This window comes from Gavia stellata, chromosome 19 (genome assembly GCF_030936135.1).
Source record: "Gavia stellata isolate bGavSte3 chromosome 19, bGavSte3.hap2, whole genome shotgun sequence".
In the NCBI taxonomy this organism is placed as follows: domain Eukaryota; kingdom Metazoa; phylum Chordata; class Aves; order Gaviiformes; family Gaviidae; genus Gavia; species Gavia stellata.
The window spans coordinates 11,122,104-11,194,192 of NC_082612.1; the positions used below are offsets into that span (position 1 = coordinate 11,122,104).

The 72,089-nt window shown below is 41.4% G+C and overlaps 1 protein-coding gene across 1 annotated transcript; it reads left to right on the forward strand.

The window, feature by feature from the left end:
• Positions 1-43,144: 43,144 nt before the first annotated feature.
• On the forward strand, positions 43,145-56,831 carry PCDH10 (protocadherin 10). Its single transcript, XM_059826731.1, has 4 exons — positions 43,145-45,745; positions 47,299-47,357; positions 47,932-48,038; positions 56,476-56,831. The coding sequence occupies exons 1-4, from the start codon at positions 43,145-43,147 to the stop codon at positions 56,829-56,831; spliced, it is 3,123 nt and encodes a 1,040-aa protein (XP_059682714.1).
• Positions 56,832-72,089: the final 15,258 nt, after the last annotated feature.

The window sequence follows — 72,089 nt, forward strand, 5'->3', positions numbered from 1 at the left end:
ATTTACATTTATGGGAGCATGCATCTTGCAGTCAGTGTTGAAAAACCAAATAACGTCACTGAGGGAACACCACAGATTTGACATCTGTGATGCTTTCTGCTGTGAAAGGCAGATAATTTTCCTCCAATCCTTTCCAGGGGCACCGAGCAAGTAATAGGAGTACTTTTGAAGAAGTTAAATAGCTAAAAGTGTAAGAGATTACACTTCTTGTTCTTTTGGTCACCAAGAAAGTTGTCACATAATGCAAGACCCTGCTCAGACCAAAGTGATGGAGGAGTCTGTTCTGGTGTGACAACATTAATTGCTATAGCAGACACTGCTGAGTTGGGAGGAAGATGTATATGAAGAGAGACTTCATAAATTCACTGAGCAACAAAGAAAACTGATAAAGCTTTCCAGAAAATGCCACAATGGAAGATTATTGGATTCTTTCCTCTAAACAAAGACAGGCTGTGCTTACCATGAGATCAACTACTTGCGTCTAAATCTGATGGATCCCAGTTGACAACAGTGAATAAATACCCTGTTCAAGTGTTACCTGTGTTATCACTGGCTTGCTTTGTCAGCTTCTAAAGCTTCATAGCCATTGAAGCTGGTTGATAAACCATCAATAAAGATCATCCCTTAACTTCTAGGTTTATCTCAGCAAATGCCAACTTTTTCTAAATCACTGAAGCACTTTATCAAAATTTAAAGTGTGCTCATTAATTCAGGACTTCCCAGATTACCATCTTATCTTAATTCACTATATAAGATACTTGTCAGGTATTCGGAAGAAAAACTGACACCAACAAATTGAGGGGGGAGGCGCATGGAGGAATGGGCAGTAGGGGTAGGGGGGAATCTCAAGAAGACTTGCACATTGAATTGCACCAATGAATCCTCAGCTGAATATTCAACCAACCACCCTGTGCCAGAAAATGACATGGGTGTATCCAGAATCTGACACAAAAACAATCATGTAAGACATAAGCATTACCTGCCATATTCATTTTTCCTGGATTTTCAAGAGATAACAGACAAGATTATCTTCCTTTCAGGTCCTTTCAGGTAGTATGAACAATACAGGAAGCTAGAAACCATTATTTAATAAGAAACAGGTATTATTAAACAGAAGAATCTAAAGCAACATGAAGGTCTTGATACTGTACTTCTTGACCATTTAGCCAGGTGGAAATCTGTACCCAATTAATGAAACTACAAAGATTTTCTACTTGTTAGTAGAAAGCACAAAACATGAGGCAGTTCAATGTTTTCTAGCACATGGGGTAATTTAGCTTACATACTTTACTATTGCTTTGTCACCAAACAAGCACCAAAACTTGTTATTTCCACTGTGACAAATGATCAAGCATAGATACTAATTCAGTTCCGCACCACATTTGATAAGGTTGACAGCTTCAGAAGGGGGAAAATCTATAACTGCTTATTTAGCCAGGTTGTTATGAAATGATGTGGGCATTTGCTGCACAGCAGGGGATGGCTTTCACTGGATAGGCGCTCAGTGGACAGGAAAGCTGTGTTTTGAAACTGTGGATCTTGAGTTTCAAACTTGTTTTCTGTGCAGGTCATTGAAACAGACCTCTCTTTGTAACTTGTTCCACACTGTTGGAACTGCTACTGCAAGTCTATTTGCTCACATACATTATTAATATCAGCCTCATGTGTCATCCCCCTTCTAACCTTCAGTCCAGCTATTTGAATTTCATTAGGCTGTAACTAGAGTCAGTTGAAACTCGGCACTGAAGACAGACAAATTGCAACAATTCTCTTACCTCATTATGAAAGATTTATATTACAGCATAAGATATTGAGTTTACAAACTTTGTGTTTTTAAATGGGGAAAAAACCACAATGTTCTTCTCTGGTGAGGACAAAATGTAGTGCTCCTCAAATACTATTTTCCTCTTATATTATTTTAGAATAGCTTGTAAAAAATAGTCCATTCCTTCAGAAGGTTGCAGTTGCAAAGAAATGTAGTTTTCCCAATACAAAAGCATTCCTTTGGGACACATTCCAACATCAAGAATCCACAGCAACATAAGCATTTGAGAAACACAGGGGATAAAGGGTATATAGGATGTCTAGCCTGTGTGACCACTTGTTCTTTTCTCCCAAGAAGCTTGAGAGATGCAATACCTACAGTGCGCAGTAGCAGAACATATAGCATTTCCTCCAAAGGAAAAAAGCTGTCTTTGGTTTTTTGTTGGATTTTGTTGGGGTTTTTTTTAAGTTTCAAAACAATGTCTCAGCCATGTCTCAAAAAAAAAAATCTTCAAAAACTAGGCTCAGCTTAAGATTAGCATTTTGGAAATTTTTTTCACGTTAACAAAAGCTTTTTGCACAGGTAGGGTAGTTCCATATTCATAGCCAGACAAGCAACCAAGCCCCAGAAAAGATGTTTTTGGCTCAGAACCCGTTTTTCTCTTTCCATACTTTCACTCTCTAAAAGGTCCTTATTTGACAATGGTAAATTACATCATTAAAGTTTTTGACAACCATCCCTGGATATCAGGAAAAACAGAGTGGATAGTCTTTCTGTTAATCATAAGCCCTCTTTATGTTTGGTTTTAATGACACAGTAACTCTCCTGTAGTTTTCTTAGCGGCTGTTTTCTTTCCCTTTTATCATTCACATACATGTACTGTCTGGTACACTAGCTGTCCTTGACATTCCCTTATTAGGTTTACAAATAATCATTAATTTGTTTTGTGTTCTGCCTCCTGTTTCAGCAATATATAGGCATGTCATTACCTTTCTAAAGTGTATTCATTATTTTTCTTTAAAAAAAGCTCACTACTTCTCACAGAGTTCAAGGCAATTTGCATGGCACACATGCAATGGTGTATACTGTTTAGCTCATCTCCTGTTTGAAAGGCATTGCGCTATAGCGAATAGACTATTAAACCTGGACTCAGGCTTGATTGTTATTCCTCATTTTGTCCCAGGCCTTTGTGTTGCACTATCTCCATTTTCCTCCCACCACAGAGGAAGGCGGGCATTCATAAAATACAGGTTTGTACATGGGTTTTGGGCTTTGGTTTTTTGTGGGTTTTTTTTCGGGGCGGGGGGGGGGGGGGGGGTGGGGTGGTGGTGTTGGTGTTTATAGGAGGGACAATCTCTTATTCTGGTTTTGTATAGTATTAACACAGAGCTAGGGCATTAGTTGAGTCCTATAGGCACCAAGGCCGCCTTTTTTCCCGTTTCCACTTTCTTCCATATGCTATTGCTATTAGTTTAGCTCAAGTTTTGAGGAAAAGTTCTTTGATATAAAGAAGTTGCACTGCTTCATGGTTTGAGCTCAGCATTTATACCAGTGAATGCAGTATTAGTAATAACAGTAATTTTATTGAAGCTTTACAACATTCTAGAAAATGCTAATACCAATTTGATACATCAGATGTCCTTAAAATTATCAGTTCAATTTAAAATCATCCTCAGACTTGTGCCTCTTCTTTCCCAACAAGCTAGCTTAGGAAGGCTTGCTTAGATTCTCAGAACTCTGCTGTGGCTGACTTTATCAAGGGGGCATTTACTGGCAGGTCATCTGAAAATTAAAGCCCTAAAAAGACAAACATGAATATTTTTATTGTACTTTTTTCCCCAGCAGTTTTGGTAACCTAGTTTATATAGTGCTGTCATTCTTACTGCTAAAAAAATGCACAGACATTCCAGATAATAAACTTGTTCAGAATATACTCTTAATTAAAAAGTTAAAACCACACCAAACCAGTTCAAAATTTCACTCATATTTCTGATATTAGATGCTTATTTCCAAAAATCATCAGAAGTTTAATAGCCAAATAAAGAGATAGCTACAATATGATTGTCGTCTTAAGCTGCCAAGAAGCTCTTGAAGTAGTATGGGAAAGTAATGAGCCTGTAGCCATTCTCAGCAGTTTGAATATTTAAGAAACTCTGGAGTCAAAGTCCCATTTGTTCATAGTATCAGTTGGATTTGTAATTATAAAAGAAAACTAAAAAGGCACGAATGTGATTTGTGGGACTGGTGGAGCCCATCCCCTTCTGAAAGAAGAATACCACCATGTTTTCTGTGGCTGACAAAATTGAAAGGTTATTACAGAATTATTCAATAGTTTAAAAGGATCCATGGGAAAAGCATGATAATTTTTAATAGAAAGTGGTGTAGGGAACAGTTTGTCCAAGGTTGGGTCCCTCAAAAGCCTGCAAATGTCAGCCTAATGAAATAATCCCATTGAAGTTTGTACAATATTAGAGGCCACATATCACAAACAGTTATCCCCAGACACTAGAAAAAGCCATCCTGAAGAACAAAGGACGCCAACCAGAACTAAATAATTTTTGCTGCACTCTTAGAAATGACAGAGTCAGGCATGTTATTTAATAGATGGTATAGCCCAGGTGATGCTCATTTATCAGCTTGATGCTGGAATTGAACATGTAATTACCCAGTTCACCTTTTACAATAGGAATGTTCACAATAGATGCTGTCACTACCCTGGAAATGAGTCCAGCACTAAGACTTTTTTAAAGTTTTTATCGTGAAGAGAAACTGAGACACCGAGATACAAGGCAGATCACTCTCTCCATGGCTTTAAAACAGCAGAAGTCAGATGACTTCAAGAAAGGCATGTTAAAAGAGAAATGAGTAGAGCAAGATTAATCTGATTTGTACTGGAGAACCAGTGTGAATCCAGATCTCTTGTGTTCTGCCTTAAAGAGAGCAGTAACAAAAATCAGTTGTGTCATGCGTGTTGTGTTTTCTCACGCATACTAAGCTAGTACTAAAAAAAGTTATGTGCTTTTATGTTAGTGAAATCCCATAATCAGTGTTCTATTCAAAGAAATCGTTAGACTTTATATTCAACAAAAGGAATTGTCCTACACTCGTAGCTCTGTGCATTTACCTGATCCTTACTGAATATCTTATTTCTTAGTATTACTTTGTAATATGCCATCCTTTAATTTGCTCTGAACCTTGTGTCAACATCTGCACATGTGTAAACCAACTGTAAAACACAATCATGTCAAAAGTGATAGCGTTTCCCCACCCACTCTGTGAGAAGGATTGTGGCATGTTAAGGCTGTTGGGGAATCTGGTCCAGAGTGTCTTGTGGCTACCTTTTCCAACACAATCCAATTAAAGTGAGCCCTGTGCTGTCTTCTGTGTGATGTTCTAAAACTGTAATGTCAAAATTAGGGACCTCAGAGTTGAATGAGATTTATTTTTAATGTGTGTTTCAATCACTAACACAGTGGAGCTGAACAAATTGCAACTTTCATTTCTTCCCAGAAACAAATTGTTGAAAAGGGTTAGTTATTGCAGTTTCTTGGAAGTGATGTCTTACAGTGACAGATTTCTTTTCCCCCTTGTATACTGTATTTTTACAAATGACAAGAAGAACACACAGCAGCATGTAGGATATTCACAACATTTTACTAGGAAATTATATTTGCAATGTGTTTTGCATTTTTCTAATAGGTCTCTGTGTTTAGGGGTTCATAACTCCAGTGAAATTTCAATCTCAACTGGAACTTGGCAAACAGATTCTCCACACGAGATCTTTTTCATGTGAGCCTCAAAAAAGCCATTAAACAGGAACGCATATGCATAGCTTGTTGCAGAAATGACATTAAAACTGAAAAGAAACTATACCTGTTGTATCAGTTTATATACCAATGGGAATTCTACAAGCTTGAGATCTGGAAAGGTTTTCTTAAGAAGAAATGAAAGCTGTACAGAAAGAATACTTCATCCTTCCTGAAAGAGGAAGTTATTAGTGCAAGCTTTAAGAGAAGAATGAAAGACTTTTTTGAAAGGTAAATTATCACATATCCATTTCTTTCCTTGAGTTACCCAGGTCATAACTATCTGTACCTATGTTAATATTGGGAATCTCTGAAATACATTGCATGCAAGTAAGATATAATCAAGAATTACATAGGTATACTCCATGAAAATTTGAAGTTAGGTCTAAGAGATAGAATCAATCCACAGAAGATTCACAAGCAGGAAAAAATTGTCACTCATTAAATAGGTTTTTCTATAGAGTCCAAGACAGTGATTTACAAAGCAAAATACAGTAGTGCTGTATATTAGCAGAATTAAAACCTGTTGTTCAGTAGGATTTACACAAAAAGAAAATAGAAGTCAATAACAAGTTTCAGCTGCTTTAGAAAAATTGTTTTAGTTTATCCAGTAAAACTCGACTGTCACAATGCAGTCAGTGTCAAAAACAAATGACTGAGCTTCCCCACAGCGTTTCAACAGATTCAAAATCTATTAACTGCCTGCACATCAATATTATTTTGCAACGACCACTTTAAATCTCAAGGCTAAAGACACACTCTCAAATGAAGTACATCAAGTACCAAATAATTTAAAAGGTCATGAAGAAAGTTATGCTTGAGCAGTGTTGTAACAAATAAGCAAACCAAACAAGCAATAGCTCACCCACTTCCCCTTTCTGCCTCGCTTAGCGCCATCCCTCCTTCCACACATTAGGGTTTGAAACCTCAGATAATAAAAGCTGTCACATGTTTATTAATGTCATGAACATACAACACCTGAATGATCTTAATATCCTTGGTACAACTCCTGAACTATTTAAACTGGCCACACTTGTCTTTAAGAGCATCAATAGTACACATTTTATAACACACGTATAACTTTTACAGTGGCAATATTTGCACCCTTCCTAAATATTTTAGGGGGGAAAAGTGGAAGTCAAACCTCTTCCATATTCATGTACTTGTATCACATCTTACTGAAGAAGATCTCAAACATCATACCCTAGATTCCTTATGTATCACAATTCTCTAAGTATAACCTATAGCAGCTTTCAGAATCTAATTCAGACAGGCTTTCTTGCATGACTAACATTAATCAACTTATAAATTTTGATGTAGAAGTTTAGCTAAAGAAAAACACAGTAATTTAATCAGTGTTGTACACTGCAGTTATATTTTGTTCATCAGTACCCATAATACTGTATCATTAAGCACATTTAATTCCACATAAAGCAGTCAAGCAGTGAACGTTAAAGCCTTCCTCAGACATCATTTAACCCACCAAGCCTCAGGCACCACCAGAAAAAGCATGCAATTCGAGAACAGGGATAAATCCAAAGATAAGATGAGTTTGGAAATATTTCATGTCTCAATGACCAAATGCAACAAGCTTGTATTAATAACAAAATTCTATCATTGATAATATTAATTATTCATAGCAAAACATACTCCATAAAAGGACAGTGATCTTTTGAGATCTATATTACTGTGTTAAATACATAAATCCAATATAAATACAGGCTAATTCACTCCCCCATTACCCCTCTTTAAGTTCCAGTAGAATCGCTATAGCGAGATGTGGATGCAAGACAGCAAATGACTTCACCCCAACCTGGGAAAGTCTCTCTCCTCCACTCTCTTCTTCTGAAGCAATCAAACAGGCATCCCTCAGCCTCAGCAGAAAGTGTAAATGATGTTTACTGCTCTGTCCCTCCCAGGTCACTTAATCTTATCTGTCCTCAACCAAGAAGAGTGCAATGTGGAGGTCAAAGAACTACACATCCCACACATGCTTTTAATCTGCAGCTTGCTGTTATTTTAGATTTCCATGAACCCTGAGGATCATCTTTCAAAATATGAGATGAGAACTATGCAGCATCTGCCCTACTTAGTAGGGGAATTACTGAGGAAATCCTTATTTTCTTATTATGCTAAGAGTTACAGACCATCATTCTCACATAGCAACAGAAACCCATTGAAACCAAACATTCCATCGTCCAGCAACGATACATGAAAGTGCAATTCATCTCTGAAGCAGCCTATCAATTGTCACTGTGCAGTGACAATAGAGAAAATGCTTTCCTGCTGAGTCCTGAGTCATCAGCCTGAACTTCTGCCATATTCTTGCATTAGACATTTGCCTGCTGAGTGGTTATTTGCCAATGCAGTGAGAGATAAACATGTTAGCCATGGGGAGAACAGAAGGGGGAGAAAACAATAAAACAAACACAAAAACATGGGGAAATAGTATAAAAACCTTGTAATTATCAGAGACAAGGGGAAATAATCCTCACCCCAGCACACATAAAACACGTGAGGGGTTCTACAACATGCTCCTTCTAGGGACCCCTCTGGGAATTCAGAAGTACTTGCTTATATCTGGTACTTCAGTGTTTATACTCTATTTTCACATGCTTTTTGACCTGGCAATTTTTGTTTGTTTGCTGTTTTCTTACAACTTCAAGTATCAGGCCATAAAGACCTGAATTAGCTGTTCAGATCACCAACTAAACTAAACCATTTCATACCAACTGAACTCAATTATTCTGTTTTAATTAACCACAAAAAGATCTAACTCTTTAGAAATAAAGATTTCCCTTTCATCTTCCAAGCAAGTAACAGTATAAACATCAATCAATTCTGAAATGCCAGTTAAAAATGAAACTTCCTAGACATTTTATTATTTCAATATGTGTAGGTGCCTATAGGAATAACCAGCATTCCTGCAAGAACTTACCCCCCTTACTTCCCCCGTGAAGTCATTACTGCAGTGGACAAAGTGGACCACAATGACAAAATGAACAGTTCTAAAAGTCTACTGATCAAGCAATAGCAAAGTAGCTTTGTCAGGGATAAAGGATCACATGAGAGGAAAAGACTGGAGGTAAAAATAAGTGGATAATTTTTAACTTGGGAGAACTTTAACAAGGGAGGTACTGCAAAAGCCTACACATTGGTTTATCAAACACTTTTTTCCAATTTTTTTCCTTATAGCCATTGTCTACACCCCTTCAGTGCTATCTCAGGTGTGACTACATGGTCTATGCAGTCATTCCAGAGCTCAGCCTGATCTAGCTAGCAGAGGCCGTGGGCACACTGGCATTATCTGGCAGCCTACAGATTTTAAACTAAATTATATGTACAATTATGTAATGGTCTGGTTTATAGTCCATTATGGAATTTACAATATAGACCCTCAGAGAACCTACAGATGGGAAGAATAACACATTTTCTTTTGTGAGTGAAATCTAATTATATGTTCAAATCTCCAAACATTTGAACTGCAACTTAAGAGAAGGCAAATTAGAAAGCAAAGATAAGAATTAAACAGTTGTGAATGTCTGTAGTACAGCTTGGCAATGACTGTTTTACTGAAATCATACATATTCAAAACAGCTCTTCTTCACAGGTTCTCATTTTCCTTGCTCACCAACAAGTAATAGCCCAGTTCACTATGGCAGTATCTACTGTTCCTTATATGGGAGCTTACAAAATGTTCTGACAGCCTCCAACTTAATTGAAACTTGTACAGTCAGTGAAAGGCAGAGGGAGGAGATAGACACAATACCGAGGATGTAATTTTATTCAGTTTAATGCAATCAAATGCAAGCCATCATTCAAAACTCAGAGAGAGTCTTCATGGATTCAAAAGACAAATATTGAACAGTTGCCTCCCTTTTGGGGGATTAATACCATTCACAAAACTATATTCTTATCAGATACTAAAAATGTCTTCAAATTCTTTCTCCTCTGAAAAAAGATCGCTATCTGCCATTGATAGAAAAAGAACAGAATTTCAGTTTTACTCCTAGGATAAGTTTGTATCTATTTAGTGACTAAATTTATTTGAAATAGAGATGAACAAACCCATCCATGACAAACCACTGGAAAAATGTAGATTCAAACTCTAAATCCACTGTCAAGACTAGAAGCCTTCCAAATGAACATGCCTTATATTGTGGTATTTGCAAATATCTGCGCTCTGTCATCGTGGCCTCTATGTCAACTTTAGCTTTCATAAGCACTATAAATTAATTCTGAATGATTATTGAAACAACTCCACCACAATTTAGAGCTTAGCAAGTCTTAAATACTTTTCAAATATGCGTAACTAATCTATAATTTTATATTCTGGATTTGTGATCTTGTCATGAGGACATGCAACTGCACTGCAGAAAAGTCACGATTCAGATGATCACAACTCCTCCTACATTTCTCCTATTACGTGAAGGATAGAAAATTATTTCACCTGCAAGCTTTTCTTAAACTGGTTTTGTAAAATCTGTTATTTTTAAAACTCAGCCTTTCAAAGCATGTTATCTGAAAAAGTGTTCTTTTTAAATCGCAAGTGAGTTTCCAGTCTTGTTTGTGTGGAAATAGAATTTATGATATCAGCTGTGGATTAAAAAATAATCCAGAATTCATGAATTTTTAAAAATCTTGTACATTAAAGCCTCTTCCCCTCTTTACTACTTTTCATAGAGCAGTTTCATCTCATTACATGCTTAATAAGGAAGGACTAGTGTCACATCTTTAACCAATTCCTGTTCATATTTTGATTATCTTTTTAAAAGGATTTTCAGAGTACAAGTTCCTTCCTTACATGACTTAACGACAGACTAGTTCTAGTGAAGACAGAATGAAGGCCCTTGTGCTTTTTGCCAAGATCAAACTCAAGGCCTTGCATGAAGAAAACTGTTCATGTGATGCTTCCTTGGTGAACAAGCAAGGAGAAAAAGATTTTAGGTCCAGAAAGCCTTCCATGGAACATGCTCTTTGTTAATTAATTCTGATTACTTTATAGCTCTGAAGGACTTAAATACAGGGAAAGTATTTTGAATTTTACCCCTGAAAAAATACATTTGCTGCTTCTACATTATAAGACAACACATTAGATACACATCTAATTTTGGGACATAATTGGTCGTCACCCAGCCATGAAATCAGTTCTGAGCATTAAGATCTGTTCTGAAGGACAACTTTTTTGTTGGAAGATACTAACAAGTTGCTTGCACAAAAGCCATTACTGAGCATGCCATTGACCTTGAGAGAACACATACAGAAGTGCAGGTAACTCTAGAGGAAAAAATCCTTAAACAGTTAAAGACTTTAGTACAAAGGGTTTTGTCAATGTTTGTGTCATATCACACATATTATTGGAAATAGTCATGCCATTTGGAGGATCATCAATTTAGGATTTTCTTATGATACATTTGCAAGATTTAGTTTGGCATATGGGACCTGGTCAATCTTTCCACCAGGGAATTAATTCAGACTAGCATTTGTAGTGCTCTAGAACTCTTTAAATGACATACCATCCCCTCTTGACATGCAAGAGAGGAGCATGCTAGGCCTTGCTATCTTGAACTTTTCTTCTCTCCCAGGCATGTTGGGAGATACAATGCTTATACTGTAGATATCACATACAGAGTACTGGGAGCTGCTTAGAGACCCATGTGGAATTTTGCTAAAGGGCAGTGTAAGTTTTCTACAGAAAGTCCAGATAATGTTTTTGTTGAATCTTCCTCCACAGCCTCCAAGGTGAGCAGTATTCAGCTTTTCTATCTATCTTACCACCAATAACTCCCTGGACTATACCCTCAGAGCTGTTTCTCTAGCAAGCTGTACCTCCAAATTAGGCTTTGCCTGAATTAAGTCAGTAGCTATAATAAATATTCATGGTAAAATCTGTACCTATCTTAGCAAGTTTGGGCATGCCTTCCAGTTAATAATACTTATACATTGAGGGCAGAGTCCATTATGACATTACTCTGTTTTTAGGCTTCCCTTCTTTCTTTTAGGCTTCCACTCTAATGTATTGATGAACCACATATGTGGTACCTGAAACAATATAACCTGCTAAAGACTTGATTAATAACTTTCTGATCTTTCAAGTGCAAGGAATTTTAGTTATAGACAGCGGCAAAAAACAGAACACTTAATTTTTTTAGGCAGATATGCCACCAACTACGCTACTTGTATTTATCTTGTATCATTACCCTAAAGGGAAGAAGCATGGATGTTTATTTTGTTATCAACCTAGAGTCTGTATATAGACATTATATCTTTATTAGCTATACAATAGAGCAGGTACCTAAAGAGGAACGACAAAAAAATTTAACAAGCCCCACCAATTAGGTACCTATCCAGAGACAACCCTCATATATTTCCAATTGGGTATGCCCAAGATTTTGCCTCTCCCATGAAGGACACCTAGACACTTCACCAGGGGGTGAAGAAATGCCTCCACCCTCTCAGGATCCAGACCGTAGAATTACCCCTTGAGGGCAGATGATTAGAAATATACTTTTTCCTTTTTTAAAACCAATCAGAAGTTTTCTTTTAAGTGTCACATGTAATGTTGTTCTTTGACCAAGGGACTTAAACCCTCAGCTTTCCAGTGCATACCTTTAAACTATGATAGGACTAAAAAAACAAAACCAAAACATACTTCTGTTAATGTTAAGCCATTAATTAGTGGAAGACACAAGCAAAATCCAGTACAAATATAGCCCCAATATGGTTAGCTGGACCAGAAAGATAAGAAGTAATGGGTATAGCAGTAGCTCAGCAATAGAAATACTCAGACAGCGTGAAGTGTTGATACTGTCTTCACCACATTAAACTGAGCACATCAGACAGGTTGTATATTTGGACAATGGAAAAAACACAGCTGTGAAACTCCTTAAGCTAAAATCCACATTTTCTACTTCTCAGATGTCTTATATAGAATGTAAGATAGTAAGTACCCTCCTCCTTTAGTAAGGTTTCACAAAAAGTTTTCTATATCTAGTTCATGAATAGTAACTACATCACTGCATGCAAAGAACATTATGAACTGCTTACTGCATCATTCAAACCATTTTCATATCACAGTAAAATGTGTGATGAAGCTAGATGCTCAAATAGTTAGACCAAACAAGTTTAAGATGTAGAAGCTGAGCTTCAAAGCACTCAAGTCAGAAAAAAGTGTTCAACAAGGTTAAACACATCAGTTTTAGGGACTCTGCACTAGAATGTTTTTAAATTGCAATTATTGCCAAGTCAAAATCACATACATCTACATCTATTTTAGAAAAAGGGAAATGTGTTTTGATCAGTTGTTTTAACTCCAACTGTAATCCTAAGCAATACGTTTTTAGTTCTTGAGGGCAGCTATTTACAGGGCAGCAAGGGATTTTGTTTATGTAATACATGTTTTCAGTTTGTGTACATTCATGAGCTGCTTTTTATGCCCATTTGAAGTAGTATTAAGTGCTTGAAAAATATTACACATTTATGTACAAAAACAAGCCTTAATGCAAGATGATTTCTCCAAAGAGAACTCTGTAATAGGCAGCCATTCACTTAAACGAAAATTGTAAATGGTATATCTGTCTACTCCTTTCTGATGGTGTTAATAATAAAGCATGGATAGAGAGAAAGCAAAGCACATGTACAGTTTAATATACAAAGAAATGTATTCTTTTTAATGAAAATTTTTAGTAGCTCCTCATTTCAGGTACATGTACATTCCACTTACTCATCTAACCCTGTAGTGATTATTTTCCAGGATACACTTGACAGTCTTTGAAGAAGCTGAATAATTCCAAAAACTAAGAAGCAACTATTATAGCATAACTTGCCATAAAGTTTAAAGTATGCCAGCAAATCAGTTCTACTTCTACAGTAGTACTGTATAACAGATTATAGAGGGAAGGTTCATTAGATGTTTATCATTTGAAGACCTAACATGGAATCAGTAAGTACCTAGTTGGGAGACAAAAAACATACAGTAATTAATGTACTATAGTATGCATGCATTGATTTTTACATGACTGTATTTTAGCACTAATATGTCTGGCACCAGACTACAAATCAATAGGAGACACTATTGTGCTGCTGGTTTTAAAAAAATTAAGGAAAACAATCTTTTGTTTAACTGGCACCATCAGAGTTCCACATCCCAATTTTGTTATTGTAATGCTTGCTGTTATTGGAATGAGAATCTTATTTAAAACTTATTTTGCCAAATAAATACCCAGTCTTTGTACCAGTTCTGTTCTCAGAAGAAACACAGTCAGATTTGGGAAAAAAGCAAAACACTAACATCATGTGGAAATGGGACTAAGTCTTCTGCATATGAACATTCTTGAGGATTTGTGTTTGCCATCACAGTTCAAACACCATAGCGTTTTGCTTTGCTTTCCTTCATTGTTTTCTCTTAGAATTGTTAGACAAGTTTCAGACTAATATGTGAACAGAAGATGAGCAAGAGACAGTGGATGAGATTCCTGAAAAGGCATTACTGAATATTAAGAAAAGGGAGGAGTGAGCATGTCTGTACTCCACCAAAAATCACTACAAGAGTGAGCAACACTCTCATTAGATCCAAAAGTGTTTCTTTTTACTATGGCCGAGAAAATTCAGAATTTCAAACATAATTGTAATCCAAAAGTTACTAATTTTCAAAGAAAAAGAAAAGTTAATTCTGAAGGTTCAATATCTTGTTTAACTCTTGGAAGGCCCCCAGGCTGAAGGGAATATTGCAGGTAGCATCAGGGAACACCTTCTCTCTTCACTAGCTGTTCTTTGGTAACTGCACAGGTGTGGACCTGTAACCTTGCACAAGGGAGTTTCCAATCACTCCACAATACAAGGGAATAAGTTAAAGCACCATCTCCAAAAAAGCTGTCCTGGAACAAGTGGCAGGCAAGTGACCCAGGATGGAGGCTATAGGGCCAAACAAGAAAGGCCTGTGTGTCTGGGCCTGTACAGGCATTTCATGAGCTTGCTTTCATAGACTTAAATTTTAAGAAAGTTTAAAAAATATCACACTTTGTAGGTTGTAACTTCAGAACCCCATGAAAATGACAGAAGGAAAGAAAATATTACACTAACAAGAGTTGTAAGGTGTATATAGAAATCCAAGAACAACTATGGTATGTATGGTACTTTTTGCTTTATGTAAAAAATTATTTTACTTAAGACTTCATGTCAGAACACTTTCCAGAACAGTATAGCCAATATTATGGCATGCTAAAAATTATCCAGGCAGAAAAAAGAATACTCAATTAAGATTCCCGTTACTGATAACACAGCCCATTTTAAAAAGAAAGGCCTGAAAAAAGGAAAATAGCCTTAATTTAAGGAAAAAAGATCAGTCTAAGCAATCTTTCTCCTGAGCACCTACAGTTCTTTTACTTCTAAGGCAATACCAGGCCTGCTTCCACCCTCTTTTCCTATTAGTAGTATACAGCCAAGAAAAGCTGGCATGGGTAATTTAAAATCCACTGTCATTACAATTTGACTTAACACACAGGATAAAGTTGATGGAAGTAATATATTTTCCACTTTTTATACTGTAGTTAGTATTTCAGTATTTTTAGAATAAGGAAAACAAATGGGATTATTATGTTTATAGTATGACAGAAATAATCTAAAAATTAAATTAGCACAATAACCTTTAACAGAAAGTATGTATGCAACCTCTATAAAGGTTGCTGCTAATACACATGAAAAAAGTATTATTTGTTCTAGAACATCTTTAGATTAGCCAGCTGGTTCTCTTACATACCAAAAGATTAGAGTTTAAAGGCTATTAGGGACCTACAGATCCCAATTCTCTCAGCAAGTGTTACAAACACACAGTTCTGGGGAAAAAAAAAGGAAAAGAGCTCTGTGATCTTACCTTACAATTATTTTTTAAAATACATTGCCAATTTCAGAAATATTCAGCCAATACTTCCATAGAGGGTTACAATTTAACTGTTTTACCATATAACAATAGACTTAAGCCCAGAAAGAGACACTTAAGATTGTTAAATCAGGGACCTAATATTAGGAAATACTCCTAATTTGAAATTCTACCTTCAAGTGAGGATTGAAAGCATTCAGCAACTCCCAGCATTTGACTTACTATTTTTAGCCAGGAAAGTGTGTGATCTAGTACAGCATCATTTGCTTTTTTAAATTGATTGTGCTGTCCTTTCACTGGTAATAAATATACTATCTAACACCATTTACATAAAAATCTGGAACCAACACAGCATCAAGCTCAAATGCAGAACAGCAAATCTGTGTTTGAGTGACCTTTATGTCTAATGTGCCCACAAAAACCTACTAACAAATAAAAGCTTTTTCAGGGCTGTCAGGTTTCACCAACACAACTTTAGAAAGGATAAATCAAGATACAGCAGAAAAAGGAGTAGTATGTTGTAGAAAAATAAAACATAGCAGCACTCTTCAGAAGATGGGTTAGTTAAAGAGAATCCAGCATTACACCAGCTCTGATCTGCTGGGTTTAGTATTCAGGTGGTTGAAACACTGATCATTTACATTTCAAAGGAAAAACTGAAGCGTGCTGATGATCTTTCACACAGCATGGGTGAGACTGCCTAATCCTGCATGACCCGTATCCATGGAAGCAGAGGAAGCACCTTCAGAGCCCACCCTTCCCAGCATCCTTCATGCAACTCAAGCATTGTCTCTTGCACCCAAAGCAATCGCATTTACCAATATAAAGCCCGGCTCAAGCATAAAGGTAGATGACAAGGTCCTTGGTATACCACTTTAAGAGTATCAATACATCTAGTGGAACTAAGTCTAGGAAATAGATATAAACAATGGCAGGTTGTTCACCCGCAGATGAAGGAATGAAGAAGTGAAGTGATTCAGCTAACACGCATCTTGACTTCAAAGGTATTTTTTCTGCAGGTGCTATTAATGCAATGAAACCAACAGCCTAACTGTTGATGTTTGTCCATGTTCTTTTGAATTTGAATATATCTACAGCAGCAGATGTCAACAAACCCCCTAACACTGTGTAGCCCTGAATTTCTAACTGACAAATTTCACTATGTGAACAACTTGGGGGAAGGGGGAAATGTGCTTAAGAACAAAATCTTGTCTAATGGCCCCAGATTGTTGTTGCCTGAAGAAAAAGGAGTGACACATACAAGAACAGCATTTAGTCATTCACTTTTTGTTGAATTTTAAATTGGGATCCAGTTCAGTACACATTTGAGGAAAAAAATTGCTTTGGTTTAGTTTCCTAGCAGGTTTCTCCCTTGCTCACTGCTTTAAAGCAGATCATACAAAACTGGGTCTCAAAAGTTTTCTAGGAGAATAAATATGTGTGAGATGTTCTCTTTAGAAGCAGGGTTGCTTCTGTCAGATAATACCCCACCATACCATGGGGATAAAGGAGGGCACCCATTTGTTTTCCTTCCTTTTACTCTAAAGGCATCAATTTATAATCCACAGTTCTCACCTGGGGAGCCTCTTTTCTGCACTCTTAGAAATATTATATAGATATGAACAGATAAGTAAATAAAAAGGAGAACACAACCTTTATTCCCTCCTTGGCAACTTAATATTTTCAAAAGAATGTTTGAGACTTTACTTGCCACTGACAACAAAAGACCAGACTTCTGCAATTTCAGAGTCCTATTAAAGCAAATTGGGCACAGTTACACGTGTTTTCTCCACTGCAATTCTAAGTTCCAGTCCTAAAACAGAGTGCACATGGGGTGTCTTATCTTCCCCAATTCAAAAAGTTCCTCGCAGTCAAAAATAGCATTAGTGAACTCCATATCAACTTGATAGATAAAACAAGAGTATTTACATTTATCCTGCCTCTTTCTCCAACCTCACCACATGTAAAAAAGCAACTTGTGTCTGTCTGAAGGATCATTTGAACATAGTATTTAGTCATTATAGGTTTAAAAAATGAAATAAACATTTTAAGTGAACATCTAAATGTTTTGTTTTGATTCTTTGTGGGAGTAACAGAAACAATGTTTGTTTTTCTCCCCTTCACATCTCCCTCTTTTCTTTCACGAGAATATCCTATTTAGTTCCACAGTCTGAAAATGACCTTTTATTTCAACAGCTCTGTGGGCTTCACTACTTGCAGAAACAAACATTTTCTTCCTGGCACAATAGCAACTATTTTAATATTCTCTTCAGACTCTCTCTTCATTGCAATCCTAATAAATGCATTCAGGTTTACGATGAAGAGAGATCCTACCAGACAAATGGCAGCAAGGTTACAAGCTCAAGCTGGTGACCTTCTGAAAGCTTGTTTTCCAGACCTGCCTGATGGGGTGAACATTCCGGCGATGTTATTCATTGAAACAGGAACTCCAAATATTCCCCTTTTCTAAACAATGTCATTTTACCTTGACAACATATCATCACTGGCTTTCTTCTGTTCATCTCCTAGGTCAGGAAAGAAAGGTGACCAATTTATCACTCATGAATCAGTGATTTTAATGCAGATATTAACTGAAATTCAATTTCCATTGAACACATATTTTGAATATTATATACACATACATATGCAGTAGCATTAAGGCACAAAGGCTAAACATATCTGTCAGATCTGATCTGAACTGAGATGGAGATATAGCATTTTTCAACTACAGTATAAAACACTAGTTACTTATACTTTGCAAATTCCTGATTTTTCTAAAGGCTTTGAGCCATTTAACCATTAGAAATCAAACAGCTTAACAGGATTTCCAGTTTTATAATTCATTTGACTTCAGCTTTCAAGAGTTAAAAAAGGGTTAGGTCAGACAGGTTCATTTATTCTGAATACCACAAGCCTGTAATGATTTGTCTGCTTTCTTTTCAGAAGGAGGATTTGCAATTTGGATTATACCCCACAGAGCTATATACAAAGGTGGCCTTCCATGTGCTAATCTCCTTTTGGCACAGAGATTTCACCTCTAAGATACTCCCTGGACAACAGAGAGGGACCCACCTTGTTTTGTCCCACAGTGGCATCATTCCAGATATATGGGTTTCTTATTGGGGTACTACTGCAATCCAAACTTAAAAGCCACCTCATGAAACTTCAAGTACTCCTCTGCCTGAAAAGCAGACAGATTCAGTCCTTGCTTTACATCCTAAAAGGGCACCTTTGATTTGCCAGGAAAGAGTCAGAAATTCAGCTTGCTTCAGCACAGAGAATTACAGGGTACAACCCCAAGCAAATTAATAACACACCAAGACTAGGAAAATAAGGTCACAGTGTCTTTCGCATGGTTTTGAATAGGACAGTCACAGTTGGTCTAGATTCTTGTGTTAATACCTTCTTTGAAGGCATACTTTTAATTAACTGTGGTAGAAAAAGTAGATATGACACGTATGGAGAGCAAGCCACCACCCACTAGAAGTTAGAGAAGTGAAGAGAGTTTATTTTTATAGTGTCCTTTTCACACAGTTCCTTCCAGACCACTGAAGGAAGCTAAAGCTGGGATACAGAGTTGATTATAGAAGCAGTATCTCCATCTATGTAGATGTCCGTAGTTTTCTATAGCTCTCCACTAAGTCCACCAGCTATCACCAAGGGGTGTTGCCAAGCTTAACCTGCAACACAGGGGACTAAAAATAACAGAAGAACAAAGGAACACTCATCTACTTTGTCCTCCTCCAGATTATCCCAGAGATTTTACAATATAGCTCCGTGTAATTTAGGTTTGTATTTGTATATCTCCTAGTAGGCAGGGACACACTTTCTGTTATGTTCTGGTAAGTAACTGCAAGTATCCTAAGTGGTGCTCTACAATACCATGTATTCATGTTATTAGTATATTTCTCAAAAAGAGGAATTTTTTTCCCCTTCAATATTAAAATAACCTTTTGTCTTCTTTTAAAGTAACCAGCTGCTTCCTGACAGGATCTAGTTTACACCTCAAGTGGTACCACTATAAAGTTATTCCTGCAAAACATTAAAATTCAGTGCAGCTTCATTTATTGACACTGCTATAATCTTAAAACTACTTTTGTCAGTGTACATAGCCCCTACACACGTTGTCTTGAACTGATGCAGTGAGGACAATGCAATACTTTTGCTTGCAGTTACGTTTTGTATAAAGGAGGCTGTAACTGGGAAATGGGAACAAATTATACCCAGGACATTCCCACAACTCAGAGACTCTACAGATCAAGAGGTAGCAAGTGTCAGCAAGGTCATTGTCAGTGTCTCAGAGGGTAAATCAAAACAGAAAGTCAGTAAAACAGATCCTACAAAGTAAGTAACAGGGCATACATGCAGAGACGTTACTCAAGCAAACAGGGTTAGGCAAGCTGCCTTAAGATCTGAGCTCTTCCCATCCAGATATTGTGTTCTCCAAATCAGTCACTTAAAGACAACTGGAATTATAAATCCACTAATATTTTTAAAAGGTAGTTTTCCTCCCCTATCAAAGTCAAGAGGATTTAGTGGTCCAAAAACACACAGTTTAGAGCCTTATCTGTGTATGGCCAAGAACAAACCTTCATAAAACAATCCTTTAACTTTAAAATGAACTTAGTTATATTTAGTATAGTTCCAAGCAAGCAACTCTTGCCAAGTGGCTGTCAGATCAAAATGTTGTGCAGTATACTTGACAGAAAAGCTAGTGTAGTAAGAAACCCAAGATTTAGTACCAGAATAATTCAAACTCTGCCAAAAGAATCACACAATAAGTGTACACTGTAACAGAGCTTTTGGGATTCTTGTTCATGCATACCTAGACTCTCACAATTATCATCATGCACCCTATTGTTTCAGCTGCTCCTCAAATTTAGCTTTAAGAGTTATACTTCAGCTACCCTTAATAAAAAGTAAATATATATTTTAAAAGAGTGGGAAAAATAACTAAAGAAGTGCATCACCCCCAAATGCTTGGAACAATAGGACTGTAGAAATATGATAGTCATACTACACAACTAGTCTAGTCTGTGCAATAAGGACATTTTTACAGATCCAAGTAGCCCATGAATTATAAATGGAAAAAACTATCTGTACTACACTTAATCCACTTCCCTTTCCCACTTGGCCCTCTCCCCCCTCTGCCAAAGTTGTGAACTAAAATACAGGCACACCATATTGGTGTGAAACCAGTTAAATTACCAGGGTTAGTCATTCTGTTGCATATTCTGTTTTGTAGTGCATCTGTATTAGGCAAATGCATTTATATTAATGCAAATGTCTTAGTTGAGACATACTATAAACCAAAAGGACAATATAAACATTTCAGTGTTTAGAACAACAAAACATCTAAAGGTGAGGCATTAAATCTAAGAGGACCAGAGCCGGAAGTCAAATTAGCTTAAGGGCTTAACTACACCCCTGGAATGAAATGGTATTCATTGTTAGAAATACAAAGCAGACTCTGACAAGTCTAATTAATGAATAGAATTCTTGTCTCTTTTACAATAGAGCTTTAAACTGTTCCTACTCAGCAGGCCCAAAATTATTTCACTGGGGGGTACAGGGACTATTGAGCTGAAATAGCAGCTGTTTTGCTCAGCTCACCTCCTGTCATACCAGAATCCCAGGGAGTTTTGTACTGCATGCTAGCATCCCCTTCATCCCTCCCCTCCAAAAAGTAAACTTCATCATAATATCCAAGCAAAAAACTCAGGAAACAGTTTACACCTCAATGTGTGCTGCTTAACAAACTTTTAAAGACACTAAAACAGGTTTTGGGGTCTACTTTCCCCAGCACACAAGTCAAGTACAACCTTCACATGTTCAAATTCCCATATTCATAACTACCAAAAATGGAGGTCTATAATGGAGACAGTTTCATGTTGAGGCTTCCATACACCTATCAAACCTTTTCTGAACCCTGTAAAAAGTGCTAAACTAAACCAGGTCATCTAAAGTTTATTAAAGCATCTGTGCATTCCAGCATGGAGTTCACAAGTCCTGAATGCAACATTATTCAGGCAATTTAACAAGATTAGCCAGCCTGCTTTTTCCACTTTTTGTCATTTCTTCTTCCATAACAAGCTAGCTCGTAGCTAAGGGAAGCCAAGCTCTTTTAAAGCTTTGTTCTTTCACAGCTAGTAAAGTACAGCATTTACAATTGGGAGCTATCATGTCAGAAGCACAGTAGTTTCTCACGGGTCATTCAAAGTGTGCTACACAAACCAAAAACAAGAAAATAGGAAGGAGACCAGGAAGAAAGGAGACTAATTAACAGTTCTAAATTTTAGCTAAACTCTGTTCAACCTTCTGCTTCTCAGATCCAGCTAGACAGCTAATAAGCCTCGTGGAATTCTGGCTCTTAATTAACACACAATTATTTCTCCAGAAGGATTAGAAGTTTCACCAAATGCTCAAGAAGTCAGTTGCTACAGCTCAAATTAGATTACTGCCTACATTTAGGAGCAAGGGTTACTGCTCCATATTCTATTTGTAACAGAGACTTTTTTTGAAATGCAATCACATCTCTAAAGGAGATAAAGGATGCCTGCATTTTCATTGCACAAAGCTTCCCTCTATGTGAGCACATAACATTCCCAGCCAATAATTCAGTCACTTGACATGAAAAGATAACAGCCATTAATGTAAGCATCCCAGTTACACATTAACTGTTTGAAAGCAGAACAATCTGCAAACAACCACCTTTCTGAAGGCTAAGCCAACACTTCATAGGCCCAGGTCTGAGACTCTCTGTTCCCTAGCAAGGAGCTGATCATCACAAGCAAAATGCTAAGCAAAGCAAAACCAGTTGCACCAGCAGCTAACACCACTAACTTCCACCAAAGCAAATAATGCATGGTAAATGGCACCCCTCCCAAGGTAGACCAACTTCTTTGCTGGCAATTAGTCCTTCCTTGACTTCTGGCTAAACACAAGCAGTACATTTTAAAGCCCTGCCTCAGTTTTGCAAGAGCAGCAGAGGTATGAGTTTTAAATCACAGCACTGAAGCACTTGCCCTTAATGAGACAGTCAAGCCTCAGACCTTTCTCTTACTTTTCCCCATCTACAGCTGTCTTCAAGCCAAAGCCAACTATCATAGTCTTTTGGTCATACAGATTTCTTTCTCAAGAAGTAAAAGAGCACAACCATCTCCTCTCCTCTAAACACACTAGCTTTCTTCTGCTTCTCCTGGCTGCAACCTTACTTTGTCAAGTAAAGCAGCTCTATGTTGCTAATGAATACATATTATCTCAGTATATCACTTAGGGAATTAGAGTGCGCTATGCTGGAAAGGTTTAGAAGACTGACCAATCAAGCCAGCTTTAAACTTTAAAACAAAACTGTACTAAGCTCACTCATTGGCAGTAACATGCTAATGGTCAGCCCTTATGCCTTGTTAATCATTTCTGAGGCATGCAGAACTGTCAGCTTTCACACCTCTGTCCTAAACCAGCTGCCAGTGGCATGCAGCACCACAGAGCTATGGCAGTTCTTCATTGCAGAGGTGAATGTGATCAGGCCTGACTGACAGCTCCTCAGCTAGGAAAGCTGGGGCTGAGACAGGCTTGCCTTCTCTTCCCTGCCTTTCTTCCTCCTTGAGGTTTCCGTGCAACTTGCTCCCCCCCACCCCTCCAAAGGGGGGCTCATCTGCTTCCAGTAATGCTTATCTTGGCTTTGCCACTCACCCCATGCATTTGGGAGGACACTCTGCACATTTTATCTTGCAACTTGTTATTTGGATGTTTCCTATGTGCAAATACACTCATCTTTGTTGCCCCTTTGGTTATAAGTTGTATCTAGCTATGCCATCAGTGCTACAAAATACTACCCTAGCATACTCTTATTTGAGTTCAAGGCAAGCTAACATTAATTACATCCTGATTAACACACGTATTATTTGTAGGTGTCATAAGCCTTTGCTTTAGCTACACTTGAATTTACAACTCCCAGGCTAAACAGGTGCTCTTCTACCTGTGTATGGTAGTGAAAAGTTTCTTCTACAACCTGTGCTATACATAGCTTATCCTCATACTGGCAGAGAAAGTTTAATGTGATATGGGTAGAAGTGATAATAGGACCAGAGTACATTTATTTTTCCCCCCCAGAAGAAAGTTAAAAAACCCTGAAGATAATTTTAAAAGCAATGTGTTATTTCTGATAATGTAACCTAGATGGAAGCAAGGATTGCTACTGTATTCACACTATTAATACTCAAGAGTTCTTCCTGCCCAGCACTGCTAATGTGGTCTGCTATTTTGGAATATCACCCCCCTTATTCCATCCACAGACTCATTCTTCAAACCCATGAAATACTAGACAAATCATTATTACTGTATATTTTGTCTATGACTTACCTACTGTGATAAGTAATACCAACACTAAGCAAACACACAAAAAAATATTCTTTCCTACTATTTTTACTTTGGCATCAGTTGTTTTACCTCTTTCTAATTTCCCACATCCATAAGCATTTTATAAACATAGCTCCTACTGAAGAAAAAGAATGAGTCTTTGGCCACATTTTAAAGGCTGTTTGTCTACTCCCACCCCCTACCCTCCCCCCCCCCCGCCCCAGACAGACTACAGGCATGGAGTTTAGATAACTTTGAATGTTTAAAATACAATAAGGAAAATTGATTCTTTGCAAGGAAATTAAACAATATACTCATTATCTGGATGGCATAGAAGGCATGCATTTAATTTAATGCTACATACATTTTTATTTCCATTAGGACGGTTTCATTGTAGCCTGCCGACAAGATTTTCAGGCTTAAAGTCCTGAACCTTGTTGAGTTTGTCTGGAAAAACACCCAAAATTTGATGAAGACACAGAAACAAGACCACAAACTTTGAACAGAGAATCTCTATCTGGGCCCAGTATTCCAGTTGTTGAGGCTGCAGCAAAAACCCAGAGAAAGCAATGGGTAACTAAAACATAACTGCTTAGATGTCAGCTTTCAAAATAAGCTGATATATGTACTTAAAGTGCCCTTGTAAAATGAGGACTTCTCTCCAAGCCAAGTTCAATACCTACTCCACTCAGGCCTCTAGACAGAAATAGTTGCCTATGTAATTAAAAAAGCGCCAACACACACAACCAATTAATCATCTAAGTTTGCCATAAAAATGCAGTGTAACTTATATCCCCTAAGCCTGTCCCCAGACCCCTGCCTCACCTCTATCCCTGACCCTGCTAAGCCAGCTGCTAATGCCACCAGAGACTGATGGCTATAGACAACCACTGTGGGTACACTTCCAGCCAGATGAAGGGTCAGGAAATTACAGCTTGGGAGTCCTGGGCACCTGGAGAGGCAGCTAAAAAGGTTTTCTAGCTGCACAGTGCTTGAAAAGTCCTGTTACAAAGTCCATAGACTGAAGATCTACCTCCAAAACTGTCAGCCTGGTTCCTGATCCCAGGACTGACCTCTCCAGGCAGCACGCTCACCCTCACACTCCTGGCAGTCAAGCCCCAAATGCTCATCACCCACCAACAAGTATCTGTGTACCAAGTCTGCCACAGTTTCTGGTGCTTAGTCATCTGCCAAAACCAGAAAATACATGGATCAAGCCAAACCATCAACTAGAGGAAATATATGGATCCAGTCACTCATTCCCAAGCTCTCCGTTGAATACAAGGGCTCCCCAAGCACCATGGTGGAGACAGGACCTGCCTTCCTCACCCCACGGCCTCATGCTCACAGAACGCAGAGCCTGTTGCAGTAGCTGTGCACCCACTGAGGCCCTGCCTGTGGCCACCGGGCCCCCGTGGTGCCAGCACCCTGCTAGAGCAGGGGCACCAGGGGCCTGCACCGAGGAGGGACCTCACCTCACCCCAGGCTGCGCGAGATATATTGCCAGGGCAAGGAGAAGGAAGCACATTAAAAAACTCAATGTAACAAAACTCTTTTTTTCACATGATAACTCTGGAGGTTTAGCGAGTATCTGAAGGGGGCTCACCCTTGCAAAGGCCCATTTTCTCCTCCGCCGTCTTCTGCTCAACTCACTGGCCAGCAGTAAGGACCATTTTGGCTGAGAGCAAGTGGCCTCTGAGCCAGTTACTGGGCCTGGGCTCAAAGAGCCCGTGCATCTAACAGGGGGTGACAGGGGGCCCCGGCCACCCACGGCAGGACAGGACACTTGCAAGCAGCAGGCCGGCGGGGATGGGCACTGCCACTGCACTGGGTCTCCCTACAACGCTGCCTGGCGTGCTGTTAGCCCCTGCCGCCCCAGGGTGCCCTTGCCTCCCAACCAGGTACCCAGAAACAAACACACCAACATAGAAAGATATACAAACCTGAAAAATCCAAAACAACAACAAAAACCCCACACAAATCAAACATACCAGGAAATCCAGCCAGGCTAGCAAGATTCATCAGGTGAGGTGACCAGTCCTGAAAGAGCTGATGAAAGACAGGGTCATCAGGGAGCTGCTTCAGGGAGTCACAGAGGCGAGGCCTGGCGAGGCGAGGCGAGGCGAGGCCAGGCCTGGCCTGGCCTGGCCTGGCCCTCTGATGCCTACATGGACAGCAAAGCCTCCCCAGCGGCCTTATCAGGGGTGGCCCCCAGCAGCTCGTTAAATCCTAGCTACATTTCATGTGTGCTGAGCAATAAATAATTGCTTTATCCTTTCAAGCTGTGTCTATCCCACTTGCAGAGCATCTTTGCACCTGACTACAGGCACCCAAATAAACCAGCCCAGAAGGGGAGTGATAACCACTTCCCTGCAGCCACGCTGTTAAAAACGCCACCCTCCCTGAGACAAGAATTCTGTCTGGCCACGAGCTTGTCATCGTCGCCATTAAGTATCGCTACACCGGTCATGTACACGAGACACAGCTGAAACCCTGATGGGCCACGGCAGTATTTTCACTTAGCCGTAAGACAGGCGCCATCAGCATTTCTCCTGGCGTTGCTTCCCGTGTGAAAGCGGGGTGCCAGGCTCCGCCGCGGCGCAGGTGCCTGCCCAGCCACTGATGCTACTACAACGCTGTCTAGCCACAAAAATAAATGAAAAACCTATGTGGAGGCACGTGTAACTCAGCCACTGAGTTTGGCGTATCAGTTGTGAAGGAACACGGACATGGGGGCTGTGGTTGTCACCTAGAATAGAAATAACTACTGTGAGGTGATGGCTGCTCCAGATTTTTAATATATATCGGCAAGCTAAGCTCAACTTCTGGTTCTTCTTTATTTTTAAACATTGACCAGTACCTTTATTTAATTATATATGTCTTTAAAATACTGTTCATAAAAACATATTATGTTTCCACAGTACCTTGCGGGTGCCTACCCATTAACATTTCTTAGACTTTCCATAAAGGCGTGATTTATGGCCTTATTCTGCAACCACCCATCAGAGGGATTTTGAATTCACTGAGACAATCTGCATGAGTAAATGTTACTCATGTACATTAGTGGTTTCCAAGTCAGGCAATTAACTTACAAATGTTTGCAGGCCCTTTCTTCATTTTTTTCATACCATAGTCAGGCACAGTATTAATATCCAGTACTGAGTCTAATAAGATTTCCATTACCTTCTGGGGTTAATAATGAACACAGCAGGGACAAAATCAGTATTGCAGTATTAACTATCATTAAATAGGGTATCTAAGCATCATAGCAAGTGAAAAGCTTAGTGTATATAAAAATTTGTATTTGTCTACTTATCTCATTCAAATTCTAACTTTAACATTAAGCCTTGGATTTTAAAATTACTAACATGCAAACACATTGTGCATGGTCAATTAAACAGAACTCTACGATTTCACATAATTGCAGAAACCGTGAAAACCAGAAGTAAACTTCATTTCAGCCAGTTTCAAACAAGTATTTTAGATTTTTTTTCATTAATGAAAAAATACGTCTGAATCAATTGATTTTAAATATGGAATTCTCTGAAGAATTTGACCCTACATATGACCATTTCAACTTAAAAACTGAATCCACTCCCACTACGGACTCAGGATACAGATAAAAACACGAGCCTGCAGGTCACACAGGGTAGACACAACCCAAACTTAGATGATGCCTACGCATGGCTCTTCCCTGCACTCTTCTCTGTTAAAAGCTTGATGATGGAAGGAGAGGCACCACACGAGTGCTGGTTAACCTCAAAATGCACAAGTCTGCACGGCTGTGGTCTGAGAAAGTTTATTTATGGCTGACCCCTACTTGGGAAGACCCGCTACCTGCTCATACTGTTGCAACAGACTGCAGCCACTCCAGTTTTAAAAGTAATCCTGCTGTTCTTAATGTGAACCACACACCAACACCGTAACTAATACTAGTTGGCATTTATTAGCAGTTTGAGATACAAGACAGTCTATGGGCTTAGAAAATGCGGCCCCTTAAGGTAGGCCTCCTCAGAAAAAAATGAGGTAACACAGCAGAGAAATACAATGAGACTTTGCTTTTTTCAAGATTGGATCCACAGGTGAAATACACAGAGCAATATGATAAACTTTCTAGGACTAAATCTAGACCATCCTGGAATACTAAACATCTTTTAAAATACAAAATTAAAGTGAAATAGTTTCATAAGTATCACAATTTATCTTCCCACATAAATGAGAACAAAATCAGTTTTAAATATCTCAGAAGTAAATTCTTCCTCCTTCAGAATCAAATGGGGCTGAGGACTTTTTGAGCAAACAAAGGGTTTGACAGTGAACACCTGCAAGCATCTGTAGCCACATGCATTTCTCATTTACATCTTTATTTTTCGCCTTCTTCCTCAAAGTAATTAAAATCTTCCTTTTGCTGGAAGGCCTGTGGAGGAATCATTGCAGGGGAGTTGCTCCGAGAGATGACGAGGTCCTGAGGTGAAGCAGCTTCCTCCAGGTCCTCGGTCAGCATCGTCTCCACTGTACTACTGGCGCTGCAGCACTCCTGGTAAACCTCTCTTGGTGTTGCCTCAGCAAGCACTGGCGGCACGTGGAAATGCTGTTTCCATTGCTCAACGGACAGAATCGAGGTTTGTGCCTCTGCCCAAGGGCTGACTCACTCGACTGACTTCCACCCTGACTGACCTAGCCCCATTTCGTCTGTAAGAGTCAAGCTGTACTTTAGGTAAGTGCAGCTAAATTTGGGAGGTGATAACTTTATTTCTGCACATCCACTCAATTAATCTGTTCCTGGACTGTCAGCGACAATAATTCTCCAAAAATTACCGATTAAGTCATACACTTAACATTGTTTTCTAAAACCTCCTATTGTCATCCGAGAACTTTGACAGCGACTCTTGTCATTACAGCTCATTATCCTTCAGCATCATCACATCCAAAATAAAGACTATGTTTTTGTTTGTTCATTCACAGGACTATAAATGTAGTGGAGGGATTACCGCTTCATATTCTACTTCTCATTTGCTAGAACTTTCCTTACATAATTTTCCCTCTGGAACCTTTGCAAGCCTGTATTTCCTTACTCTTTTATGGTATTTTCTGCAATTCCTCCTCATCTCCATCATTACTACTGAAACCATTCACTGTCTTTCTCTTTCCATTTTGTAAAAACCTTACATTCCCTCCTTGCCCCACATTGTTTACGGGCTTTCATTTCTGGTTTGTGTCAGATAGGCCAAAGGTTTAGTTTTCTGTTTTGATTAATCCTAATTAAACTTCTGGCCCACATACAAATGATGCCTATTACCTCTGTGGCAGGTTTTGGTTTTGACTAATCTAGTAATACTCATTTTCCTATATATTTTCTACTAAAGGAAGTCGTCTTTAAAGATGAACAACTTTGCTCTTCAAGCACTTAATCAGTGAATACCATACAGAGATGTAATTTGCTTTCGCACAGCCCTCCCTGCATCAATCCAGGATGAGGCGTTTTGTACTACCTACAAACCAGAAGACTATTTAAGACCATTTAACCACGATAGGACATAAATATTCAGATTACAAAATAAATAAGTGACTTGAGAAGATTAAAAAAAAAAAAAAAACAAAGGGGAAAATTAATCCTGATGTAAAGCCAGCTAGTTAAACCACGTTCTTGCTATATAGCCACCATTAGCCAACCCCTGCAGTTTTCAGATGTTTATTACAGGATATGCCTGGACAAATCTTCTTTCATAAAAGCTCTTTGACACAAAGACATTAAACTTTAAGTACCTTAATACAAAGGCAGGCCTTTTAAAGGGGATTTACTTGAACTTTTTATATACAAAAACAGCTGGAAAGGGAATAGAATGACAATGAAGTAAAACAATACTTACAGACAACCAGTTAGTAAATCTTTCTTCTTCTCCTTTACACACAAAAGCAAACTCCATACACCATCAGCACCACGTACATAATAGTCCTATTAAGCTCACCATTTTCTAGAAGATTAAGGGCCTGATCAAAAGAACACTGAAATTGCTGGAAATCTCGCTATTGGCTTGAACAACTTTGGATCTGGTCCATACTGACTCCGTAAGAATAACTGCTCATAACAGTTCAGCTTAAAGCTGTAAGAAAACAACTCTGGTTATAACCTCCATAAAAATACCATAAAAAGGAACACATGCTTTATTTCTATTTACTTTACTTTCCATAATTTTTAAAATGGAAACTTCCAGCATTTTGCTCCACAATATAATCCAATTAATTTGGTCTGAGGAAGCAAAAGGAAAATACAACAAGGCACAGAAGTTTGGTTCCTTGTTCTGAGACGTATCATTATTCACAGTGAAAATAACTACTATTTTATCCCTCAGTTTGATGCTGAACCAAAAATTATTTGAAGGGACAGTGGAACATACTTTTTCTTTCTAGAAAATGCTCTCTGCATTGCTGGTTCCAGGGTCCTGGTTCTGCATTTCTCCCCCAAATTTGTCCCCACTTGTCCCCAAACTTGTCCCAACTACCTACGGGCTTTTCATCATAATTTCACATGTTCATTAAAAGCAAGGTCAGACTTCTGTAACCGACAGTTTTACTTCCATTTGTATATATGCGTGTGTATGTATGTATATACATTATAGAGCAAGGCCAAAAAATTAATATAGCATCAAATGATAAAAACAAGGAACATGATTCTAAAACATTTTAACTAAAACTTATGCTGGTTGGATTCCAACCATTCCTAATTTCAGGCAAGGCTTCTACTGTTTGCAGTGTGTGCCAGAGAAAATATGTTTCTATTGTTCCTGTAAGAGAACAAAGGAAAAAAGAACCAAACAAAAATCATGATCAAAGAATGGTTGTCCACTGGCTGACAAACACACAGAATTGTAGGACAAATGAAGCCGTGTCTACAAGCAGGATCTCATCTTACAGTAAAGCAATCTGTGCCAAAAACTCCAGTGATTTAAGTGGGACTAGAACAGATGCCAAAGTTACGATGCTGTTATAGCCAGAAAGGTTAAACCATTTCTTAAAATTTTTTCTACCACTCTCACAGACTGAAAGCTATTATTGCCTAATGCCACATTCAGCAACCAGATGGTACTGAGGAAACCTCTATTCAGATTTGACAGGTATTTTAATAAATTTATGCTAGGCTTTTTAGATTACTAATATATGATTAGCATCTTCTATACATGAGTAGATAGGTCATATATATGCTATCTGATCACCCAGCAATAACAAGCTGGATCAGGTTCAAGTTAATAATACCATCACAGTCCTAGTAAATTAGACAAATCAAGCAATATGGAACATCTACTGACATCTTCCAAGTCAAGACAGATGTTACCTATGATCCAGCACACACAGGACAAGCAGTAAACCTTGCCACCACAAAATTAACTTATCCATATATTCTGAAGACATTTGAATAAGCCAAACGTGTTTATATCAGGCTGTATTTTGGCCACGGCCACAGCATTTTTGATGCAGCACTGGAAGTTCTAACACTACATTTTTCATACTGCCAAACTACACCAAGTTCCTACAAAAAGTTTCCAAACTTGTGCTGTTAGGATGCCCAAAGCAGACACTTCTACTTCTGTCTCATTTCAGTAGGCAGGCTTACAGCAAACCCTTCTGAGATTAGACTCATACACAGTAATGAAGTCCAATTCCTGTATAGGACCTTCTTTCCAATGGACCTAATTCATTTTTTTCATAGGGGAAAAATAGTATTATGCCCATTACACATATATAAAGACTGAGGCATGGGAAAGCAAAGCAGTCCTTCCAAATCACCACCACTAGCAAAGCAAGAGCACAATCCTGTCTTCTAGCTTTGGTACTACATGAAATGGCAATTTTTGCCATTCCCTAAAAGCACGTAAGCTCTGGAAAGTGTTTTATTACAACAATCACCTCTAGAAATTTTCAGAACCAAATTATTGCCCAGAAAGCTAATTTTAGCAGGGAAAAAAATATGGTTAGATACATACATTTTTTTCTAGCCCCATTTTTTGTGATTTCTCAGATTAGAATACCAATCAGGTATTATCCTCCCTCTTCCCACAGAGACCACAACACAAGGTGGTTAATTACTACCTACCGAAAATTCTAAAAAGAGGCATTAAAATTTACAGTTTTATATATACAGTTCTGTAGATAAAGGACTTTTGATGATGCCATAATTTTCTGAATTCTGGTCCAGGATTTTCAGTTAATATTCTTCAACACTGCCCTGTAAGCCTATAGTTACATTGCAAAATCAATGCATGCAACTATTATTTGGCTTTTCTATCTTTGCTTGCAACAAGAACCGCATTTCTGAAGCTATTTATTGGCACTTTGGTAATGCCATAAAGGCTATTTCTTCCTTCCTAATTGTGCTTTTGTTCCTTTCTGTGCTGAGCAAAATATGGCAAAGGGTCAAAAGTCCTTTCCTTCCAGCAAATTGAACGTTATAAACTAGTTTCCTGGTCACCTCCAGATTCTTGGAAACTACAAAGTGGTGGAAACTGGGGGCCACAAGTGCACCCCAGATCCCTACTGCCCAACATTACAGCAGCATGGGAGAGTGGCAGACAACTTTCTAACACATTCTTCCAGAAGAGGCTTTCCTAATTAAAAACAATAGTAGGCCACAACCAGTAATAGCGATAAGTTGTTCCAAAATATTCCCACTCTGCTATTAACACTGCCTTTTAGAGGAAGCAACAATCCCCTTTCACCAAGTTTCCCCCAATTACAGGGAGATCTGTGAGAATCACTGAAAGCCAGCAAACTCTCTAATGCTTTTCAAAGCTAAGAAAATTCAAGCCTTCCTACAGGATTTCTATCATCTTCCCACTCTACCCTAAATCACATTTACATGGCTCATTCTTCCATTTTACACTTCCCACAACTTGAGTCCTTCCTGTCTTGCCTTCCTTTTCCCTCCTTTTCCTGCAAATCTCCTTACTTTCATGCTTAGTTCACATCATAGAGTTATCACAGCGCCCGTGTTACATTTTCTCCACTAGATTGATTACTTCTTTAAGTCAGCTCTCTGCCTTCTGGAGACAGACACTCCTCTTGTGACCACACAGCAGTGCAGATTACTACTCAACAGTACGCTGCATCGCTACTTTCATTTGTAATAAGCATAGCTCCTCTTTCTGCATGGACATTACATTGCTTTTCTGCAATCCAGCTGCTGCCTCCCACAGCTGCAGGATTTGCCAGACCATCCCTTCGAAGCAGCAGCTGCTGCAGCTCGCAGCTCTCCGGGAGCGCCGAGTGCAGCAGGGGTGCAGAAAGGCTGCTGCTGGGGAAAGGATGCTCTCCCTCCCCGCGCTGCACTGGTACTTGGCAGCCGGGAGGAGCAGCCACCAAGGCCGTCCAGCTGCTGTGCGGAGCTCCGCCACGGTGGGGTGACCCTGCCAATCATGGGGGTAACGTTCTGCTGTCTTGAGTGGCGGAGTTGATCAGCCTCTCCGAAGAGCTTGGAAGTGTGTTGAATTAAAAGACGTCACCTCTCGCTAGAGGCAGGATTGGTTTTGTATTGGCCGTTGCTCCTGCTGAACTTGACTGCAGTTGCGATCCCCTCTCCCCCCCCACACGCACATCGTGCAGAACTGTCATGTCTTTCCAAGCTCAACATCAAGGTTCATGTAATTACATATAAGCATATGTATATGATTGTATATGCATGCGTTACTTCAAAAAGATTTGCATAGTAAAGCCTGCAAAATGAGAAAACACACCAGTATTAAAGGAAGCAGGTGTGATTCAGCAGCTTGTTGTGGGCATGTTAGGAGACAGGCACATGTGGCTGCAGACTTCTTTAGTGCATATCATGCCAACCCTCCGCTTCCTATAAAATTGTAACCACCTCCGGAGCTTTTCTCATCATACCCAAGTGTTTCGCAAGTATTCATCCATTCATGTCAAAATACATTTGGCAATACTGTAATAGCCCTTCTTAAAATGGAGGAACTGGGGCATACGTTACATACGTTAACACACAATCGCATTTGGCATTCAACATATTTGACTACAAGATCTTTCTTTTCCTTCCTCACGCAGTGCATACTGTAACAGAAGCTGAAGTCCTGCAGGTACTGACCAGCTCTGATTCAACATCAGCAGCACTGCTCGTTGTGCACACTGACCAAACAACAAAAGCTTTCCTGGAAAAGCTCTTGTCTCAGAATAAAAATCTGGTACCGCTTGAGTCCCTCGTCCCAATAAACAAATTGCAGGACTGACGGGCAGCGGAGAGGGATCATTTAGTAACAGATCACTGCAACATACAGGCTCATTAGAAGCAACAACATAAGTAACTTTCAAATCAAATGTTTCTTAAGTCTGATTATGCATCTTGAGTACTTTGTTACTAATTTTTCCAAAGTTTTGCTGAGTGAAGCGTATCAGCCCTGTCCCCCATAGCGGCAAGATCCTGCTGATCAGAGCAAGCTTGCAGCTGCGTGAGGCAGTGGCTGCCGGGCCGGCACAGCCCCCAGAGACCCCCAGCTTAGCACGGACTTCTGGTGAGAGAGACAATCTTTCGTTTTGATTTCTTAATTGAAAAACTGTAATTGTAGCAACACCGGACCCCAACTTGCATAATGAATAGTGTGTGGACAATCGAGATCTATAGCACAGCTACTCCTACTTCACCTAAGTAAGGAAGAGCTGGCAGTTGTGAGCTTTTCCGCATGCATATGTAAAGCCTGCTGATAAAAGGGGAACTCTAACAGCTTTTTTGTTGTTGTTAGGCTGCAGGAGCTTAGGAAGCTGCTGAAAAGTCTGGTAGGATATTTAGCTTTGTGGTTATAGTCTGATTTCTTTTAAGTCTAAACAATTTTTTAAATTTTTCTCTCTTACCCTTTGTTTTGCTGCCCTTACACTTTCAGTCATTTTTCTATACTTCAATACTTGTGATCTCCTTTTTCTGCCACTCTGTGTGTCATCCTACATGTATGCTTTACTTTCCTCCCTTCTCCTGCTTCCCAACCACCAGTGGGAGTAGTAAGTGTATGGAGGATAAGTGGACACATGCTTTGAATCTATATCCAGCTCTACAGAGGAGCCTGCAAAACCCTGGAAATAATTATTCTGAGAAAAATGGTGTTCATCCTCCACAGCAATTGCGTCCAACATGCGAACCTCCACAGATTGTCATACAGTCCAGCCGCCAAGCAGGAGTTGTGAGAGCACAGTCTAGTCTGTCTAGTACAGATTTGCCAAGGACCAACTTACAAATTTCTGCGAGTGTGTAAGCTGAGGCTTTTCCAGGACTTATCACATTGGTGTATCTTCCTGAGAAGGGCAAAAAGCATTCTTGAGACTTCCATCTGCTAAAGTCACTCTTCCAAAATGTGCAGGTGGTAAAATTTCTGAATTGAATGTTGCAGTACTTTTAGCATAGACAAAATAATGTGTTTTCCTTGATGATTGCCTCATAAATGACTAAACTGCTTTCCAGCTGGAACCTCCTCAATACTCAAATCGAGGTGGGTAACACTATGGAAGAGCTGACACTAGCCAGATGCAATTTGAGGAGAAAAAGCAAGCACCCGAGTATAGGGTCTTATCATGTGAAGACTCAAATAGAAAAATGCAGTCTTAACTATTGGTAATGAAAGCAGCTCCACCTAGAATAGCTATAAAAATCCAGATGTGTGCTCTCTCCCTAAGTGACTACATAATTATAACATCATTTTTCCCATCTTTCTGCTTTCCCTTCCTAGTCGGTGCTATTGTTATCTGCTCTGTAGTTGGTATGATAACTCAGATGATAGAATTATGCTGGAGATTATATATACATGGAACACTGAGGCCCAAGAACGCAAATTCTTCTGGGCAAACAATCTAAGGGTTTTTTTATTTATTCTGCCAAGCACTATACATACAGTATTATAAGAATATAGTTTTATATTGTTAACTGCTGCTTTCAAGCTGAACCTCAAAACAAGCTATGCTTTAGTTCAAGGCTTGAACCTGCTGTTGAAAAGAAAATCAACAGAGCAATTTTCTTTATCTTGAGTAACTACATCTACCTATGGCTTTGAGTGTATAATAAGAAGCTTAACAGAGTCTCAAGCAACTGGAGTTTTCCACTGCAGTTTTGTCCTCATTTGCTCTAGTAATCATTCAAGCTTAGCAGCATTTGTTAAATTCAGATACAGGTCAACTGTATTTCGATAAAGTTCAAAGAAATGGGTGCAGCTGATTGAGCCATATCATCAAAAAAGAAATTTATACAGAAAATAGTGGCTTGATGATGCCTGTCTTGATAAATGTCATAATATTTTGCTTCTCAGCTGATGCAATACCAGGTTTCTACCTATGGAGTAAACTATCTTTCTGAAAATCCTAGTTAGATGATAAGTAATATGCCTTATCGAAAAGTATTTTGTCAAGAAATACCTTCTGTGAGGTAAGTTAGATATAGATATTATCTCTTGTCTGCAAGTAAATGATAAATTAAAAGGAATATGTATTTTTGACTGATCACCTTGTGTAAAGTCATTTTCGTTGGTTTATAATGTATTTGCAGCACTACAATAAGCATTAAGTTCAAGATTGTCAGATTTGCCACTAGTTAATAGATGAAAAATAATGGGACATGATGCAAGCTTATACGAATCAGGCCCTGTGTTTTGGTTAGTGTAAAGCCATGCATACAGAAATGAGTGTTTTGGAGTGACCAGGACCTTGGCTCGTCTGATCTGGACACTGTAAAAAGGCCTGACTGCTAGAAAATGTTGAGCACCTAACTGTGGAAAAATAGTTTTCTTTTAATTATTTCAATGCAGACTTGAATCAGCTAAAAACACAGGTCATTAAAACAGGCTGGGATATTTTTTTGGCAATAAACATCGACAAACTCTGAAAGCTGGGGAAGGCGGGATAATAACAATGGACTGCACCAATCTACTGTTTCACACTGAACAGCCTCTTGCTGCTTGAGTGGTCTCCCTGAAATCGGTATGAATGTTTGGGGCAAGGAAAAGGAGGCAGAAGCTGGCCTTAAACCCCTATAGGGTGCACCCACTGTAATTCCATTCCGGACTGTGGTACATCCACTGCAATTCTTATTCAGAAAGACTCCCAGCACCTTCCGGAGAGGCTCCATCATATCCAATCACTAGTGCGGTACAGAGCATGTAATGAAGTAATACTTCATCTTCATTTATTAAAACAGCTGTCTAAGGTCATAAATACAACGAGTTGTTTTTATCACCAGGAGTCCTCCCATAAGCATGAGGATGATGATTAACATCGTATCTCCAGTTCTGCTTACATTTGCAACCTTGCAGCAGATGCTTGGCTCTAGTGTTGTTTAAAAGCCATCAGAAAAGGTCTTGATCACTGGTGACCTCTGCAAGAACTTTGGTGGCTGCTACATCGATCTGACCCAAGGAGTGCTCCTCAGGCAAACATGAAGGCAGGCTTTTTTTATCGATTAGCCAAATGGTCTAGCCTTCCTGTTTTGTCTCCTCATTGGCAATTAAGAGAGAAATCCATTGAGGGAGTGGTGGCAGTGAACCTTTCCCTCTGACACAAATAACCTTAATCAGGCCTCTTAGTTAATTTCTGAAATTGTTCTGTATCGACCTCTGTTTGAAGCAGGATTTTCATCCTACGGCCCTATCAGTAAAACATACACATCTTCCTGTTAGCAAAGCAGACTTTTTCTAATGGTGACATCTTTTACTACTTATTTACAATCCTAATCACATCATTGATTCCAGTAATCTTTCCTGCACTAAGAGCTGTTATTAATTCTCTCGAAGGAGAACCTGGGTGGGTTTTGTTGTAGTTTTTTTTTTAACCTAGATAATTTAAATTAAACCAAGTAATGACAATCTAGGAGATTGGGGGGGGGGGGGGGAAGTCCAATTCTCAATGTGTTTTTAACATCCAGACAGTAAAGAGGCCACAATGTTCCTCAGCCTAAACCTGATATACCTAAAATAGAACCAGAAGATCATTTTGGTGACTCAACTAAACAATGGGGATTAGCCTTCTACAACCAAAGCTATGACTGTCCAGGTTAGGAAAGTGATTGTTTAATCCAAAACACATTTGGGCATTTCCTTACTCGTGTGACTCCTTTTGTGTCTGAACAATTGAAATACTTCACTTGGGTAATGAGAAATGAAGCATTTCTTTACCTCTCCCCCAATAATCACTGATTTAACCCCCCAAAATAAATGCATTAATCCTTTACCTCCATCTTCCCCATCTTGTTTGTCCTTCTTAATGTTGAGTGATATTTTAGACTAGAAACCGCTGAAATAATTGGGAATGTTCATAGCTTATGTCACTATGACTTCATTGCTACTCTGTGATGAAGGGCAAAAAGACTTGCTTGCGGGAAAGGGGAAGCCCTGGCCTTGGGGCCCTAATGCAGGCTGAATCTGGGGCTAAGCCCCCTCCCGATCTGACAGCTCTTTCCCCCTTACGCACATGCACTCACGGTTTCGTGTTGGTTCGCTCTCCCAGCGTGTGTGAGTTAAATGCGAAGTTTTTTATCTTTAAGATTATCTGTGAGATTTGGCAAATGGAAATGCTAGGGAAGTTCTGTTTGAGCAGGAGTGTTATTTATCATCTGTTCTCTTTGCTAGAAAATGCCCCTTTGTACGTGGGGTGCCAAAGAGGCACGTGAGGATTTTGGCAGGGAGGAAAGGTTTGACTTACCCAGGTGCTATTGCCGTCAGCATGGTGGATTTACAAACCTGATGTCATCTATTTACATTTCTAAATAGCAGCATGGAGAGAAATGCAGCGATACGTAAGATTAGTCTTCATTTGGCGAAGTAACTGCCAAATTAAATGATGACAGATGGAAAAACTAAAAGCCACGGTGTCAGGGGTCCGATGATAGCCCTCTGCTTTAGCGAGAGGTAAATACATAAACCTCAGCTGTTGCCTGCAGAAGATACGCGTCCAGTTTAAAGACAGCCCTCGGACTTTCTATTTAATCAATACCCCCTACCGAAGAGAGCAGCGTACGGCATTAGAACTAAAGCAGTGTTATTAGAAAATGATATACTGCACATTAGGATGTATAATTCACGTCGCCTTCATTTGCTCAAACCGTCGTGAAAATCCATAAATCATTTTCTCGTTCATGTATTTCCTAAGCGCAATTTGTCATTCCGCATTAGAGGGCTGCCTCAGATCACCGGCGCTTTTAATTCACTGCTCGGGGTTTAACACGGCGCGGAGCCCGCGGAGGAGCCCAGCTCCGCCTCACACAAAATGGAGACCCGGGTGCGCTCGGAGACGCGGAGCGCGGGGGGGGGGATCGCACCGCCGAGATGCGGCCCCCGCCGGGCCGGGCCGGGGCGCCCCGCGGCTGCGCCCGCTGCCAGCCCCGCGGGGAGGGAGGGAGGGAGGCGGCTCCCCCTGCGCCTGGACATGTATCTGAACATACGTCTATGTGTGCAGCCCCGCGTGGCTCGTGCTCCGTGAATCGGGCCGTCTTTACGAAAGCGTTGCGGGGGTGCCGCGCCTCGAGCGCGCGTGGGGAGCGCCCCGACGCCGCCCTCGCGCTGAGGCGGGGATGTGCCGCGCCGGCGGCCCCGACCCCCGCCTCCCCCCTTACCTCCGGCCCCCGGGGGCGGGTTCGGTCGCGGTCACGGCCGCGGGCGGGCGGGCCCCCCTCCGCTTCCGAGGTTCCCCCGGGTTTCGCCGGTGGCGCCCGGGCCGCCCGCTTCCCTCGGCGGCGAGAGCGAGCGCCGTTCCCGGGGCTCCGGCGGTGGGGAGGGTTTGGAGACGGGCTGCCTCGCAGCCGCTTCCCTGAGGGCACCGGCCCCTTGCGCCCCGCGCCGGCACGGCTCCCGCTCCGTCGCCCGTGGCCGAAGTTGGTGGCAGCGCAGGGGCAGACGAGCGGTCGCTCCGCTGCCCGCGAAGGAAGCGCCGCCAGCTCCCCCCCCGCACCCGACGGGCGGCAGCCGGGGTTTCTCCGGCGAAATCCTTGTACGGGACAACACCCACCGCCACCGACCCGCCGGCCCCACTCGGGCGGGCGTGGGGGGACACGGCGTTGTTCGGGGTGGTGCTTCCCTGCCCGCCGCGCCGGCGGGCAGCACCGCCGGCTCCCCCGCACAGACGCGCGGCCGCCGCTTTCCCGCCTCTCCCCCTCCCGCGGCGAGGCACCGCTCTCCACAGCCGCCCCGCCGCTGGCGGACGCGAGCGCCGTAATGGGAGCGCCGCGGGGGGGCGAGGGGGGGTGCGGGGAAGCAGGAGAAGGGGGCTCAGGGCCGGGGCGGCGGGGAGCGCGGGGGGGCCACCGCGGGGACGAAAGCCGCGCTCTCCCCGCCGAGCGGAGGCGGGGCCGCCGCCGGGGCGCAGCGCGCCGCTGCCGCCGCTGGGGGGCGCCCGCCGCCCGCGATTGCGGCCGCTGGCGGGGGGCGGGGCGGGGCCGCCGCGGGCTCCCGAGGGGGAGCGGGGGGGGCCGCCGCTTGCGCAGGGCCCGGCAGCCCCGGGCGCGGAGTGGTCGCCGCCGCCGCCACGCTGGACGCCGAGTCCGCCGCGCGGAGGCGGCGTCGCCGCCGGCGGCCCGAAGCGCGGGGCGGCGCGGCTGTGCCCCGCGGGAGCCCGGGGGAGGCGGCGCGTGGCGCCGCGCATCGATCCGCCGGCGGCGCTCGCGGCCGGGTGCGCCGTGACCCGCTGGGCGGGGGCCCCGTCGCAAACCGCCGCCGCGGCATCGGCCCCCGGCGCGACGCCGAGAGCTTGGCTGTGCCCCCGCCGCGGCCGCACGCCCGGTGGCCCCGAGACCCCCTCCCCGGGGAGGGCGGCGGCAGGGGCGCGCGCAGAGGCGGCGGTGGTTTCCCGAGTTTGGGAAGGGGCGGCCCCGCCGTGCGCGGCGGGGAGCGCGTGCGGGCGCGCAGGGATCGAAAGGCGGAAGGGACCCGCTGCCTGCTGGCGGGGGGGTCACAGCTGCTCGTGCCTGCTGTGCCTTGCTCTCTGCAGACGATAAAATATTTCCCATAAAAACGAATTAGAAAGAGGCAAGAATTACAGACGTTTAAACCTTTTTACTCCGTCTTCATTTTGTAAAGTTACGGACGCGGACCTTCAGGTGCAGAAGGCCCGTGGCGGGTACGGGGCGCTGACGCGGCGGGGGGTCAGCGCTGTCCCCCCCCCCCCCCCCCCCGCCCCGCCAAGCCCTCCCTCAGAGCCAGCGCTGCCTCACAGCCGAAGGCATCGATCACAAACGTGTTAGCCCAGCGCTGGGCGTGCTATAGACACGATGGCTGGAATCGACTTCCCTCAGCACAGCGCTGCCTTCTCGCCGTCTGAGGGAAGAGGGGGAGGGAAACGTCCCGCCGCCGCGGGAGCCGGGAGCCACCCGGCGGGGGCCCGCCCGCCCTCGCAAGCCCGAGCCGCGGCGGCGGCTGCGAGCCCTCGGTGCAGCCCAGCAGCCTCGGAGCCTCCGGCGCCGCTACCGGCGTTGGCAGCGTGGAGGGCGCGGGTAGAGCGAGCACCGACACCCGGTATCGGAGCGCTTCACTGGAATGTAAAGAAAGCGGTGGCTGCGAAGCCCCTGACGGTTCCTCCCGCCAGCGCTGCCCCGCCGCCGCCCCGAGCAGCCGGTGACGGAACACCTGCCCGCTTTCCCTCTGGCTTTCCCTCTGCCCTCGCCCCCCACAGGCTCCTGCTCCGTTAGTGGAAATTCCGGCGTGTACATCGGGAAAAACCGGCGCAGTCTCATGATACTTGAAATCGGCTGGGGTGGAAACACCGTACAGACTCATGAGGGAAAGTTGCACTTTCTCCATCGTCAAACAAACTAATTAGCCAAGGCAGCCCGGGAGGGGGGCGGAAATAATCATCTCAAGTTTCCCCTTGTTTATGCTTTTTCTAAAAACGCTACTGCGCCCGGCCTCGGGTAGGAAACTTAGGAGCTGGTGGAAACTCCCTCTCCAAGGAGAGGGTTGTTTACCATCACCCGCGTGTGCGCGCCGACGACGAGCAGTGATATCCCTGCCCAGACCTCCCTGCCCGACGGCGGCGGCGGGGGAGCGGCCACCCTGGGCCTTGGGCGGCGAGTCGGGCAGCAGCAGGGCTACCCTCGCGTGGGCCAAGCTCTGCCTGCCTGCCTGCCTGCCTGCCTGCCTGCCTGCCTGCCTGCCTGCCTGCCTGCCTGCCTGCCTGCCTGCCTGCCTGCCTGCCTGCTCTCCCATCTCTGACGCAACCTACTTGACGTGCGCCGCGGCCAATGGGGTGCCGCCCCTGGGGGCGTTGCTGCCGACTGATTGGTTGGCAGGAGCCGAGCGCTGCGCAAAAACAGAAAAGCCGAGCGCTGCCGGCTCAGAAACTGCCGGCAGAGATCAGAGGAGCCGGGACCGGGAGCGGGACCGGGAGCGGGGCCGGGACGCGAGGCGAGCGGCGGCGGCGGCAGCGGCAGCAGCAGCAAGCAGAGACAGACAGAGAGAGAGAAAGAGAGAGGGACTAGACGCAAAAGCAGCGAGAGAGGAAAAAAACTGATCAGCACATCCATAAAGAGCAGACTGATGATGATGAACATAATAATAGCAATAAGAGAAGAAAATGAAAGACTGTTAATAGAAGAGAGAAAAATCTAAAATCTTTAAATAAAAAAAAGAGGAAATCCCAGAGAAATCAGGGAATCAAAGTTTTGGGTAGCAAAGCTGTTCTCTGCCTTTTTTTTGATACGAAATCTTTTTGCGGGTTATAATTTTTTTTTTTTTAATTTCGCGCTTTTCTGCCTTTTTCTTGCATCTAAAGAGGGCATGTCCACCGGCTCTTCCAGCAGCATCTACCCCTCCAGCTCCCACCAGGAAGACAAACCGAGGACAATCTTGAAATACAAAAATCTCCTCCTTGGGATTTGCTGCTGCTGCCTCCGCCGCCGCTGCTGCTGCCGCGGTGCAGTGCCAAGACTCTCGGAATAAATAAAAGCGGGCTGCCGTGTATCTCTAGATCCATCCGGCTAATAGCTATTATTAGTTGGCCGTTTATTTCGAAGATCACAGATGAAGTGGGGACGCCTGTCTTCTTCATTTGGTCAGCGTGTGAAACAATAATACCCGTAACAAAAAGGAGGGAGATGGGGGAGAAAAAAATCCTAACATGAATCAGAAGAAATAATATCTAGCACCCCCCCTAAATCAACCTTCCCCCCCTTTCCTTCCCCCTCCCCCGTTCCCTCTCTCTACACACGCTCGCAGGCGCGGACACACACACGCGCGCACACACACACAGATAGACACGCACAGGCACACACACCGTACTGTGTATTTTCGGAGGAGGAGGAGGAGGTGGTGGTGGCTTTTGGAAGAGGAGGAAGAGGTGGTGTTGGGGAGGGGGGATCTCTTTCCCCATTTGGAGATGATTGTGCTATTCCTCTTCGCCTTGCTCTGGATGGTGGAGGGGACCCTTTGCCAGCTCCATTACACGGTGCAGGAAGAGCAGGAGCATGGCACGTTCGTGGGGAATATCGCCGAGGACCTGGGCTTGGACATTACAAAACTTTCGGCTCGCCGCTTCCAGACGGCGCCCAACTCCCGCAGCCCTTACCTGGAGCTCAACCTGGAAACCGGGGTGCTCTACGTGAACGAGAAGATCGACCGGGAGCAGATCTGCAAGCAGAGCCCCTCCTGCCTGCTGCACCTGGAGGTCTTCCTGGAGAACCCCCTCGAGCTGTTCCGGGTGGAGATCGAGGTGCTGGACATCAACGACAACCCGCCCTCCTTCCCGGAGCCCGACCTCACCGTGGAGATCTCGGAGAGCGCCACGCCGGGCACCCGCTTCCCCCTGGAGAGCGCCTTCGACCCCGACGTGGGCACTAACTCGCTGCGCACCTACGAGATCACCCCCAACAGCTACTTCTCCCTCGACGTGCAGACGCAGGGGGACGGCAACCGCTTCGCCGAGCTGGTGCTGGACAAGCCGCTGGACCGCGAGCAGCAAGCGGTGCACCGCTACGTGCTGACCGCGGTGGACGGCGGGCAGCCCCAGCAGCGCACCGGCACCGCCCTGCTCACTATCAGGGTGCTGGACTCCAACGACAACGTCCCCGCCTTCGAGCAGCCCGTCTACACCGTGTCGCTGCCGGAGAACTCGCCGCCGGGCACCCTGGTGCTGCAGCTCAACGCCACCGACCCCGACGAGGGCCAAAACGGCGAGGTGATCTACTCCTTCAGCAGCCACATCTCGGCCCGCGCCCGGGAGCTCTTCGGCATCGCGCCGCGCACCGGGCGGCTGGAGGTGAGCGGCGAGCTGGACTACGAGGAGAGCAGCGTGTACCAGGTGTACGTGCAAGCCAAGGACCTGGGCCCCAACGCCGTGCCGGCGCACTGCAAGGTGCTGGTGCGGGTGCTGGACGCCAACGACAACGCGCCCGAGATCAGCTTCTCCACCGTCAAGGAGGCGGTGAGCGAGGCGGCGGCGCCGGGCACCGTGGTGGCCCTCTTCAGCGTCTCGGACCGCGACTCGGAGGAGAACGGGCAGGTGCAGTGCGAGCTGCTGCAGGGCGACGCGCCCTTCCGCCTCAAGAGCTCCTTCAAGAACTACTACACCATCGTCACCGAGGGGCCGCTGGACCGCGAGCAGCCGGGCGGCGACGCCTACACGCTCACCGTGGTGGCCCGGGACCGCGGCGAGCCGCCGCTGAGCACCAGCAAGTCCATCCAGGTGCGGGTGAGCGACGTGAACGACAACGCGCCGCGCTTCAGCCAGCCCGTCTACCAGGTCTACGTGAGCGAGAACAACGTGCCCGGCGCCTACATCTACGCCGTCAGCGCCACCGACCGGGACCAGGGCGCCAACGCCCAGCTCGCCTACTCCATCCTGGAGAGCCAGATCCAGGGCATGTCCGTCTTCACCTACGTCTCCATCAACTCCGAGAACGGCTTCCTCTACGCCCTCCGCTCCTTCGACTACGAGCAGCTCAAGGAGTTCAGCTTCCAGGTGGAGGCCCGCGACGCCGGCGAGGAGCCGCAGCCGCTGGCCGGCAACGCCACCGTCAACATCGTCGTGGTGGACCAGAACGACAACGCCCCCGCCATCGTCAGCCCCCTGCCCGGCCGCAACGGCACCCCGGCGCGGGAGGCGCTGCCCCGCGGCGCCGAGCCGGGCTACCTGGTGAGCCGGGTGGCGGCGGTGGACGCCGACGACGGGGAGAACGCCCGCCTCACCTACAGCATCGTGCGGGGCAACGAGGCCAGCCTCTTCCGCATGGACTGGCGCACCGGGGAGCTGCGGACGGCGCGCAGGGTGCCGGCCAAGCGCGACCCCCAGCGCCCCTACGAGCTGGTCATCGAGGTGCGCGACCACGGGCAGCCGCCGCTCTCCTCCACCGCCGCCATCCAGGTGGTGCTGGTGGACGGCGCGGCCGAGCGGCCCGGCGGCGGCGGCGGCCTGGGCGCGGGGGCGGGCGCGGGGGGCGGCGGCGGCGGCGGCTCCGGCGAGCATCGCCCCAGCCGCTCCGGGGGGGACACCTCGCTCGACCTCACCCTCATCCTCATCATCGCCCTGGGCTCCGTCTCCTTCATCTTCCTGCTGGCCATGATCGTGCTGGCCGTGCGCTGCCAGAAGGAGAAGAAGCTCAACATCTACACCTGCCTGGCCAGCGACTGCTGCCTGGGCTGCTGCTGCTGCTGCCCCTGCTGCAGCCGCCAGGCGCGGGCCCGCAAGAAGAAGCTCAGCAAGTCGGACATCATGCTGGTGCAGAGCTCCAACGTGCCCAGCAACCCGGCGCAGGTGCCGGTGGAGGAGTCGGGCAGCTTCGGCTCCCACCACCACAACCAGAACTACTGCTACCAGGTCTGCCTCACCCCCGAGTCCGCCAAGACCGACCTGATGTTCCTCAAGCCCTGCAGCCCCTCCCGCAGCACCGACGCCGAGCACAACCCCTGCGGGGCCATCGTCACCGGCTACGCCGACCAGCAGCCCGACATCATCTCCAACGGCAGCATTTTGTCCAGCGAGGTAAGGGCCGCCACCCCCCGCCACCCCCCGGCTGCGCCCGCCGTCGGGCGGCCCGTGCCCGAGCTCTCCCCGAGCCCCGCGTCGCTTTCCCGCCGCCTCCCGAAGCTCCCGCCCCTCCTCTCCCGGCGGGGAAGGCACCTGGCTCTCCCCTGCCTTCTCTTCCCCTCGAGGCGGCCCTCCGCCGCCTCTCTCCTCGTTGGCCTCTAATGTCTGGGGGGCTTCAGCGGCCCGCGAGGGAGAGGCGAGTGCGGCGCACCCCCCGCCCCGCCGCCCGCCTCGGCCGGCCGCCGGCTCCCCCTCACCCGCGCTCAGCCCAGCGTGTCCCCCCGGCCCCCCCCGTGCCCGTGAACGAAGCTGGCCCCGGGCGGGCAGCGCCGGGCCCAGAGACCCCCCCCCTCCGCGGGCCGTCAGCTGCGAGCGGATGGCCCGTGGGCTGGGGCCGGGGGGGGGGGGGGGGGGCACTGCTTTTCGCAGCGTCGCTGCGGCTGACAGTAATGAAATGACGTGGGGCGTCATCACAGGGGTTTTCTGAAGCAACGTTTTAAAACTGTGTCTTTTTTCCTTCCTGAAATCTTTGCATGTGCAAGTAAGGCTTTGGGGGAACCCCCTTCTGGGACTGTGACAATCGCTACAGTTAGCAGCAACTTTAATTAATTTGTGAATTAGGGTTTATTAATTGACTTTTCTTTATCTGAACAGCTCTTTATACCCCAAAGCTGAGTTCGCAAAGGAAAGCATCAAGAGTTTCCGTGAAATTACATGCAGAGACTTAACGTCCCCTCCTGTTAAACATGTTGCCCGTGTTGTGTTATCTGGCCTGTAGAGAATTTCTATCAAAGCGTACGCCACGCCGTAATACTCCCCTGTTAACCACCTCCTGCTGGGTTAGCTCTTCCGCGCTCTCAGCGCCTCTCCGCCTGTGCACTAATGAAAACAACGCATTTCCTCTTAACATGAGTACTGAAGCCCAAATACTGTCCAGTCTGGCAAAGGTGGTTTGAATGGTGTTTTCTAAAGCGTTAAGTTTTGCAGTAAAATCCCTAATATTGGCTTGTAAGATTGACCTTCCCTCAAAATGTCCATAAAACTCTGTCTTCTGTTGCCTTTTTAAGGACTCGAGGATATCTCAATGTATTTTCTTCCTTAGAGTGCAGTAACTGTACTGTCTCCCCCTATTTTTATACACTTGAATTAAAAACAGGCTGCAAACTAGATTACAGTAAGTTCTTTCTCAGACTAAGTAGTGCACAACTCTAGAAATAGTTCTGTTGATTTTTGTGGGAGTCCTTGTGATGCTCGCCAGCGTGCACTGTGAGAAAACATGTCAGAATCTCATCCCAAAAAACTCGGGAAGAAATTCCTCATGCCTCCCCATCTGTGCGAATAAGAGCTGGGTTTTTTCCCTTACATCCTAGAAACAGCTTGTGTAGGCCTACTTGCAGCTAAACATTACCATTTATAGTGAATATGGTGAGCTGCTCTGCTATGTTTTCTGATGTTGTTTACAGAAATATCGAGAGTTAAAATATTTCCCGGTATTTTCTTTTTCCTAGACAAAACATCAGCGTGCTGAGCTCAGTTATCTAGTTGACAGACCCCGACGAGTAAACAGGTATGAGCTCCTTAGCCTTGTTTTCCTACTGCGTGCTTTAGCAAGTCTGAATCGGGTGCAGAAACGTGTTTACTGCAGATGTAAAATAGAAGTAAAGCAATGGGAAAATGAATGTATGTAGATGTATTAAATAAAGCACTGTCCGCTAAATGAGCTTCAATTATGGCTTTTCTGAACTGGTTTCAAAACCAACTGAAGAGAGAACAAAATCTCGTTTTGTATTAGTCTAAAACGTGCTTTAAATACTTATGAATGCTTCTGTAGGGTCCTCCAGAAAACATTGGTCTCTCTGAGTTAAAGTTTAGCTATCCAGCTTAAGTAAATGCTGCCAAATGATTTATACCCATTACATGAAAATCAGGCGGAGTAATAACGCTTATCGTCCGGTTCGGCCAGGCGACCGAGGTCTGAAAATGCCAGTTTTGTTGACGGTGGACAGAGCACCTCTGCAGAAGCGGTGCAGCAGGCGGGAGTGGGTGAATGCAGCACCGTGTTCGGCCGTGTGATGGCAGAAGAATGTTTTATGAGTTCCTCTTTCATGTTTATTCTAATGTAAAGATGTTTCTGTGTCTAGTTCTGCATTCCAGGAAGCAGACATAGTAAGCTCTAAGGACAGTGGTCATGGAGACAGTGAGCAAGGAGACAGTGATCATGATGCCACTAATCGAGGTCAATCCTCTGGTAAGTCTGATAAGAGAATGGAAATAGTAGATCTTTAGGTAAGGAGACTAGAAAGAACGGTTACTTACAGGAATATAATACAAGAGTGGCATAAATAATGTGGGCATATTGTACGGGAGGCTGGATTTAAGTCAGCTTGCTACTGCAGCTACCTGGACAAGGAGACAATTTTGAACCCCTTTCGTTCACGGGGCAGACTTTATTTTGTTCATTTGGTTGTGGGGGGTTGGCATGTTATTCTGCCCCGTTTGCTGTAGCAAAACTTCCTGCACATTAAACCAAAGTTGTTGGTACATTTTATAGTGCATTTTTTTTCAACGGCACATTTGCAGAATTTCAAAGCATTAGGCAATTTTGTTTAGCAGGCACTTCAGCTGGCATGGCAGTGTGAAGTGCAGGGGGAGTTCCCGAGGGAAAGAATGAACCCAGTGATTGAATGACAGCCAGGCTGTGAGGATTTTTGCTGGGGATCAGCGGAGACACATTGGGTGCTCTGAATGTGTAATACCTTTGCATTTTTTGAGGATTTTTTTTTTAATTCAAATTGAGGCACCATATAGAATAAGTGATCTCCATGTTAGTAAGGCTAAGGTATTCTTAAGTACATTTCTTTCAGTCCTGACAAAGGAAAGAAATGCTTTAAAAGACTATGATTTGAATCACCTAGAAAATACATACATTGCAGTGTTATTCCCATGTGTACGGCTTTCTGTCTTTGCTCTCATGCTGTCCATTTTCTTCTGAAAGGGACATTTGTTTAGAGCCTATGCATTAGAATTCATTCTCACCCTCGCACTGCATTTCGGCCGCAAATGCTTGGGCTTTCTTCCCTACCACAGTCTCCAAAGGTCTGGTACGTCTTGATTCAATGCAGTGATTTCTTTCCCCTTGTGTCCTCTGTGCTCTATCATGTGTAAGGATTTGCTACAAGTGTGCCATACGAAATACTGCCAGAGTCTCTCCAGTCATCCATTTTTTCTCCTGACCCCCGTCTTAGAAGACACCAGGGCAAGGGACTCAGTGCTGTCATAGCAGTGCTGCCTCACCCGTGTGCTCCGTTAGCGTCCTCTATTTTCTTGCTGCTGTAGTCACTGTGCCCTTAACGATGGGAAACCTAGGCACCAGGGGAAGAGGAGGCTGCTACAGGGCCCCTTTATATTGCTGCAAGTCATTAATATGCAGACCTAATGAGACTCGAGAAGAGCCAAGAGTCTCCGGAGCTCCCTGCTTCTTGCAGGGCTTCATGCTAAGTGAACAGAGTGTCTATTTTGTGTCTGGGAACCTGACAACAAACCAGGTCTTGCCAGAAAGTTTACATCTGAACACAGAGCCTCTTTCATTTTTGGCCTATATATGGCGTATGATTTATTGTTGTTTTAAAAAGCCGTGTATTTAGCCTCCCCCCACCCTTTCTTTCGCACTGTTTCTGATGCAGCAATCAGTGCTACTGAGTTATAAAAAGCTCCCTCTCCTCCTGCCCTCCCCGCATTCCGTTTTTTTTCTTTTACACATTTTACTGCAGCAGTCATCTCAATGAACATTTCAATCAGCTTAGTCCCTCAACATAATGAACCATAATAACCAAACAGGAGAGAAAAGAATAAACATCTGCAGAAGGGGCTGGATTTGACTGATGGTGGGAATATAATCACATAGTTGCACATCAACTGAAAGCTATTTTCTTTTAGATGGATTCAGTGCTGTTATTGTTGTGCCTCTGCTCTTTATTCTTTCTCTCCATTTTAAAAGTAGTCTATCTCAGATATGAACACTGGAACTACTATCAAACTTGGCATTAGTCCTTAGCTGGGTAAATTCTTCGTCTTCATAATCTCTGTTTTATCGAACTAGGGGAAAAAATCTATTCTATACTTTCAAAATAATTTCAAATCACTTAAGGATCTGACGTGATACATGAACTTCTGTGTCTTCAATGGTCATTACGTATGAAGTAATGAAAGCTGACAGTTAGGTTTAGTCTACTCACAATTAACAGTTTGAACTGAAACCTCAAATACACAGAACTTCCAATGTAATATATTGGTGCTGTGATTTGAGTATAAATTGCATGCACAAAGTTTTAAATGCTAGTTCCAAATAGGTATTTAAATACAAATCTCTCTAGAAACTGGTTTAATCTTCTACATATGTATAATACAGTTTTTCTGCAAGTTTTGGGCTGAATCCTGCTGTCATGATGCAAAGAACATGCTCCTTGACCTCAGCGATGACAAGATATTTTGATATAAAAACTCCACTCTTGCTATTAGCTTTTGGTGATTAATTTTACGGGAAAAAAAGGAGCACAAATGTTGTTTGATCTTGAATGGCTAGAGGTAATATCTGAGGGAATGCCTTCTCGGTTTTCCAGTCGTTCTGGTGCTCTATAATCAATTCTTCCTAAATTATTGAAGGAAAACACACTGGTTGATAACATGGCAGAAGTTTGGCCTGTTTTTTTCAAGATGTCACCTGATACCATGCAGCATCATGTTTGTTTTCAAAAGCATGGTATTTGCATCCAAAAATATTTAGTAGATAATTCACATTGACAAAACTCACTCCCTCTCAGTTTTAGTCAGCAGCATGCTCTGCTCGCAAAACATCTTTTTACTGTTCTGTACATGATCTCTGTGCAAACAGTCCTGTGGCACACAAGTAGCTATTCTGTAGTAGTCCATTGCTAGCCAAGCTGACTGTCAAAAGTCATGGTCAGTTATTAATTGGGAAGGAAAACATGCAGGATGAAAATCTTACCACTGCGTCATAGATTTATCCTGCACAATTATTTAGTGAAAATTCTGAACTAAGCTGTTCTATGTATCATAAAACATTTTATTATGTTTGAAATAAGATTCTAGTTCACCTTTTCACAAAATATATTTTCTTAGGAGTGATTTAATCGTGATTTCAAATGTGCTGGGATGTATGTAAGGGGGTCATATTGTTCCCATTAAAGTACCACCTGAATGCCTTGTAATTATCCACATTCTTACCTACCTTACCATCCATGAAGTACAGAAGTACTGGCATCTGCATTTAAGGGGGAATGGCAAGTAGTGGGATACTCAAGAGCCTAATTTTTATGGATTGCGTGGTCATTTCATTGACTGGGATAGGTATCTGAGCTTTTTGGAAAATTACTTTCCAAAGGTGAAGAAGCACAAGAAGTTTTTGGCAAACAGAGAAGGGGTTTCTCAAACCCCAAGTGCGTGTTCTAATTTCTTGTGCTCTTCTTTGTCTGAAAATTGTTGTGATGAAAGCTGCTATTTGTTGTAGAACAAATGCAACTAATACAACACTACTACCTATTATTAACACACTGTATTTAAATCATGTTCTGTAGGAGTAATTTCTAAGCATGAGGTTAGTTTATTTCCCATGGTTGATTAAATTCTTGGCCTCCCTTGTGAAATTGCTGACTTGGGTGCCAATTAATACTCTGCATGTGTGTCTGTTTAAATTGTATGATTAGACACCTGTCCTGTAAGATTTGGACTCATGCCACCAACTTATTTCATATGGTTGCTCACTAGCTACTCAGCTTTCTCAAGCCGACCGTACAGAGTTAGTTCTTCACAATAGTACCTTCGTTTCACCTTTTTCACTGAATTGGCATGATCTCTCAGATGCACTTCAGGAAGGAACATCCAAGATGTGAAGCTACGTGCATGTACTGTCACGTATATACTATAAAATGCATCAGCTTTTTTGATAATCTCCTCTGTGCAGTGCTGGACAGTATGCGTTGGTGACCAGCTGAGATCTAAAATTAGGCTTCCGCTAGTGGACTTTATGAAGGGAATTGGTAGGGGTCTAATACAGGGTGAAACATTGCCTCACGCCTTTTCAGTACAGATTAGGTAAACCCCAAGAGGGTTAGCATGCATTACTGCAGAAGAGCTATGGTATTTCAGTGTTCATAAGGAGGAGAATGTGAGAAGTCAGGGGAAGAATTTTAGTGATAAAGGGACAGAGAAAACGCGTATTCCTTCTCAGCCCATGCACAGTGACAGCTAAATCCTGTTTTGAAGATCACTTGGGCTAAGAGTCTATCTCGGATAAAGTGAGAGTGAACACGAAAATGGCTTAGAAAAGGGCTTTGACTCAAGCTGAGGGCGGTTTCTTCTTTTTTTCTCTTCTTTCCTTGGTCTGCATGCTTAATAACGTTCACATCTCAATGGTCCACATAGGGCTTTGAAGTTGAGATTTGGAAAAGCTGAATATCGAAGATGTTTGAGTCTTTATTCATGTTCTCACGCAGATGAAGTCAGCACACCAATTACTTAGCAAGAAAGAATGATAATAACTCTGTTTCATACAGTCCAATTCTTCAGTAGATAAAGTCTGCTACAGAGGAGGTTAACATCATTATCCTTATTTACCGACACAAAACCTGAATCATAGGGAAATGAGTAACTTGCTCAAGGATAATCTAACCAAATGGATAGTTGTTCTGGTAATGGAGCTCTGGAAAGGAGGCCTGGTTCCCTACATCACGCCTATCTCGCATCTAACTAGCTTTTTTAAGAAAAGCTACCACCGAAGAAATGGAAAATGCCGTTTAATTCCAAGTAAAAGCCAAAGTTATGAAAAAATGACATATGTTGGGGGGAAAAAAACCCCTTACAGTAACAGTACTACAAAAATACTTTGTCAACATTTAATTTGTATTTTTTCTTTTTATTACATCATTTACTCAGTAATACATACAAATGTTGTTCACTCATTGCTCTAAAGGCTTGGTGTATCGCTCTTCTCCCTTAATTAGATTAAGAAAGAATACATTATTTAAAAATGGTTTTAGGCCTAGTTTTTGCTTTGATCTAAACTGTCTTTCAAACCAATTAGAATTCATGCACATAGAAATTTTGATTTTCCCCTTTTGAAATATGAAAAGGAAGCAAACTGGGAATATGCTTCAGAAATGCAACACTGCCAAGTATCTGATTCAAAGCACCTGAGTTCAGGAAATTCAGGTGCAGATATCAAACTTCATACTTAACTCTTTTCCTAGTTGGGGGTTTCCTTTGAGGGAGGGGCGGGGGTTTGTTCTCCTTCAAAATCTGCAAAGTCAAGGTTGTGCGAGAGTTCATATTGCCCACTGGCCTGTCTAGTAATAAGACTTGAACAAATAGGAATGAACTAGAGGCCTTTGCTGTGAGCTTTTATATGTACGCTGTATTTGGAATAGTGCAACGCTGATTGTTTTTCAGCACTTCAGTGCACTATACTATCTATTTGTATCCACAAAGGACATTTGAAATTCACAATTCAGAGTCGCCTTTAAGAATCTCAGTTTATCTGCATGCAAGGTCTAATACAATAACTAAATGAAAAATACAAAGCATTTTTCTTTAATGTGGATTTGCAATTACGATGGATAGTTTAGTTCTGAAGGATCATACATATAACCAGATTTATGAGGGAGATGAGATGGAAGTGTTATACTGCTGAACGTTTCTTTTTGTTGTAAATCAAGAACATGATTCTTGGTGTATGAAGGAGTTCTGTGCTGAATAACTTACTTTGTTTACCGTGATATATCCTTCCTTCTTGGAAAATGGCAAGTAGCCTTTCCCCTTCGCCCCGGTCTTTAATATTTTTCAATTAGAAACAGAGAATTCTGTACCATGACCCACAGGAAAAAGGTGGAGGAAGAATAGCCAGCATTCGGATCATAGTCAGTGTAAATATACATAGGTGCCCAGGGATTTCAAAATCAGACTACTTATTTGAACTCATTTTCTGTCAAAATAGTAAAACTAAGGGCTTGGTTCTGCACCCATTAAACTCAGGGAATGTTGTCACTGATTCAGGTAGGAACAATACCCAACCCAGGCCTCTCTGAACATTTTCTTCCCATCCTAAACAAGCATTTACACTCTAGCTGTGTGTTCTAGCAGTGTATATTAAAATTCAGATGTATATGTATATACATTTTTTTTTTCTTATACAAGTTCTTATCTTCAAGGGGGGGAAGTTTGTCATACAAGCTTATAAATATATATGCTTTACATTCATTACTTTGTGTATTCAAAATCCTGATTTATAGTGGCTATAACATCTCTTTTATAATAAGCTGTTATATAATACTATTCAGTGCACTGCAGTAGACAAGCAGTATTCAAAAGGGAACTAAAAAAATAATATTTGGATAGACACATTTTGCAGTTTAGCAGCTGATGTGAAAACAAAATAGTAAAATGGAGGGTAATTTTCCAGGGGAAATAAAAATCCATGATGGGAAAAAAAGGGTCTATCTTTGAACATATATCTTAAAACCAATATTATTAAAATATCTCCCTCCCCACTGACGAAAGAATATAATTTAATATTTATCCATAAGTTTTTCTTTTTCCTGCTATCTTTCAGGAAATGTGAATGAGTAAGGTCACTGACACACTGTTAGCAAAATGTAACTCTAATAATTTTCCTATTAAAAGTAGGGTTATTTGTTATTTACATGTAACTTTGCTAGGAAGTCTGAAAATTGAAATAACCATTTTGCATTGTCACTTAAATCTTCTGAATGACAAAAAGTTAGATTCATAAAATACGTCTTTTCTTGCAGAAGAGATATTTTTGTGCAGACATTTCAATACATAAGATACACACACACACATGGTTTTATAGACATTGTTATATATTAATTTCTTTCGGGGAAGCCTGCATCTAAATCTCTCTTTTCAGTCTCTGATAGCTACTACCACTACAGAATTTAGAACGATACAGTTTGTACGCCTTGCCTGATGATTTTCATCTGATTCCTTAACCATATCTGCCGTTCGTGTTTGCATTCTTCAACAGTTCACTGATCAGTAATTTATTTTCAGACTTCTGCATGCCAATTATCAATGCAAGGTTCTAATCGAAACCAGACCTAGCATTGTATATTACTTAATTTAAAATTAAAAATTAATTATGAAGTGAGATTAATCTGCGATAAAAAGCTTTTTTTCTTTCTTCATATTTTTTCTGTCAAAGTGACTGCCTTTAGTACTCAAGCACTTGTTGATAGCTCAGACAGATTCTTGCTTGCTGAAGAGTTTGGTTTTTGTAGTGTGAGATACCGCATAAATATTACTAAGATAAGTCAAATTATGGTTCAAAACAGTGGTAGAATTCTTAATACTAATCCTTACATTGGAGATCAAGCTAATCCAGTTCTTTACAATGTTGGCTGGTGAATGAGCTACATTACATGAATCTTATTACAGCTGTTCAAATTTGTTTCCTGTTTCTCTTGCAAGAAGTGTCATTTTTTTGTAATTCTAATGCAGTGCTTGTAAATGCAACGTTTATAACAGATTGAGTTCAGTTTTGACATACACCTATTCTAAGGCACTCAGTTCTCTTTATGAATACAAGAAAAAGATACTTCTTTACTGTTCTGCTTTTCTGTGCGATGTTGAACAACAACGTGGAGATGCTGGTATTTATTTTACTCTATGCCCATGATTTCATACACCATTCCTCTCAAAACAAGTATAATCCAATGACTTAATGACTCGCAGTCAGGAAATATTCTTTTGGAAGGCCTATCTGAAGGTAGTCAATAGAAGCATAGCTTGTCATTTGAAATCTTAATAGCATTAAAGGATTTGTAAGCAAACAGTTCCGTGTTGGCAGGGACAAATGTTTGCTTATATAGGGGAAGCATTAACAACTTGTCAATAGTATCCACAGCCATGTCACATTGGACTACAGCGACCTTTGTACCGCTAATTACAGTAATTTATTCTAGGATTCTGTCCCACTACTTGGATGACTTGATGATAGTAAGGACTGCTGCAGTAGCAATGAAAACCATCTCTGAAAGAACGATGTAACAATTGATTAAATAAGCCATCCTGATCACTTGAAAGCTGGATTCCTACTTTGTAAGATCTGCTTTTAATATCAATAGGCTCTATCTGTGTACTAATGTATGCACAGATAGTTCCTTTATAGGACTCATTAATATTTCATTTTCGTAAATGAAATCTGTGATTCCTCAATCAGGACATTTCATTTCTTTGTTCAGAGATACATTTATGTAGAAACAATTCCTTCACGTTCTTAAACAAGTATTTTCAACTGGTGAACCACAGACATCAACCTGCAAGTGGAATTGAACCTTATTTGAACGGGCTCTAAACAGTGAGATCTGCAAGTGATTTTGTGAGATAGAACCACCAATACCCTTCTTCTTGTGATATTTTTGTGTGTGTGTGACGTTCTGGCATTTAGTTACGCTTATTAAATGGTGTCTTTGACTTTTGAAGACTGGACAATCAGATTCTTTTTGTTGAGGAGGTGAAAGTAGTGGAAGAAGTTCTCACGACATTTCTCTTTCCACTTCTCTCTTTTCTTGGCATAATCTTTCTTATCTGTCAGCAGCTGTTCATGATGCTGAAGCTTGTATCTGTAGTTTCTTTTTCTCTCATGCTTGCAGGCATGGATCTCTTCTCCAATTGCACGGAGGAATGTAAAGCACTGGGCCACTCAGATCGGTGCTGGATGCCTTCCTTTGTTCCATCTGATGGACGCCAAGCTGCAGATTACCGCAGCAATCTGCACGTACCTGGCATGGACTCCGTTCCAGACACTGAAGTGTTTGAAACACCAGAAGCCCAGCCGGGGGCAGAAAGGTCCTTCTCCACCTTCGGCAAAGAGAAGGCCCTTCACAACACTCTGGAGAGGAAGGAGTTGGATGGACTGCTGTCTAATACACGAGCGCCTTACAAACCACCATATTTGAGTAAGTACTATTCAAAAAGCTGTATGAAAGCGTTCCCTTTGCGGGAATAAAAATTAGCTCTTTCTGCTATTCATAGTAGGAATAACACAGACACAATTTTAGGAGCAGTGGGGAAAAATGGCTTCTCTTGGATTCAGGCACCACTGAAGAAGGCGTTGTTCAGTGCTTTTTAAGAAAGACAAAACCTTGATTGTTTTGAGTGTGACATGATTGTCAACAACAAAAGTATCAGCTGATACTAGTGGGGGCATTGCTCAATTTTGTTTTCTGATGCTGGATTATTTTCAAAGTTTTCTTGGATAGATGGTTTAAATGTTGACATTGCCAGACTAACATTCTTTAAGACTAAAATTAAGTCAAGAGAACTGTCCTAGGAGCTTCTTTGTATGATTGAGCAGTTATCTTGTGAATAAACAGTATGTGTATTATTTTGAAGTAACTATTTACATAGTTAACATTAAGGGTTTGGAAGGAAGAAGACAAAACTTTTTGCCTTGGGTCTGATCATCTTTCAGCCTCTATAGTATTGACTTTTGTCAGTGCTCCTCTGTGCCTTCTGTCTTGTTCCAAAATCTTGCTTCTTTCTGTAGTCACCTTTTGACTATGGTTGGGTGGTATGAAAGAGTGTGACAGATGTCAAAAAGACCTTCATAATTCCTTTTGGACTCTGAGCCAGTTGTAGAACCTTTGAGTAATACTTTGATCTAATATGTCTTTCCATGCTATTTAGCAGCCTTCTGTATTTTATTAGAGACTGTAATATTCTTGACTTCAAGAGTTTATGATGTTTATCTCATCCAAATAAGCCAAAGACATTAACACTGCAATACTGACCCTTTTGAAAGCAGCAAAAGTCTTTTAGGACAGCAGATCAGGGGTAAACAAAAAAACGCATCTCACTGAATGGTATTAATTTATTTATTTTTATAAAGCATTTAGTTGTTCTGAAAGGTGCTGCACTGGCAGTCCTGGCATTTGAAGATCTTTGCTATAGATCATTCCCAGCACAGACAGCTCAGTTCTCCCTTCTTAATTAGCTGTCCAGGTATTTCAGTCCTTCAGAGAGGTCTTTTTACCACTTCACTCTTTAGATTTGCTTTACTGAAAGCTTCTAAATTTGGATACCAATTCTGATATGTGAAAACCATGCCTAAAACCCTGTCCTGAGACAATCAGCTTATTTTGTATAGGCTAAAAGGTCAGGTGTCAATCATCTGGTCATACTCCAAAGACCAATGTGAAATTTCACTTAGCTGTGACCTAACAACTCATGACTCTGTCTTTCCCTAACCAGTCTTCCATCATTTACCTCTAAGAAACATTCTTTAGCCCTAAGCTGTACTCTAGCAGTGCTAATTTCATCTCTATCACTTCAGTTAAAAATTTGAGGTTTGTAGCACTGATGGTCTAATCACAACAGAGTTCCGATGCAGTATGTGCATTACAATGATGATTCCATCTGGTGACACCACAATGGTAGTTCTGTTCTGTTTGGTTCTAGGCCTGGGAGTTTTATTTCAAATAACAATGAAATATTTATTTTATTGATAGTTTAGGGACTTTAAATTTTGTTCAGCTAACATAAGTAGTATTGTTGAACAATGTATTTACATATAGACATTGGTCTACATTTTACACTTTCTTGGTGTAAGGGCATAAAAAATTGAAGGTAAAATGTCAGAAGTAAACAATATAAATGAGTGGTATTACGTAATCCACAGCTGAGAATCCAGATTTAGTTTTGCTTTTTTTAGTTGAACCTCAAAGCGAAAACTGCTACAAAACAAGAGTAATACCTCTCTGTTCTATTTTCCCTTACTTAATGTTTTCTTTACTAAAGTTTTAGATTATAATTGTATAGCAAATAACAGGTGCAAAGAAAAGAAAGCACAATAGTTGTAGCAATGGGTAAATAATTCATTATTAATAATCTATTCAATGAATAAGGCAAGAGGAATGCATAAGAGGAAGTTGATTCAGGAAGGAACTTTAGTTGAGCCACTGGGTAATTGCAATTGTAATAAAATTAAATTCAACTTCTTAACAAAGAAGATCATATCAAAATCAGTTTGTCAGTAGAATGATTTTTTTAAAATAGGTGATGAAACAGAACCCTCATATTCAGCAAAAATACTGTATAAAAAGTTGCAGCATGTATGAAAACGGCCATATGACAAATCAGCAGCAAAGAAGAAGAAGTATATTGCAGAATACAAAAACATTTTGAACTAAAAAGATCTCTTAAAAAAAAGGAGAGTTTCTTAAGCAAAATGATCAGAAAAGAGCGTAAGTTCTAGCAGGTAAACTTTAGGAGAGTAATTAGTGGAGATAAGAAGGACCTCTTAGAGCAAATAGCCAAAGGCATGCAAATAAACATAGACAATTTTTAAGACGTCAAGTGTAGTAAGCCAGGAGAGAATCGGTGGCTCTCTTAAGCTGCAGTTAGTGAGGACAAGGACGTTGCAGAGATTCTAAACTGTTACCTTGCATTTGTATTTACCAGAGGAGGGACGGAGAAAGACAGACAGGCATATTTAGGAAGACGCCCGTCCCAGGTAACCGTTTCAAGTAAGTGTGCGAGACTGAGTCATGGAAGAGGATGTTGTTAAAAAATTGACTAAAACAAATAGGAAGAAGTCAGTGGATTATGTGTTTCCTTAATTTTCAGTTTCTAACAAAAGCTAGTAACCAAAGAATGTCAGAAGTTGTGTTTATCGTTAAAAAAGGTACTAGAAAATCATGTAAATTAGAGACCAGTGAGAAACCTTAGCATAGGACATAAAATTGTAACTTGGGGTTTTTAGGAACAAGGTAGCTGGCATCTGTCCAGGAAAATTGCACAGAAAGATTGTCGATCTATTAGAACTTCGATAGAGTGGGTGAGAATGAATATAGTGTATTTGAACTGTCAAAAAAGCCTTTAGCGTAGCTTCTGTGTAGTCGAGGAAGCTACTAAAGTAAGCAAGTGTCACAGGGCAAAGCATTACCAGACTCTCTGTGCCTAAGAGAAAAAAGTCATAAATGGAACATTTTAGGAGAAGCAGAGTTCCCCAAGTGTCTCTGCAGAGATCCATGGAGTTTAAAAAATTAATTATCTAGAAACGGAAATGAGAAAAAGTGGGCGGTATTCGCAGATGACATTAAATGGTTTAGGTGAATCAAGTATCTTACAGACTACGTATGCCCACATTGTGCAGTGAATCGTGATCCAGAAAACCCAGTCTGCTTCTGACCTAGCTCAGTCTCGGAGTGAAAGCTGCAGAGCAGTGCCAGCACGGTGGCATAGCTGAGCAAACTTAGTTGCTTAAGCTGTGCCGTTAGCACAATAGCTACAAATGTAAACTGGTAGCTCTATGTGGAGCTTTCACTGTGCCATGGGAGTGTATCTGCTCAAGTTTGTGTCTGCTCGGTGGTTCCTGCACTGTGTTCCAATGGGTACGTTCAGTGCAGAACCTTAGAACAGATAAATGAGGAAGGCGATGTACGTTATCATGAGAAATTTGAACTCTTCTTGAGAAAAAAGACCATGGAATAATTCCCTGGAAAGTGTCTCCCAATGTGCAAAGCCAGCAAGAAGGAAATAAAATGCCAGGTTGTAAAAAGGAATTGAACTGAAAATACACTAAAAAATTATTACCCTTACACAAAACATACCTCTATGTTGCTCTAGCCAGTCTATTCATTCCCCAGAAATATATAGCATAATGGCAAAAATACTGAAAATATTTCTATGCAAAGTCATATCAAAAGCTTAGTACTAATTCATTTAGACAAGCTGTGATAGGGACATGAAGTAAACAGGAGACCGCGTGAAAACAGAGAAGGTAAACTGGGCACTTTCATTTGCCATTCTCAACAAGAGAGCAGCAAGGCAGCAAAACAACTGAAGGGCAACCAGGTCATGAACTGATAAGATCATATATATTTGATAAAATGATACACATTTGACACAAATAATACAGTAATTTGCCGAATTTATGATGATGGGGTATGATTGAAACCAAAGGCTTAATAGTGGGGATTTGGGTATTTGCTTCTTTGTTTGAGGTTTAGGTCATTGCATGGTTAAGTGAAAACAGCAGCAGCTATATTGCAAATTATAATGTAGAAAAAGATATAAATCCTCATACTTGAAAGGGTTTCATCATGTCCCACTATCAAATTTTCACCTTACTGGTCTAAGCCATTGGACTTATTCATACACCAATTTCCACATAAACATACATATTCCATATATTATTCTGAGCAGAATACACCAAAAGTAGATCTCTTTGTACTCAAATAATGTCTTTTGAAGAATATATTTTTTACATATGTTTTAAGTATTTATTATGAATACAAGTTAGAACATTGTGATGGGATCAATAAATCGTAAGGGTTTTGAAAACAGTTTTCTCATAGAGTGACTTCAGGAGTCTTCTAACTTGCATATTCTTCTTACTGCGTAACTTACACTTATTTCTCCTTATTCATCCATGTGATTTGAACACTGCCTTTCTGCAAACAGTTAAGAAATTTTCATAATGACTTGAATGTTCATAAAACATGAAAGAGACTCTGAACTTGACTGGAGAAAATAAGTGGAATAACACTGGTGAGGAAAATAAAACCTAGCTTTTGAACAATTCCTATATTTTTAAAATAGATTCTAGCCATTTCTATCTAATTTTTCATTCAGTGGTGGTTATATTAGCCATTATTTTTATAAATATTTTTACTGTAGTGATCAAAAACCCTAATCCAAGATTCAAACTCTGTTGTACCAGATTCTGTAGGATATCTAACAGAGACTATCTTCACAATGAATACCTGCTTAGTCTGATTCTGATCTATTTCTAATACTTTGGACCAGGTCCTGAGATGGTAACAGTGGGAATAGCACCATTACATCCATCTCAGTAGTGTTTTGGTCTATAACTGATGATAAGAAGTAGCTTTAATTTTTTTTTTTGTTTCTGTAATTGTGGATCATTCTAGATGTGCATTTCTTTTATAATACTTTAGAGCTTTCCTAAAGTTACGTACTGACATTAGTGATAGAATATTTTTTTCTTCCTTATTAAGAGGCTAGGATTTTTCTTATATATGAAAACAGTCAAATATTGCCATAATACCTTAACTTTCTATGTAGAAATGCTTATTTTGCTGTAAAAAATGAATAATGCATAGCTTAATCTACTTTGGAAGCAGGTTAAAATCAACTACATAAAGGCACAATTTAATACACAGAATAACAGCATTTGTATAAAGAGACATTCTGGAATAATAATTGATTCTAAAGTAGCCCCCTAATTAGCTCTGCAGTACATACACACGAGCATCTACACACAAGCATACTACATACACACAAGCATCTTCATCTTCACTGATGAAACTATATCATTAGCATGGTAATTATTGCCAAGGCCATCAACATATTATTTTATGTATGAACCAGGATTTTATCATGTTAGGTATGACAAATACATAGAGAGAGAATAAAAAAGCTGGTCTCTTCCCCAAAGAGCTGGCCGCCTAAGCAAGGTGAATTGGAAGGGGAAAAAAAATCCCTTTCTTTGGCTAACTGTTTTGATTTGTGTGGCATGGTTACTAAACATCAACACTACCTTTGATAGATGCACATAGGTCTAGGCTCGCAGAGTCAAATGATTTGCATGAGACTTGTTTGTACCATCCAAAAAATGTAAAGGTAAGCTTGTCCTCATCCCGTGCCTCAGTTTCTTAGCCTGGATAGCCATAGGCAGCAGAGGTACAATGAAGGTCTGCACGCAATCAGGGAGATTGGGCGGAGGTCTGAGCACAAGTCCCTGTGTTTATGTGAAAGTAGAGATGTAGTCCGAGGTTCTCGTTCTACAAAATATGTCACCTGCTCAACTTGACCTATCCAAGTCAAGTTGGTTTACAAATAAAATTAAAAAGCTTTCAAAAGTCTTTGCACAGTTGAATGTTTAGGAATTGGACCATCAATTTATTTCAAAAAATCTACCGCAGAGCTAGCACAAAGAACGGTTTAACTTACAATCATTATCCATCTCCCTGAATTAGATTAGAACAAATGACCTAGAAGAGAAAAATGTTCATGTCTTTATACCAGGACAAGAAGTGTCTCACAATCCTTTGATTATTTTTCAAAGGAATAAAAAAAGGGCATGTAAATATTTTTGGGGTGTTTTGATCTAGTTAGGATCATAAAGGCCCATTTCTGTATGGCAGGATATGTAACACAACATTTTTTGCTGATGTTTAACATAAATATGTGAAAAGATGTTTTAAGCAAGAAGTCTTTACTGTTTTGGAAAAGTTTCCAAAAAAAAGGAAGGAAATCACAATTTTGTACATTTAATATGATGGAAGAAGAATTTTCTTTGATTTTTTTGTTTAGTTACGTCTAATTTCTGGAAATTATTTATGTAGTTTTACCACAGCCGTGATAGATATTATAGGATTACATTTGCATAAACATAAAAACCGGTTATGTTGAATAGGACACTTGATTAATTTTTAAAGATGAGGCCTGTCTACATTTTTGCTTTTAAAATTAGCCTACTTGATTTCTAATACAAGTCAGGTAAACTTGTGACATGTCTGATCCCTTCATTAATAATTTTTAACTTAATCTGTGATTTTCACACATACTTGAAGTAAAAATGCACAGAAGTAAAAGGAAACAAATTAGCATCGATAAATTGCATGTACATATTACAGTTCTTGGAGTAAGAAGAAGGACAACATTGTAATGCTGGATTAAAAAAAAAAGAAGTTGCACTGAAATGCAATTTTTATTGGTATGAATAAAAAAATGATATGTGCATAGTAAAAAGTTGTTCCTTTATGAGTAGTACAGTTTTGTGCTCAAAAAGAATGTTAAAATTCTATCTTTCAACTTAAATCTGATCTGCATAGCTGAATATCCTGCATATCCTCTCACAGACAGTGCAACTCTTCACTTATATTCAGGAATTTATCTCTGGGACAGGATACAGTTCTCATTTCTGCACAAATGAGAATGACTTTGTACATGCAAAATTGCTCAGCAAAAATGGAGCCTGAGTTGAAAAGCCAACATCCAATAATGCTAAGAAACCTAACTGAATACTTTTCTACAAAGTCTAATAGAGCATTTTTGCTGTATCTGAAATGCTAAGAGATTTATTCCCTTATACCTCAAGTTTGCCACTTCAGATACATCATCTCTATTAGGTAAATAAAGCTTACCAAACCCCCCCAAACCTGAAATAAAACTTAAACAGGTAATACCAATTAAAATATGATAAGGGGAGAGCAAGCCTATGATGTATTTTGACTCACTATTGTAGGTACTCTATGATCCTGAATAAACCACTTATGATGATTCACTGTTCAATGATTATTGCATAACTTCTGAAAGGTATTTTTATCTCACATTCATGACTGGTTCGCATTCTTCATCTGAATGTATACCTCTTGCAGCTATTGCTTAAAGGGAAGAACACTTACAAAGTATTACTGCAATAATAGAAAGGAAATGGATAATTCGGAAAGCAAAATCAGAAAGTAATCTATAAATATGCAAAGATAACTTGGCTGTAGCCCAATAAAACATGTAAATTACATTATTTTTATCAATTTTTATGAAAATAATGACTATAAGAAATAAGCATTCTTCTTTAATTTTAAAGCACAGGCATCAGCTGTTACATTTAAATACTATTTGCTTGAATCTCTTTATGCAACTGATCTTGGAGAGAATTAACCGTACCCTGTACTGTACAAAATACTGATAAAAATGTACCCGTTACTAGGTTTACACAGCATCTTTTATCTTAGGCAACTCTAGAGCTCTTTGCAACTACAGTGAAGGAAAATGACTGAAAAAGTTAAAAAACTTGAGTAACTTTTATTTGAAAGAAAATTGTATTTTTAGTTTGTCTTTAAAACGTATCATTTAAACTATTTATTTTCCTCTAATAGCTGTAAAAGTCTGTATTTGCCAGTTCTGACTGGAAGACATAGAAGTCTTGTATATCTTGACTATCTCAGACTGGTGCTATATTTATTCATTTATGTCAATTTTGAGAGTGCTTATGTCTGCCATGAATATACCATCTGTGAAGATTTTTTAAAAATAATGAAATACCATTTTATGGATTCCTACCAGTGGAATATGAAAAAAAATCCAGCAGAAAGATTGCTTGAAACTTTAGGAGTAATTTTAGAGATTACTGTGCTATGCTGGTTTAAAATTCCAAAATGCCTTTTGTCCTATAAATTTAAATCCTATGACAAAAGTAATTTAGCCACTTGTGGACATGAGTCTCTTTGGAAAGCAATGAGCTCTTTGCAGTTAAAATTTTCAAAGGCACTGAGGTTATTTATTTTTGATAGGCAAATTCTATTCATTATGAATGCATGTTGTTCTTAAATGTACAAACCTCCTTGTTGTGACAGTCAGGAGCTGGCGAATTGAATGTGTGCCTAATCTTGGGTCTACGCGCAGCAAAGTCTTTTCCTCTCTGCTGCCTCTACCTGAGGAACTCCTGGGCCTGCACAGTGGAGGAAATTATTCCTGTTTCTGGCTCTTTTGCTGCACGCAGTAACTCTGCTTTTCCACTGTCATTTCCACCACTTTAATTTTTGAAGGCTTCCCTTCCTTTTTTTTTTTTTTTCCTTGACCAAAGGAGGAAAAATAGGGAAAGCCATTTAAAAAATGCAACAAATAGCCAGTAAGAGAAGGAACTGCATCTATTTATGGTGTTTGGACACGCACACTATAGGGATCGGTGTTGCTATTTATCTGGCAAGCCTGTAAACAGCTCTATTTGTACACTAGCCACCCAGAATCCACGGTTTCATGCTAGTAGTTGGATGACTGCTGCTGGGAAGTAGCTGTCAATATATTTAATTTGTTTTAGAAACAGTACGGTGAACTCAGGAGAGTGAAAAATGATGTATTTGGTACCTTCCTGTCAGAGAGGAAGTAGGAGATACAGACAATTAGGATATAATTTTTAACTTCAATACCTAATAAATTGTTGGAAGAACTAAATATGATGATAGTAATCAATGTGGAGTCACTGAAAATCCAAACTTCCCTAAGGTAATTTAATTTCTTTCTTTGATAGGCTAATGGTCTTTATTGGTTGAAGAAAATATTGTGGACATGGGGACGCAAATCTTCAGAACTTGCTTCCTAAACTCTGCCTGAAAATTATGTGCATGTATGAGTTGCAAGAGTAAATCTGCATTTCTTGCATACACAATCTAATCTAATCTTGCATACAATCTATTTCATATGTGTAAATGATGTTATTTTACATGACATTTTCACAGGTTATCAGGAGTAATGTGGATTAGAAAGAAAAAAAATGGATGCAGAGTAGATTCACCAAAGAAGTTACGGGGATGAGAGACTCCTGTTTTAGCAAGTGACCTGAGTCCTCAGACTTTATCTTTTCACCTCCAGCATCATGGCTGCATTCAGCACTGGAAAAGGATTCATTATGAAACTGCTTGAATGCAACCTTTCTTTATTCATAAGGAATTCTATAGATGCTGCTATTGTGGATTCATCTTACGTCAGAATAAAATTCTGTCACTTTGTGACTTCTTTAGTTGCCTATTTGTTGCCTTTAATTTGACATCCATCAATTCTCCGTTGGAATTTAGATGACAATAGAAGGTAGCTGCACACAGCTGTGGGTATTGATAGGAACTGAGATCTAAAAAAGTTCTTGCTTACAAATGAGATGCAGTAATAACTGTGTGCTTTGTGCTTGCAATATTCTTTGTGTCCAAAGACACTACGCTGCTTCTAATGAGTTAAACAGGATCCCTCCCAGCACTGCTGTGCGATGGTCTGTACTCTTACACGCTGGCTTGCCTTTAGCCTGTGTCGATGGGCTTTCTTCCCTAACGAGTCCTGGGCACGGTGTGGGTGTCAGAGCATGGGCCAGGGACCATTCCTGCAAGCAGATTGAATATGATCACACTGTATGGCCCCCATATATTGCTCGATATGGCTGAGAAATTTTAATAATGTGGATATAAATCATTCCATTCTGGTAGTCTTAGATGACAAAGGATAGTGATGGGCAAATTTCAGTCATGGGTAGAAACCGAGCCAATATGTCTTTTTGAATAAGAGAAGATTTAAAAGGATTGTGAGAAGCTTTTATGAAACACTTAAGTATGTTATCTTGGTGAACTGGGAAGGAGTCTCTGAAATCTGAGTGTATGCTGCTCATGAAAAACAATGTTAAGTACTGTGCTTTAGAAATGGAAAATAAAACATTCACAAGAAGAGAGGGGACATACTTGCCAGATCCTAATGCCACCTAATCCCTGCCAGGAGAGAGGGGCGGTGGAAAAAACACCATGGCAAAGGTAAATTGGATAGGAATACACAGTGTGATGCTGATGTAATACTGAAATGCATGTTACCTCGTCTAAGAACAAGTAGATTTAATTATTTCAGGCCAAATCCAGCGTGATTAATCTAGGCACCTCTGAAGGCCACCAAACAGTGACTTATACATGTCTGCTTCTCCCTTGAATCTACAGGGAACTTAGGCACTTAAGAGCAATTTAGGAGGAATGGTTCGTATCCCTCCTCTTCTCCTTAGGGCACTGAAAATTTCAAGGCACATTGTAGCCAGCCTTTAGTGTATTCTGCATTGGTTAACTCTCAAACTGACATGTTCATTTTCAGGCTTGTCAGCTTAAAGAGATGTATAGTGTAGATTTCAGAAGAGTGCAATAAAATGGTGAATTTTGGGAAGAAAACCCAACACCACATGGAGGAAGAAGATGATTGAGGAGAATAAATGATTGTTGCATACAAATACATAAGCATTTTTTTTTAAAAAAAGAAAGGACTCAAATACTGGTATTACTAAGGCTAGTACCAAAATTATTAGCTTAAAGTGAATGGGGAAGAATGTGCATTTGCTACTAGAACATGTATGCAGTTAGAATAAGTTGCTGATGGAGAATTTGGAAATATTCTTAGGGAATATGCTCTGTGCTAAGTTTGACATACATCAGGAATAATTTAGGAGTTATTTAATTGATCTCAATACAGTACATAATTATAAGAACTGTTGCAAAATTAAATATGCCATGATTCTCTGAATATAATGGTGATGTCATGTATTATCTTTAGTGTTTTCAGGTAGATAATACAGTTATAATAGTACAGAAGGACAAAAATGCTTTCTTCTGCTCACTGTATCGTGTGGGAAAACTGTCTTTGGTATTTTTATGGTACATTGTAGAATATAGCTTAGCACTTTCTGTGCTGAATTGTAGTAACTAAAAAGCACTGTTTCTGTAGTAAATAATGGCAACCAGAGATAAATCAAATCTGACATGTACTATGCCACTGGGCGGTTGCTGGCAGTGAAAAAAAATTGTCAGCATTTAGAACAGAAAATCAAATACACATAAAAGTATCTTCTGCGCCACAGACCGTTTATGACAAAATCCAGGACTTGATTCAAAACAAAATCCTTCTTAATCGTATGTTTAATGTAAAGCATGTGTTGATTAAGGTCAGTGCTTAAATGTAAGCCTATGCTTGAGGATAGTCCTAAACAGAGAGAAATTTTATCTGGTGCTTACATGAACTGGGACTCGGATACTTATTCTTAAGAACTGAAATGACTTTTTTTTTCCAGAGGATCAGCTAAGTCCAGGTAGAATATAAAACTCAGAGCACACAATGGCAGCAGAGAAACATTATTTCAGTGACTGTCATGATGTGTCAACCTTTGTATCAGGTATCACACTTACCGTATGAAAATATTTACCAAGACATGTTGCGAACATCAAAAGTATCTTTTAAGTATGTATTTTCTGATCTTGAAATGAAGCTAATTAGAAGGGGCAATATGTGTCAGTCAGAAATTTGGTCAATAAACTTTTTTCAAAAAAGAGTGATAATCTGTTTAAGTTGTTGATATAGAATTCAAAACTATGATCAAATTTTAAAGTGCCACTTTTGTACTTAAGTGCGAAGGACAAACCTCTTTCCCCCTTTTCACGGAGTAGGTAACACTATTTTTCATGTTCACTAGATTATGGTCAGTGCAGTGTCCACCCCTGTCAAATTTTGGCTTGGCTGGGAATCACTGTTTCTGAAAGTGATTTAAATGAATATAGACATGGAAATGTATGCACTTAGTGCAAGACAAAAGGAAAAGACAATGTATGTGGTTACATTATTGTTTTATGCAAAAGATAGCTTTTTGGCATAATCATCTTTGTTCCAGAAGTAAAGATGTATTCTCAAAGGAAGAAAAGATTTTAACGGTCTGTGGGGTTTTTTTATTTAGCTAAAAGCAAGTCTGTTTTCAGAAAAGATTGAGTGTAACAATGACAAACTTTTGCATTTTGGCCTACTCCATTCAGTCACAGCCTGAAGACCTGAGCTTGGATTTTTTTCTGTTTCACAGGAAGTCTGGGCAATTGTACCCACCAGTCCAAATGCTGTTGGTTTATTTTAGAAACAACCTCCCTGTTTTGGGTTTTGTAGATCCCAGAAAGAACATTTCAGTCACGCTGAATGCCATGTCTTTGTTAGGGACACTTTCTGCCCTGGTGCAACTTGCATGTTCACGTGCAGGAGCTTCTCCTGCCTGCCCTGTCAGATGCCAGAAACGGCCAGACAGAATGTGGTCTCGTTCTTACCCAGCTCCCTCGGTGGCCTTCCGGAGTCCTCAGACATAAGCACATGAACAACAGCCACCAGAGCCAACTGACTCACTGACATTAGGGGAGAGTTGGCCTTTTTTTTAAAAAAAAAAAAAATGTACGAAAGTAAGTATGTTCTATCTTCCTTTTTTCAACTATTTGATGTAATAGAGAGTTAACAAAACCACGTTAATTGTGTAAAATGTAACAAGGGCATCTGGAACGCAAGCTATGTTGTCCAAGTGCGCTCTACAGAGTACTTCGATGTGAGGCACAAAATCTCTTAACTAAAGCCTTGAAAGAAAAGAGAAAAAAGTTCCCCTTAAATGAATTCATGAGGAAAAGATATATGAGAAAAATATCATTTTCGTATTTGTGTACCAAAGTTTATTGGACTGGATAAGACAATTTCTTTTTATAATGCCATTAGTGGAGTTTTCATAAAATATTATTAGCAATGCTTTAAACAACGTCTTTAAGTAATAGCTCATTAAAAAAAAAAAAAAAGACTGCTTTATGGATTGCAAAAGATACTGAATTGACACCTGCAATGACTGGAATACTTTTTTGTCCACAGAACATGGGTGGCAGCAGAGTAATCCCCATCCTACATCCCCCCGCCCCAGCCCCAGCCGTGTGTCTCACCCTTTGCCTGGATACACCGCTACAAAGGGTGAGGGAGCTATGGTAGTTTACTCTGCATTCCCATTCACTTGCTGACCTCTTTCCAAAAATATAGCTGCTGATAACTGAACGAGAGCTCCAGGTTAACTGAAACAGCCAGGTTATTTCATATAGAATACCTTCTACCACTACTTAAATCCTGGTGCCTCTGCCATTGGGCCGAGTTAAATCAAGAATGCTGAATTTGCAGTCTGTTGGTTGTCACTGGAATTATCCACTCCCGGCTCTGTCAGAGCTAATGGGACTTAGTGAAGGGCAATATTTCATCTGCTACAGTTAATGTATAGACTGTAAAGCAAGCCATAAAAATATAAAGAGATGTAAAATTAATAATGCAAATTTAAAGCCAACATTGCCATAATGTATATGAGGTAATTAACTCCGTTTAAAATTATTGTTCACTGCAAGCGAAAGGCATTCGCTGTAAAGCCTGAATAGCTGGGCTGTTTCTGAGTGGAATGCGGGAGATTACAGCCTCCCGTAGTCTCTGTATCAGCTGCAGCGTTGCGTGGGGACCACCGGATCCGCACAAAGGTGGCATGGTGAGGCACACATTTTTTACAGGGCACCCACAAGAAAAAACGTAATGCATTGAGTGCTCGCATAGAAGCCTGTATCTGAGAGCCCATATGAAGAGAAACACTACTTGGATATTGTGCTAATGTACAGAATTTGAACCTGAAATAGCAAGATGACAGTTTAGGTACTGGCTTTTCCCCCTGTTTTCCTGTTGCATAGCTTTCTTTGATTTAAAAGAGAGTTTTTCAAGTTCAAGTGTCGTCTTCCTCCTCAGTGAAGGGGGATCAGCAATATTTCTGTACCAGCAGCAGCATGCCTGGCATTTGATATTCTTCGGGGATTTTACTAACCTAGGGGTTCATTTGGACCTTTAGTCTGTTGGCACTTGGGGGAACTCTGCAGCGTTCTGTTATAGCAGATACAATGCTGTGGGAGTCCGTGGAGGTCTTAAATACAGTCCAGAGTGAAAGCGACAATAGTTATAAAAGGTATAGGACGTGTTTTCTTTTGCCGTTTGGTTGCCAGCTGTGGAGGGAAGCAGTGAGCCTTCCCTCCGTCCTAGTTAGATTAGCCAGCAGTACTAAGCAGGGGAAAATTTTTATTCAGAGAGTTTGAAGGTCTTCCAAGTACAGGCAATCCCTTCCAGGGTTTGCCAAAAGAGGAAATGTGTATGACTGTATTCACGGCCATAAAGTACTAGTCTGACATCGAGTTTGGATGCAATAGGATGATTCACAACAGGGTGTAAGGAAGATTTATTAGAGAGACTAGGGATCTACAGTATTTTCTGTTCATTTCTGATTCATAAGCTAGGAATAATCATTGCGTATTTTATTTTCTCTTTTCTGTTTCTTATGTTAGTGTTTTTCATTTCTTCTTCTGTTCATCTACCACTGATGTCTTTACATGTCTTCTCTCGTCAGTCTACACAGAATTAGCTCACTGTGAATGGGGGGCTTACTAATGTGTACTGAGGAACAAATGGGTCTTAATATACTTTTGCTGTGTTTTATTTCCAGTTTTTATTGCAATTCCATATAAATTCTATGCATTAAGCGCTCCTACTGTAACACTCAAAATCTGTTAAGATCTTTGGGGAAGGATCAATAGTCAGTACAGCACAAATCGTGTACCCTAAGAATTTTAATTGGAACACTTGCGATTCTTTTATCATCTTGTTCACCCCAAACACTATTAGAATATATGTACAAATAGTATAATTACATTAACAGAATTATGAAACTGTTTATTATTAAAACCCTCTTTCTAACTAGTACCCATATTCACGCAGACTTGAAGCTTCCCTATGCACTAGTTTGAGAGTTCGGAACAGGAGGTAAAAGAGGGGTGAAAGAGAGAGCTGTGATCTCAGAAGAGATATTAGGCACCAGAAATTATGGTGTTCTTGTTCCAGCTCTTACACTGACTCTGATACT

Bases quoted from the DNA above. Each gene is read 5' to 3' on its own strand.
- PCDH10 (XM_059826731.1), top strand. From the start codon at position 43,145: ATGATTGTGCTATTCCTCTTCGCCTTGCTCTGGATGGTGGAGGGGACC. The intron at 45,746-47,298 runs GTAAGGGCCGCC...TCTTTTTCCTAG, and splicing joins GCAGCATTTTGTCCAGCGAG to ACAAAACATCAGCGTGCTGA. The intron at 47,358-47,931 runs GTATGAGCTCCT...TTCTGTGTCTAG, and splicing joins AGACCCCGACGAGTAAACAG to TTCTGCATTCCAGGAAGCAG.